Below are 72,089 nucleotides of genomic sequence, written 5' to 3'. Positions count from 1 at the left end.
GAGCTAGGATACATATTCCTCTAGTTTCAGCCATGCAGAGCTGGGAATCAGTCATTCAATGATGGTCGTTTTTGCTCTCAGGATGGTTGTCCATATGTTTTCCAGTAACTGCTCCCTCGTCTCTGCTCTTTGAGACTGGGCGTGATCACATTTCCACAGAAACTAGCTTCAAGCTATGCACTGTCTCTTGAGATATGCCCACATTCTGCTCACACCGTCCTAAGCAGTGCCCTTTTGAATCTACCTCCAGCTGCCAGGATTCAAGTATGTTATCTGTTTCCTACCAGGGTCCTCACTAACACATCTCTCTTAAACTTCTGTAGGCTAAAGCAAAAGTCATTGCTTTAATTATCTTGTAGCATTGAGAAATTCTCAGGATGTTAGAGAAAATCTTCATGCTCTATGAGTTTAGAGGAGACTTTTCCAGGAAAAGCTGTGAATTATTTTTTCTGTCCTTAAGTTCTCCTGGGGCAGACATAACTCTGTAGGCCACCACTACGGGGACCACTGTAGCCCACTGCTATTTCAGACAGTTGATAGCAGAAAGTGGTGATCTAATTTTAGAAAGTACTAAATCTCATGCTAAAATGGTGAGTAGAAACAGAGAAATGGTAAGATTAGGTTTCTATCTTCTTTCTTGTTGTTAGTTGGTTCAGCAGTTTGAAGGCAGGTCTTTAGAAATCTATTTGTAAGTCACTAGGACTATCTGTTTGACAAACATGCAGTGACATTCAGAGTAATGGGAAACCTATAGAGGCTGACTGGTCCATCTCCTCTCACAAGGCACTTAAGGAATTCCAAAAAGTCTGCACCGTTCTCTCAATTTTGCCTTTTCCTTAAAGATGAAAGTGCAGGATGGCAATGGTATCTGCCCACAGGTTCCTGAGACTGAGCTCAAGTACATAGAGACCCAGTATTGGAAATCCTGATGCCTGGGGAGCCTTTATTTCAATTAACAGAACCACAGCTGTTGCCACTGAAGTTCAAGATGAACTGAGTAACTCCTTATTGAGGAGTCTATAAAAATGGGGACGTTCATAGCCTGAAAGAATCCTGAAAAATCAATAGCAAGTCTTGGTGAGGTTCTCCTGATTACTTGCCTTGATAGGAATGGTGATAATTTATGCTGATTAACTGAGTATGTGGTATAATTTCTGATACTTCTGATACATTTTTCAGTTCTAAAATTAACTTCAGCCCACCCAACATTTTTATTACCCTATGAATTTATGGAAAGAATTCCACGATGGATCCTCATGGGCTGGATTTCTGAAATAATAGCATCTTCACAATAAAATACACATTGTTAGCACTGGTAGACATAGTTGGTTTTTCAGGGACTTGAATGTTAGTTACCTATTCCAGTACTAGCATAACATATGAATCAGTGTGAAAATCCATACAATTTAATTTTATTATCTAAAGAAATAGATCAAGGAGTCCTAAATCAGAATTTCCAGTATGTGATTTGCAGAGGAAAATGGCCTCATATATCAGCTTTTCATATTGCACTGCTTGACTCTCAGGGAGCATTTTATTTTGCCATTAAGCTAAATAATCCAATTCTCATGGCATGGTAGAATTTAAATGGTGGGTTTATTTATAAAGGGGGGATCTCTAAAACACCAGTGACCTCTAGGGACAGTTCCATCACAGTTACATACGTGACTGTGGGAATCATCATTTCCTTTCTTGGAGTGTGTATGCATGCTGTGTGCTTGTGCCTGTGCACGCTGTGGCGATATACTAGAATGAGTAAGACCCTAGAGCCACACACACTTGTGTTTAAAGGTTTTTCGTCAAGTACCAGCACAGCTACCAGGATGATTCTCTCTGCATTGGTAATTTTCTATCTACTCACCTATAAAAAGAGATATTCTTAGTTGCAATGAAGGAAACACTATGGATTCTCCACTGAGATATTAGATCCAAATCAAATAATCTCCAGTTCAGCTGATGTGCCTAGCCTGTGCTTTTTCCCTCAGCTTTATTGAGTTATGATGGGTATACAAAATAAAAAAGGGGCCGGGGCTGGCGCTGCGGCTCACTAGGCTAATCCTCCGCCTTGCGGCATCGGCACACTGGGTTCTAGTCCCTGTCGGGGTGCCGGATTTTGTCCCAGTTGCCCCTCTTCCAGGCCAGCTCTCTGCTGTGGCCAGGGAGTGCAGTGGAGGATGGCCCAAGTGCTTGGGCCCTGCACCCCATGGGAGACCAGGAGAAGCACCTGGCTCCTGCCATCGGATCAGCGCGGTGCGCCAGCCACAGTGGCCATTGGAGGGTGAACCAACGGCAAAAAGGAAGACCTTTCTCTCTGTCTCTCTCTCTCACTGTCCACACTGCCTGTCAAAAAAAAAAAAAAAAAAAAAAAAAAAAAAAAAAGGGACCGGCATGGTGGCACAGTAGGTTAATCCTTCGCCTGCAGTGCCAGCATCCCATATGGGTGCCAGTTCTAGTCCTGGCTGCTCCACTTCTGATCCGGCTCTCTGCCATGGCCTGGGAAAGCAGTAGAAGATGGCCCAAGTCCTTGGGCCCCTGCACCTGCATGAGAGACTGAAGAAGCTCCTGGCTTTGGATGTGTGCAGCTTCAGCAATTGCGGCCATCTGGGGAGTGAACCAATGGACGGATCTTTCTCTCTGTCTCTCCCTCTCACTGTTTGTAACTCTACCTCTCAGATAAATAAATAAAATCTTTAAAAAAGAAAATAAAAAAAAAACCTGCACATAATTAATGTATCCAATTTGGTGAGGTTGAACCTGTCTATATCCCCATGTTTGTGTATATCCCCATGTTACCATACTACAGTTTGGGTAATAAATCTCTCCATCTCCTCCTAGTTTTCCTTGTGTTTATTTATATTTTGTGGTAAGAATATTTAACACAAGATCTGCCTTCTTGACATATTTGAGGCATATTTAGATTTTATGGCCTATCTCTGGCACTTATCTTATACAACTGTAACATTAAACATGTCCTCATATCTCCCTCCCCCATGCCTTGGCAATCTCATCTGTTGTCCACATCTGTGGAGTATTTCAGATGCCACATATAAAAACCATGTTTCAGTATTTGTCCCTTTGTGGCTGATTCTTTACTTAATATAAAGTTCTGGAGTTTCATCCATGCTATCATGTGTCAGATTTTCTTCCTTTGAATGGCTGAATAGTATTTCACTGTATATATAAGAAATTTAGTTTATTCATTCACATTTTGATGAACATCTAGTCTGATCCCATAGTTAGCTGTGGTGAATAATTCAGTGCTGCACTTAACATAGGACTGTAACTGTCTTTTTAGCATACTAATTACTTTTTAAAAAGATTTATTTATTTATCTGAGAGGCAGAGCTACAAACAGAGAGAGGCAGAGAGAGAGAGGTCTTCTATCCACTGGTTCACTCCCCAAATGGCTTCATGGCTGGGGCTAGATGGACCTGAAGCCAGGAACCAGGAGCTTCTTCTAAGTCTCCCACGTGGGTGCAGGGGCCAAAGCATTTGGGCCATCTTCTACTGCTTTCGCAGGCCATCTGCAGGGAGCTGGATAGGAAGTGTAGCAGCTGAGATTCCAACAGGCATCCATTTGAGATGCCGGTGCCGCAGGTTGAGGCTTAACCTACTATGCTACAGCACAGCCCCTTAACCTAATTTCACCTCCTTGGAATGTATGCCCAGTAGTGGGATCTCTGGAGCCTGTGGTAGTTCTAGTTTTAATTTTCTGAGAAGCCTCCATAATGTTCCTGCAGAGCGTTGCCTTTTTATGTCTGTGTTCATTAGCAGAACGATTTCCAACACCTGCCCCACTTCCTTTCTTGATGTGGGTGATCTGTGAATAGCATAACCACACTTAGTCAAGAATACGCTCTTCAGTGGAAAGTCACCGTGTTCTAAGAGTCCAGGTGACAACAGGAGGGGCAGCGCTGGCCTGGATTAAACAAGCCAACACAGGGAAAGGACAACCCTTTTCTCCTGCTCCCGTCCCCTGCTTCGTTTGTCTAGAATGTTCATTTTGAAGAAAGGTGAACATCACACCTTCTGTAGACCCCATATAAACTGTCCCTTTTGGAATCGTTATTTTTCTTTAATGCCACAGCCCTCTCTCTGGAAGTGCTGCCTGAACTGATAACCCCCTCCCCGTCAGCCCCTCCTCCTCCACCACCTCTTCCTCTGTCTTTTACAAAGTACTTCTACACTTTGAACAAAAGCTGCGGACAAATGTTCTGTGTTGCACCACCAGAAGAGGCAGAGAAAACCCATTTCACCTGTTTCCCAGGCAGCTTCCACGCTCTGACATCCTCTCCTAGTCTTCACTTTTTTTTTTTTTTTTTTTTACCTTGGGGCTGTTTGGAACACAGAATTCCCCCATCAGAGTTCTTCAGAGAGGCTTTCTCTGCTGTTGTCTCTCCACTATTTTCAGCTCACCAGCTTTCTATTTTCACAAATTTCTGAAAGTTTCGTTACATTGAGGACATTCATTGTTTCCTAACGTGGTTGTAATGTTATGGCTTTATTCTTGGAGCAATTTCAATTGTGGTTTAAGGAAGTGAGCAGGTGCAAGCATTTGTGAAATTCCCCTCCCCTCATTCAATGTAAACCTCCTGTGTAACTGAAATTTTTTTACCTTTTGACCAATATCTTCCCAACCTCAGCCTCTGGTACCGTCATTCTACTCTCTGCTTCTATGAAGTCAGCTGTCTTGTTTTTAATTTTAATAGCTTATATTTAAAATATTTTCATAATTTTATGTATATAAATGTATATGCATACATTTCATATATACAGATTGAGGAGCAGAATGATACTCCCCACTGTACCTTCCTTCTCACCCATGCTCCCACTCCTCCCCTCTTCCTTCCTTATTTTAAATTTTACAAGGACATACTTTCAGTTTAACAGACACATAAATTTGTACATATTTATAGGGTACCATGTAATGTTTTTGTACATGAATACATTGCATAATGTCCAATCAGAGTAACTCTATGGGTCTCTAAAATCATTCAACATTTCTTTATGGTAAAAACATTCAAAATTCTACTTGCTAGCTTTTTTAACTAGACAAATATACATTATGTATAGTTATCTGACTGTACCATGGAAACTTGGAACTTCTTATTCCTGTCTAAGTATAATTAGCACCCGTTAGTGAGCCTCCCCCCCTCTCCCCATCGTTTAACCACCATTACACTTGTGACATCTGGGAGTTCACCATATTTTTTTAGATTCCATGTATCTGTGAAATTATGAAATAGTTGTGTTTCCATGCTTGGCTTATTTCACTTCACATAATTATAGCTAGCTCCATCCATGATGTTGTGAACCACTTTGATTTTTAAATCATTCTGATCTGTGAAAACAAGTGTGCAAGTAAGGAGTGTGGGGTACCATTTTTTACAGTGTTTAAGCCTTGGAATACCCATATCTCATACAAAGTTCCTGAGTTCGTGCCCCAGATCCACTCTCCTTTCTAACTTTCTGCTGTTGTGCACCTTGGAAGGCAGCAAGTGATGACTCAAGAAGTTTTGCTATTCATGTGGAAAACCTGGATTGAATCCCTATCTCCTGGCTTCAGCATGTCTGAGCCCGAGCTGTTGCAAACATCTGGGGACTGAGCCATCAGATGAAAGATTAATCTCTCTTTCCCTCTCTCTCTCTCTCTCTCACACACACTTTCATCTTTTCAAATTAAATATTTTTTTAAAAAGTTTATCTTCTTAATGTTTTCATCTCTTGTCTAGAACAAAATTTCTCAAACTTTTTCATCATTAGACCTCTTCACCACTTAAAAATTATTGAGAATCAGAAAGAACTTCTGTCTTTACTGCTATATCTGACTATATGTATCATACCAAAAATTAAAAAAATAACTTTGCAAAACAATAATAAACTCTATAAGATGTTAATATAAATATTTAAGTACAATTTTTAGGCATTGTCCCAAACTTCTTTAAAGTTGCCTTAGTGGAATTCGCTTGAATTCTGTCATCCCTCTGCTTTCTGTTGTGATGGGTGTGGATTGAAGAGCATAATTTTCATCCTCCCTCAGATGTTGAGTTGAAAAGGAAGTTGTATTTTAATAGCTTTTTTTGGAGAACTGTGGATATTCTTCTTTGATACCATAACCAAGATTGACAAGTGGTAATTTTTAAAGCGGTTGCAGTGTGACATCTGGAATCAATTCCTGTGCTGTTACATACAACTACAATTCTATCTTGCACTTTGAATGGGTCTTTTATCCTGTTTTATTTTTATTACTAAGCAATGAGTATTTGGAAAATACCATTCACTGATTTATACATTTATACAATTACGTTTTATGCTCATCACTGATCTCAACAGGAAATGCTTTTAACACTGGGGAGCTGCCAAGCTCATGGTGGCCAATGCAAATTTTCCTCCATTTTAATTTTCACTTGAAAGCTTGTATTGTACATTAGCAACAATCATTGTCAACTCTTTTCCTTGAAGCAACAGATTTCACTTTGCTAGTTTATGAGAAATGTTGGCCAAATAGTAGCTCGAAAAACTCATGCTTGTATGTCAATAATTTCTCAAGCAAAAGTGACATTTTATGACAAAAAAGAAAAACAAAAACCTCCAGTTCAGTTGACAGCTCAAACAATCACAGAAGTATTTCTTTCTCAAGGCATCCTTCCTGCATTGGTACCTCCATTTCACCAACAGAAGAGCAAGAAGTTTCTACTCAAGGATTAAAACTTAATAAAATTTACAAATGTTTACTGCTTTATTCAACATGATAATGACACCCGATTATTTTTTCTGTCCATGTCTGGTGGGCAACACAAAGAGCCTCACGTTTATTTACTTGAAAGTTAGAGTTACACACAGAGAGAAGGAGAGGCAGAGAGAGAGAGAGAGAGAGAGAGAGAGGTCTTCCATCTGCTGGTTCACTCACCAGATGGCTGCAACGGCCAGAGTTGTGCCAATCCGAAGTCAGGAGCCAAGAGCTTCTTCTGGTGTCCCACGTGGGTGCAGGGCCCAAGGACTTGGACCATCTTCCACTGCTTTCCCAGGCCACAGCAGACAGCTGGGTGGGAAGTGCAGCAGCCAGGACTCCAACTGGCACCCATATGGGATGTCAGCACTACAGGCGGTGGCTTTTACTCGCTACACTGCTGTGGCCCTGAGAGAAAGATGTAGATTTTAGAAGACCCTAAAACAGTTTTCTAGATCTCTCCCAGGAAAGATCACCCTTCCCAACTGGCTGGCCTACCTCCATGATGCCTGTCTCCTTAAGTAACATTCTCTTAGCTCCAGAACTTTATACACAGTTCTCCAGTGGTGCTATGGCATAACTGATAAAGTTGATGCCCATTCCACCCACAACACATACGGATGCTGGTTCGAGTCCCAGCTGCTCCTCTTCTGATCCAGCTCCCTGCTAATGTGGGAAACAAGAAAATGATGGCCCAAGAGTTTGGACCCCCGCATCCATGTAGATGCAAAACCCCTGCTCTGGCTTTGGATTGGCCTATCTCAGGCCATCGTGATTATTTAGGGGATGAAACAGTGGGTGGAAAATCTCTCTATCTGTGTCTCTGCCTTCTTCTTCTTCTTCTTCTTCTTCTTCTCTCTCTCTCTCTCTCTCTCTGTGTGTGTGTGTGTGTCCCTCTCTGCTGCCTCTCAAACAAATACACAGATCTTTGAAAAGATTTCCTGTATTTATTTTCTCCTATATTTCCTGAATTCATGTTTTCTATGACCTTGCATACTAACGTTTGCCTCCTTACTGGTTTATTTTTGCAATAACCCGTGTAAAAACTTGTTTCATTATTCTTGAAATTCGGTCACTGAAACAGGTATTTAAGTGACTGAGAATTTTCCTGCTCTTATGTATTTAAATATTTTTCTGTTCCCTGTCTTGCTTTCTCCTCCGAGAAATTACCATCTGCCCACTGTGTCACCTTTGCTGTCCGTTTCTATCATCTTCTCTCTAATTGCGTTAATAACTGTCTTTTCCCTACCGCAGCTAGGACTCTCACATGCCATTCCTCCCTATCAGAAGTCCAGACTTCCAGCCATGTATTTTCTGATGCTTGCTGTTTCTAATTTTCTTGCTGGTGTTTATTCATGTCACTGGCATGCTGAGTTTGAATTCTGAGTTCTCAACTCTTCCTTTATGAGTGCTTGCATGTTTTGTCATTTTTGCCTTTGAGATTATAGTTCATTGAATTCTATTCCAGGTCACTATTTTATTTGACAAGGCTCTGGTGATGAATTTTTATTTGTGTTCTTTTGTTATATTTACTCCTAGAAATATTTCTTATTTGTGTCTTTTGTTCTTTCTTTTTTTTCTGTCTACCTCCCGCCCTGTTTTTTAAGGTAATGCTTTTAATAGTTGCTATTTTCATCTTCTAGATTATTCCTAATATGTCACACAAGGACTTTGTCTGCTTATCCAAAACTCAACAATCTGGGTCCACAGATTGGCTCGTTTCTCTCTGTAGGGTTAAGTTCACCAGTTACAAGTGATTACCTGCTAATGAATAGAATCTGGAATAATTCTGATCTTCAATGATCCTTGAATTCAGATAAGCTCTGAAGATGGCTAACCTTGTTAGATTTTAATTCCTACATACCTTTGCATGCTGATTAGATTAGAGGGAACATCTATTTTCAAGATCTTCACCTGGTATTGGCCTGAAAACCTGTTCACCACTTCAGTCCAATTCTCTCTGGATTGAGGAAGGTTGGTGCAGTTACTCTGAGTTTTGTTCTAGCAGTTTCCATCCTCATCCTACTTCAGGGGGAGGGAATGAGGGCTGGGGCATTTGCAGGTTTCCCAGAGCTATACCACAATCTTCTGTTTCTTCCTCTGGTTGTAAATTTTAAAAGTGATAGGAAAAGTTTGTGTATAATTTTCTTGTCTGTTGCTGCTAATAACTCTGTGTTTTGTTGATATTTTTACCATTTTCTATTTTCCCTTTTATCGTAGTTCATCACATTAATGAGCTTACAGAGAGAAAATCTGCCAACCTGGGATGGTCCCATTGTATTATTTGCCTGCTAGTCTTCAGTGGATTGCCTTAAGTTAACCCCCCATGGATATATGTCTGATTCTAGGGTGATTTTCTTCAGGAGATCCTGGGTAAGTTTCAATTTTTTTCCAGTTACAGCAGTTGGTTCCTTTCTTCCCTGTGATTGACATTTTTCAATAAGTTTCTACAGATAGAATTACCCTGACTCCTTTATTAAAATTACCTCTCACTGGGGTCAGCATTGTGGCACAGAGGACATCATGTTGAGTGAAATAAGCCTGGTGTAGAAAGACAAACACCACAAATTCTCCTTCATATGTGGGAGATAAAATTTCAAAAAAAAAAAAAAAAAGAAAGAAAGAAAGAAAGAAAGAAAATCTTAACCTGCACACAAAATGTCGATTACTAGAGCTTGGCAGGGGTGAGCAGGAGAAAAGGAGTTTGAATTAAACAAGAAATAGACAAGGCTGGATGTGGCTCATTAATTGTGAAAAATGTGCTAAAATGAGATGTCAATCGTAGGGGAATCAAGGAGAGGGGTATATGGGGACTCTGCATTGCTACCTCACAATTTTGAATATAATGTTAAAAAGTTGCCTCTTATTTGGCAAATGCCTTATCAAACTCTTCACAACTTCTTTCTATTGGCAATTACAATTGGAACAAATATCAAGAACTGAACTACTCCTTCCTACATGAGGCGCTGTAGGTTAAATTTTCCCTGTGAAGAACCCATACACAAAACAGACTCCACTAGGGCCTTGGATGGTCTCACAGGCTTGAACTGGCAGTCAAGAGCTTTCACAGGGTAGACCCAGGGATTTGAGACCTGAGTCTGGGACCCTCCTTATGAAAAATAATACATCCTACATTTTAAAGTGGGTGTAGGTCTTTGGAAGTATCCTCTGCAGTTGAGTAGCCCTCCAGCTTAAACACTGACTTCTTTATAAATTCACCTCTGGAACTCATGGAAAGATTCTCCAAGCAAACTTGGCACCACGCTTGTCTCCAGGCATCTATTCGAAGAGTGACAGGGTTTGAACAGACTTGGGCCAATGTGTGTGTGGGCCCTGAGCTCCATCAGATTGCTCTGCCTGCAAATTCTGGTGTGTCTGTGCCCGCAGAGCTGCCGCCTTCCAATGGCCTTGGCCTCCTCCCTGGTTTTCTGATTATTTACCTTTGGGCTTGGAGTTCTACTTGGACTCAACTTACTTGGCTAGGATCAAAACACTGTACTTGGCTTTTGCCTATATGTTTCTTCTGTGGACTGTACTCTTTTATTTTTTATTGCAAACACTCACCTTGACATGACACCTACACTGGGGATGCCACTTTCTAGAAATTGTTCCTGTAGTCTCCTGCTGTAACGCACCAGATCTTAGTCCTCTGGATACAGATGCTGTCTCAGACAGAGCTCTGCTTCTCCTTGCTTTCCTTGCACATTGTGATATGGCTTTGGGTCTGAAGTTCCAGCCTTTCTGTTAGAGCCATATCCCTATGTAGAACCCAGCCCCAATCACACTTCTTACTCTTTGCTGCTATTTCAATAAAGCTGTACTTGTCTTGATTAAGAAATGCATAAATTAGTGACCCAAAGATCCATCTTCACACCAATGCCATCAATGAGTTTTTATATAAACAGCACAATATTTTGACATATCTTTTTAAAAACCATTCATTTATTATTTGAAATTCAGTGTTACACGGACTGAGGGAGAGACAGAGAGATTCCCCATCTACTGCTTCACTCCCCAGATGGCTGCAATGACTGGAGCTGGTCCAGCCAGAAACCAGGATCCAAGAGCTTCTTCCAGGTCTCCCACACAGATGGTAGGAGCCCAGATATTTGAGTAACTTTCTGCTGCTTTTCCTAGGCCATTAGCAGGGAGCTCGATTGGAAGTGGAGTATGAACCAGCGTCCACATGGGATGCAGGTATCACAGTGGGTGTCTTTATTGGCTATGCCACAATGTTGACCCCTTAACATATCTCATCCTGTGACTTCTGGAAATGATAATGACTCCTAGGTTTCCCTGCAATTTTGAAGGGATCTCACAAGAGTTGTAGAAAATATGGATTATTAAGAAATTTGCATGAATTTCAAAATTTTTGCACCAAAATAAGTTTGTGAATTCCTTTTCCCACAAACTTTTTTAAAAAATAAAATGGTTTATTTTATTTATTTGAAAAGCAAAGGTACAGAGAAAGAGAGGAGGAGGTGGTAGAGGGGGAGGAGGAGGAGGAGGAGGAGAGAGAGAGAGAGAGAGAGAGAGAGAGATCCACTGGTTCACTCCCCAGATGGCTGCAATGGCTGGGACTGGGCCAGGCTGAAGCCTGGAGCCAGGAGCTTCTTCCAGATGTCCTATGTGGTTTCAGGGGCCCAAGAACCTGGGCCATCTTCCACTGCTTTCCATGGCAGATTAGTAGGGGGCTGGATCAGAAGAGGAGCAGTCAGGATTGAACCGGTGCCAATACGCAATGCCAGAGTCTCAGATGGCAGCTTAACCCATTACGCCACAACGCTGGCCCCATTCCACAAACTTTTTGACGTATTCGTACGTAATCAAGGACAACTGATGCCAGATGATGAGAAAGGCTGTGCAGTTTTTGAATTCTGTAATGAATTCAAGATTGACACGCTTTATCATGTTACTCTTCATCTTACAGCATTGAGAGGCAGGGAAGCCATGTGTCACAGCAGAGCAGGGGTTGACACGTGTGATGTGATAGTGGATTTTATGTGCCAATTTGGACACCACACACCCAGGCGTTTGGCCAAATGTGATTCTGAGTGTTGCTGCAGGGGTGTTTCTGGATGAAATTACCATTTAAATTAGGGAACTAAGTAAAGCAATTCGGCCTCTTGGTGTGGTAAGCTTTGTCCAGTCAGCTGAAGAGAACAAAAGGCTGGCTCCCCCTGGCGGCAGAGAATTCTCCTGCTCCCCAGCCTCCTGTCTGGAGCACTGAGACAGCCGTTTAAATGGCGGCACTGGAGCTGCAGACTGTGGATCTGCCAGCCTCCTGCAGTCACGTGGTCTACTTCCTTAGAAGAGATCGTCATTTCTAGCCCTGTCTCTGTCTGTCCTGCCCTCATTGGTGTGTGTGTGTGTGTGTTGGGTGGTGGTGGTGGGGGCTCTTCCAAAAGTTCAAGAAAAATGCATTTTATGTAAAAGCTATGCATAGATTTCATTTTCTTTTGCCAGAAAAATCAACTGATCTTTTCATTCCATTTCCACGAACTTTTTGAAGCATCTGAATACACATAGACGGATACCGATACAGATACCGATACAGATAGTTACTATTGGTTCTGCTTCTCTGGAGCATCCTAATATCACTCTTCTCTTCATCTGTAAATTCAGAGAGAGTTATGTATCTAGGTTGACGGGAAAACTCTCTACCTGACTGGTATAGAATGTCTTCATATCAAAATCCATTTGTTTCACTTCTGTAAAGGGCAATGAGGAAGGACGACTCCAAGCACAGATCAGGTTGAGTTTCTCCATTAGTCAAATCTTGCAACTCCATGGAAAGTGAGGCATGAGAGGGCCAGCGGACCAGATGTCTTTTTCAGTTCTAGGACTAGTGCATCCTCAGAGAGAATGCACACGTGGGATCTGAGAGCCCCTTCAGTTGGATGGCCCTCTAGCCAAGGAAAGCAGTTTGATTTTACCCACATTCGGGAAGCGTCTGCTCATGCAACGAAGAGTATCACATCAATCTTCACCCTGCCCTTTGTAAATTAAAAGTAGACACATCAGGATAGAATTTGAATAATGCTTAGCAATAATTTGCCTTGTGCCAGCTCTATTTTACACCCTCTTAACGAAGGCTGGCAAAAACACAAATCAGTAATGAGAAAGTATAAAAACAAAAGGAACTCACCCAGAACTAACAGAATAAATCACGTAAGGGAACATTAAGTCCTAATTGTAGAAATAACACACATTAATCACCCTCCTGGTGCCACCAGGGTGTTGGCTTGCTGGTGGGCATTCCTCATCTTGGCACAAGGCAAAGAAAATACAGATGCAACCGAAACTGAATTTCCAACCTGAAGTTGTGCTTTCAGAAGCTGAGATGGGCATATGGTTTCATCATTTTACAGTTTGTAGTGGGCCGAAACCTCCAGCCACACAATATTAGAGTGCAAAGGCAGGTATACATAAAGGAAGAAATTCCTGTGGGAAAAATGTCCTCCGACATCAGCTCGTAGGTATTAGGCATATGGCAAAGCTCTCTTGGGAATTGTTAAATGTTTACATTTAAATTTAGGATGGAAGGCAAGAGGCTTGAAATGACTGTAACTACCAACGTTTCATTTGAATGATATTTGCTAAATAAGACCCTTTTTCTTCACCATAGAAAAACCCTGCATCATTGGAAATGAAGACCCATGAGCAATGGAACCATGATGCAGCTGATTTCTCTGGTATCTTGGCCCTCTTCTTGGAGAAAAGCAGAGCTTGACCAGAGGAGTTCCTCTCCAGTGGTCTGTTTTGGGAATTGGTCCCAAAGCACAGATTTAGAGAACTGGGTGAGGAAAATTGAGGAAGTCAGGAAGCCAACCCAAGGATGCATGATGAAGCTGATTAACATTGTCGGTCAGCAACTGGGATTTGATTCTCCTGGGGTTCTTTCTGGAGATTTGTGAATAATGCATCTGTCGTCCAACCAGAGGTGGAAGAGGGATGCCTTTTATGCTAGCTTCTATCTTCCTTTGCTGAAAAGTAAATTCATGAGTTGTTGATGTCCACATCCTTCCTCTATGAGCTTTTGTCATAATGATAGAGTGAGATCTTAAGGAAAATGAACATAGTGCATAGCAGAAAAATTCTTCAGAAAAAGTAGGCAAAGGAGCTGCCTCTCCAAGGAGAGGAGCTGTCAAGCTGCACCCATGCAGTCATTGACAAAGTAATGGCTGGGATCCAACAGCAAGGGGGTATCCTCTGATGGGGCAAAGAAACATCTGAGACAGACATAGGGAGAGCCTCAGGACTTGATTTTTATAAATTTCGCTATTTAAAACAAACAAAAATGCTTTAGTAGTGGGATAGAGGTGGGGTGTTCTTTGTTCTTCTCTATCCTGGCCTGGATCAGGTTTAAGTATCTAATGCTGTGCTTTTTTTTGGAAGGAAAATGTCTCAGGTCTTCTCAGCAAAGTCTAAACCTCACTCTGCACCTGGAGGTTCTCACATTTTTTTTAGCAATGATGTCGTAAGGGTCTCAAATTTCTTTCCTTAGATGACCCTGCAGTGTCACCATGATATCATCCATCCTGTGTCCATGCACATGCATGAAGATGGGTGCATTAGGAAGCTGAACATTGAACTGAATGCCAGGGTTCCTATGGTTGGCTCTGTCAGCTGGGGAGAGGCCTGGACTCTGCAGCCCTCTCCACATTCAATGACAGAAGAGATGGTTGATATTTTTTGATTTCAAAGCTGCAATAAACTGTGCACCTGCAATGTGCACATTGTATGTACTCACATCATCTCCCTAGGCAGCGAGGAGGTGAGAACATGAGGATATTACATTTTCTCTCTTCTCCCCCAAAGGAGAGGAAGGCACTCTTTTGATCTTTTAACCACCTACATAAGAGCCTGGTTGAGGGATGAGCTATTAGGAAATGTCCAGTGTCCATCTCAGAATTATTTGCATTTAAATGTGTATGTCATTATAGAATTAAGGGCATTGCTTTTTATTATAAATACTTGACTTGAAAGTTACAGAAAACATGGTTTGGACCCGTGACGTTCTATTGTGTAGGAAGTCATCAATTTTGATAGGCAACATATGGGGTCTGTTGGTGGTAGCTGAATTGGCAAGATATGCTCTGTCCTCCCACAGGACACTTAAACAATCACTATTGTCACCTAATTTTAAGGGGATTCATGTTCATTTAGAGGAAGTTCAACATAGATTAAAATAGATTTCATGTTGTATTCATTGATTCTCTTTTCTTCATTACAAAATAAAGATATTAGGCAGGCGCCGCGGCTCAACAGGCTAATCCTCCACCTGTGGTGCCGGCACACCGGGTTCTAGTCCCGGTTGGGGCGCCGGATTCTGTCCCAGTTGCCCCTCTTCCAGTCCAGCTCTCTGCTATGGCCCAGGAAGGCAGTGGAGGATGGCCCAAGTCCTTGGGCTCTGCACCCCATGGGAGACCAGGAGAAGCACCTGGCTCCTGGCTTCGGATCAGCACGGTGTGCTGGCCGCAGCGGCCATTGGAGGGTGAACCAACGGCAAAACGGAAGACTTTTCTTCCTGTCTCTCTCTCTCACTATCCACTCTGTCAAAAAATAAAAATTAAATTAAAAAAAAAGATATTTATATCTCTGAGTGGGCTCAGTGGTTTTGGAATGACCAGACCCATGTTTCCATTCGGGGTCCACCATAAATTGGATAGGAAATCTTGAACTTTTAGCCTCAATGTTCTAATATGTTAAATGGGGACTCTGATATATACTAGGCAAGGCTTCTGATAATATACATTGAGATTCTAATATGAAGGTATTTCAAAAGTTTAGGGAAAATGGAATTTGAAGGGAGGTGATTTTGTTGTAAAAAATGTCTGATATCCAGACATATAAGTGTTGCAGGATGATGAAGGTGATCTTGGTTCTTGTCTTACATAGAAGAACTTCCCTTGGTTAGGAATAGTGAGCAAAGATTTACTTAAATGAGAGGACTCCAAGGGATGTGGCCTGGGGAAACTTGCCAGTGTGAAGTCTTCTATACACAATGGGGCTTTCCAGATTTAGCCAATCATGGGAGAAGAAGAATAGCAGCTAACAACCAATCAGAGGGCAAGGAAAACAACCAAATGGACGGCAGAGGCTGAGGTAACAACCAATCACAGGCAAAAACACAACCCATCAGAGGGGTGGGTATTGGTAACTTTGACCTGCTGACGATTTAAAAAAAGAAAAAAAAAAAAAAGAAAAACTAAATGTTGTTATGTTACAGGCAGTCTCTGGGAGGAGACCGGCACCCTGCTTACTCTTAAAGGGACTCTGTCCCTTGTGACGGGAATTTGATCTAACTGCCTACTAGCCCTTCTAATTCCTCGCACAGGGCATCTTCAAACAGTTCATGGAAAATATATATTATGAACAGAACTGTGTGTGCATCTCAAAATTCTCTTGTACCAAAATAAACTTATTTTATTCCATTTTCCACAAACCTTTGGAAGTGTCTTATATAGCCTAGGATACAAAAAGGAAATGAGTGACACTGACGAGTTAGCCTCTCAGAACAATATTCTGTGGCTGTAGAGGAGAAAGAAGGCAGTGCCTGCAGGGAAAAGGTTCCCAATCAAAATCTGACTTATTGGTATTTCCCCAAGCACTTTTGTGTGCTTCATCCATCTCTGGACAATTTTCTTATGTACAAGTTCCCAGAAGCAAGAAGCAGATAAATGCAAAGTGAAATGTGGACCTCCAAGTGAATTAAAGCATCTGTCAGTGTGATCAGTTCTAAATGGAAAAGTAAACTTAATTAAAGAGAAAAGAAAACTCTTGTTGTTGCCATAATGAAATTCGGAGTTTCAAGGCTGACAAAAGGAAGCTGTGCCGAAAGGTTCATAATTAAATGATGGGGTAAAATTACCCAAGGATTTTCACGCTGTCTCTCTGCTTATAGTTATTTATTTACTTCTTGTTTTCCAAAAATAGAGGCTATTAAACCGAGCAGACAATTGAATTATACCTAGTATGCCCCCAATTAACCATATCCTGGCACATTTCGATTTGTGCCTTGCAGGTGCATGCTTCAGAAATCGAACATTAGGCGCTAGGAAATGTCTCCTGTAAGCTTGTTTGCTGGCACAGAAATCAAAGGCCCAGCTGGTGAACAGCTCTCTGGAGTCATTCCAGGCACATCTTGTTGGCTGTGGAGGTCAGGTAGGAAGTGACAATGTGAATCTGCCAGTGAAATGCAGGAAATGGACTTGGAAGCTTGGTGAAGAGAATGCTGGTGGCTGGGGAACTCATCTGATGATGTCACACGAGGCCACATTAGCAGGGAGCTGGATTGGAAGTGGAGCAGCTGGGTCTCAAACTGGCAAGCTTATGGGATGTTGGTATCACACACAGGCGGAGGCTTAATAGTTATACATCACAATGCTGGCCCCTGAGGGTTTTATTTATGTTTTTAATAAATAGGATTTTTAGGCCGGCGCCGTGGCTCAACAGGCTAATCCTCCGCCTTGCGGCGCCGGCACCCCGGGTTCTAGTCCCGGTCGGGGTACCAGATTCTGTCCCGGTTGCCCCTCTTCCAGGCCAGCTCTCTGCTGTGGCCAGGGAGTACAGTGGAGGATGGCCCAAATGCTTGGGCCCTGCACCCCATGGGAGACCAGGAGAAGCACCTGGCTCCTGCCATCGGATCAGCGCGGTGCGCCGGCTGCAGCGGCCATTGTGGGGGTGAACCAATGGAGAAAGGAAGACCTTTCTCTCTGTCTCTCTCTCTCACTGTTCACTCTGCCTGTCAAAAAAAAATAGGATTTTTAAATTTTAGTTTAATTTTCCACTTTATCTCCTTCCTTGTTTCCTCTCTTTATACTCAAATTGCTATTAAGAAATCCATATGTGAGGTAACCATGTACTGTACAGTATTTTAACTTTATATGTATGTTTTCATATACATTATGCTTTTTTTCTTGTGTCTAAGTTCACTTATATTTGAAAAGAATGCTCTTGGTTAATCCTTTTTTTTTTTTTTATTTTTTACAGGCAGAGTGGACAGTGAGAGAGAGAGACAGAGAGAAAGGTCTTCCTTTTGCCGTTGGTTCACCCTCCAATGGCCGCCGCGGTAGGCGCGCTGCGGCCGGCGCACCGCGCTGTTCCGATGGCAGGAGCCAGGTGCTTATCCTGGTCTCCCATGGGGTGCAGGGCCCAAGGACTTGGGCCATCCTCCACTGCACTCCCTGGCCACAGCAGAGAGCTGGCCTGGAAGAGGGGCAACCGGGACAGGATCGGTGCCCCGACCGGGACTAGAACCCGGTGTGCCGGCGCCGCAAGGCGGAGGATTAGCCTAGTGAGCCGCGGCGCCGGCTTTTTTTTTTTTTTTTTGACAGGCAGAGTGGATAGTGAGAGAGAGAGACAGAGAGAAAGGTCTTCCTTTTGCCGTTGGTTCACCCTCCAATGGCCGCTGCGGCCGGCGCATTTCGCTGATTCTAAGCCAGGAGCCAGGTGCTTCTCCTGATCTCCCATGAGGTGCAGGGCCCAAGCATTTGGGCCATCCTCCACTGCCTTCCCGGGCCATAGCAGAGAGCTGGCCTGGAAGAGGGGCAACTGGGATAGAATCCGGCGCCCCAACTGGGACTAGGAACCGGTGTGCCGGCGCCGCAAGGTGGAGGATTAGCCTGTTAAGCCACGGCGCTGGCATTTGGTTAATCCTTTGCTTGCAGCACCGGCATCCCATATGGGCGCCGGTTCTAGTCCCGGCTGCTCCTCTTCCAGTCCAGCTCTCTGCTGTGGCCTGGGAAGGCAGTGGAGGATGGCCCAAGTGCTTGGGTCCTTGCATCCACATGGGAGACCAGGAGGAGGCAGGCACCTGGCTCCTGGCTTAGGATAGGTGCAGCACCGGCCGTAGTGGCCATTTGGAGAGTGAACCCACAGAAGGAAGACCTTTCTGTCTCTCTCTCTCTCACTGTCTATAACTCTACCTGTCAAATAAATAAATTAATTAATTAATTTAAAAAAAGAAAGAAAAGAATGCTCTTCTATGACCATGGAGAGACATATAAGCCTTGTTTAAAGCAGGGGAAAAAGGTAAAAATCCCACTAGTTTATTTTTGCAGGATTAAGCTGTGGTCACATAGGAGCATATTGCTTATATAAAATATTTAAAATATTTTTATTTATTTGAGAGGGAGAGAGGAAGCCAGAGAGAGAGACAGACAGACATTGATACACACACAGACCTCTCATGTGCTGGTTCACTCCTCTTTTGTCTGCAATAGCCTGGGTTGGGCCTGTGCCAGGTCAGGGCCAAAACCAGGAGCCAGGATCTCAGTTCAGGTCTCCTGTATGGATTAGGAACCCAATTACTTGAGTCTTCATTGTTGCCTCCTAGGGCACACATTAGCAGGAAGCGAGAGTCTGGTGCTGGTAAAGGGGACTGGACCCAGATACTCCCATACAGGATGTGGACTTCTTTATTGCCAGGCTAAGTGCCTGTTCCTATATAAATATATTTGTACAGAAGAAAACACTGCGTACTGCATGTGAATGCATATGACTAAACTTAAAACATTATGGAATATGAGGTTTTTATACAATAGTTTAAATGAACGAACTACATGTAAGTGTTTTTCTATACAACCTTTAAAATATAAATTTAACTGATGTTGCATTTGAGTTTTTAGTTGAATAAAGTCAGGGAGGGAGGAGGACAGAGATCGTGTGTGGGAAAGAGATGGGTGGGTGCTCACCAGGGGACGTAGGTGAAAATGCTTCAGCTGTCCTCACAGTTAGGTGCATTCTGTGGCTGAGTTCCAGGGTTCAGGGGTGCAGTTGCTGGGTGATGTCGTCATTGCGTGTTTGAATTTTGAAGAACTGTCAAACTGTTTTCTAGAGTGACTCTACCATTTTATATTCTGGCAACATTTGGATGATCCAGTTTCTTCTGGTCCTTGTGAACATTTGTTGTTCTATTTGCTTGTTTGTTTGTCTGCTTTCAGCCATTCTGGTAGACCTGTAGTGATGTCTCAGTGCATTCCCTAGTGGCTGATGATGTTAAAATTCTTCTTACTTGTCACCCATGCAACTGTTTCAATGGAAAATCTGCCCACGCCTCTAGTCTGTGTATATTGCTTGCTTTTTCACTATTATGTTTTGAGGACTCTTTATATATTGAAGCTATTGCCACTTGTGGGAAATGTGGCTTACAAATACTTTCACTCTTTTATTTTCTTCATTATGTCTTCCACTAAGCAAAATTTTAATTTTGATGAGATCATTCATCAAAGTTTGCTTTGCTTGATAAGAAATTCTGCACCTTTCCTTAGATTTTTTTGAATTTTTTCTTCTCTGTTGTCTTCTAAAAGCTGTACATTTTTATGCTTTACATTTAAGATCACGATCAATGTATCCATTTTGGGTAAATTTTTGATGAACTTTGAGTCTTAGATTGAGGTTTCTGTTTTGTTTTTTGCCAATAAGTGTTGGATCGCTCCAGCAGCATCTGTTGGACTGTTGGGCAAATGATAGCCTTCATTGAGTGGCTCTGGTTTCAAAAATCATCCTAGCATATTTCTGTGAATTTATTTTTGGATACTGTATACTGTTCCATTGATGTTTCTTAAAAATACCACAGTTATAATTACCATAGCTACATAATAATTATAGTGTCTTAAAACCATAGCAGATTGATTCCTTCTCCTTTTTTTCCTTTTTTGAAATTTTATGACTATTAGCCATTTTAGTACTTTCATCTATCCATATTAATTTTAGAGTAATCTTTAGAATACTTTCTTTTTTTAAAATTATTTATTTGAAAGGCAGAGTTACAGAGAGAGAGAGAGAGAGGTCTTCCATCCTCTGGTTTACACCCTAGTTGGCTGCAACAGCCAGAGCTGCGCCGATCTGAAGCCAGGAGCCAGGAGCTTCTTCTCTGTCTCCCATGCGGATGCAGGGGCCCAAGGACTTTGGCTATCTTTTACTGCTTTCCCAGGCCATAGCAGAGAGCTGGATCAGAAGTGGAGCTGCTGGGACTTGAACCAGCGCCGATACAGGATGCCAGCACTGCAGGAGGCGTCTTTACCTGCTATGCCACAGTATGTACTTTCTTTTTTTTTTAACTTTCATTTAATGAATATAAATTTCCAATGTACAGCTTATGGATTACAATGGCTTCCCCCTCCCATAACTTCCCTCCCATCTGCAACCCTCCCCTCTCCTGCTCCCTCTCCCCTTCCATTCACATCAAGATTCATTTTCAATTCTCTTTATATACAGAAGATCAATTTAGTATATATTAAGTAAAGATTTCAACAGTTTGCACCCACATAGAAACACAAAGTGAAACATGCTGTTTGAGTACTAGTTATAGCATTAAATCACAATGTACAGCACATTAAGGACAGAGATCCCACATGAGGAGCAAGTAAGTGCACAGTGACTCCTGTTGTTGACCCAACAAATTGACACTCTAGTTTATGGCGCCAGTAACCACCCTAGGCTCTCGTTATGATTTGCCAAGGCTATGGAAGCCTTCCAAGTTTGCTGACTCTGATCATATTTAGACAAGGTCATAAAAGACAGGGTGAGGATAGTAACCAATGATCCTAAGAGTGGCATTAACCAGGTCTGAACAATTATACAGCATTAAGTGGGGAAGAGGACCATCAGTACACACAGGGTGGGAGTAAAGCCATTGATGGTAGAGTAAAGGTTATGATTACAAAGGAATGAGGCCCAAGTGCACTAGACAGGGCCTAGAACAAAGGACAGAATCATTATTAGAGGAGCTAAGAAAGGTGCTGCCTAAGCTACAATTAAGTTCTCTGATTGAGAGGCAAATAGAACCTGACAGAAGGGGCTTGATAATAATCTGGTGGGCTTTAGGCCTTGTAAATTCAGAGGCCCAGACCTATCTATCTCTTCACATGGGGTACATCCTAAGGGAGGTGTGAACCTCCTAGGGGAAGGCACTCTGTTGACTTTCATTACTTAGCTGGCCTGGGAGGGGAGCTGGTCAGGTAAAGGCAGGTGGCAACTCTAACAAGAATTTACAGTTCTGCCTGCAATGTTGCTGACCCTACTTGGCCCTCTCCTCAGCTGCAGTGGTCACTTTGGAAGTTGGGCTGAGTGAAGGGCTTTTCAGCTTAGAGCCAATAAGATCTGTGGCTCTGACCTGGGCATCCTTCGACTCCAGGGCAGGTCCATTTCCAGTGATCCAACTCTTGGCAGAGCTGCCAGGGCTCTTCACAAGTTGACTTCTGCTGAAGCCCAGGCTTACCACATTGAAAGCCACTGCAGTGGACTGGCCTGTTGGGTCTCCTTGAGGGCAGATCACTGTACAGATCAGCCATTAATAGGACTGCCACCCATTGCTTCTGATGCCTAGCTTTCTTTTCCTCCTGGTTTGTGTTAAAGCAGACCAGAGGATGCAAGTTGAGGGAGTGCCCAAGTCCCATCTCTAATCTTCGGTGGCCTGAACTACAAGTCTATAGTCACAGGCATGTTCTGTAGTAGTTTTTCTAAGGTAGACAAAGCCCATGAGGAAAATTATATTCTCACTTTAAAACTTTCTTTCCCTTTGGTCTGAAAGAGAAGTTTTTTCTACTTACTGTTTGCTTCACTGATGACGAAGTAAATCTAGCTATGAGATTATTATTTAAGCTCTTATTTTGGCTATGCTATTACAGAAAAATGTTAGCCATCTCTTTTATAAGGTCTAAAGATTAAATTGTGTGTCCTACTGATTCCTTCATAATAGAATTAGTTTCCTACCTTGAAGAGAATAGAGAAATGAAAGAACAAGTTGGGCTTAGAATAGAGAAATGAGGGAGCATGTGGACATACAATATGTACACACATATAACATAGCATAATAGACCAATATAGCAATTTTAATAATAGCTTTTAAAATCTTTAACTCTTTTTGTAGATTGCCAATTGATTTGAATTGCTTTTTCTTTTTAGTAACCTCAGTTAACCATACTTTCTCTCAGTTGGTACTGTTAATACATTATTGGCTTCATCTGTTTACAGAGCCATCCCAAAGTACTGAATACAATAAAAGTGGCTGGAAAAAGTCCATAGGAACCTATAGGAGGACAGCTACACACAGAACCAACAACGCTTTAGTTTTATGAGCAGCAAATCATATATAACTGTGGATGACAAAAGACTTTAATTTGCCATGTTTAAAATTATAGACTCATCAACCAACAGGAGGCACTTGCTTACTTCACAGTATTTTTGAAAGCACCTGTAGGATTTTATAAGTATTTAACCCTTTAGGCCTCTGGGACTTTCTCATTAAGATAACTATCATGTCTAGTAACACAAGATCATCAGACTTTTTAATTCTCAAACATTTGTATTAATAGCATTTTCCATTATAGAAACTTAAAATTTAGTACCACATCACATCTTGACAGTACTTCTAATATAATGCAAATAGCCTGGTTAGTTGGTGTCTCTATAAGATGAGAGACATAGGTCCTTCGACTTTTTCAGTTGGGCCCAAACTGCAAAAACCAAAGTCCCAGATTTACTGGAAATTTTAGAGTCCAGATTGTTTGAAACTTTGATTTTTTGAATGCCTGTCAAGAATGCCAAGAAGGCTCAAAATCCAAAATACCTGGTTGAAATAAGATTCCTTAAAATCATGACATAATATAGACGAAATCTGATCATTGTTACAAGATGATTATTCAAATCTTTGAAAATAACCACATATTTAAATAACCCATAGCTCTTAATAAAAATTCAGCTGTTTTTGAATAATTAGAATTTAGCAGACATCAAGAGAACATAATAGATTATTTTAACACATTGCTTTAACAGAGAATCAGATTTTAATTCTATGTCAAAGAGAAATTGAGCTTCCTGTGATCTTTTGCTGTGAGGTTTCCTTCCTTTACCTTCTTTCATATTGATGACCATGTTTCTGTGTTTCTGTGTGTATCACATCTTTAAGCATCTTTTGCAGGGCAGGATGAGTGGCAACAAATTCTTTCAATTTCTGTTTGCTATGAGAAGTCTTTATTTCACCTTCATTCACAAATGAGAGCTTTGCAGGATATAGTATTCTGGGCTGGCAGTTTTTCTCTCTTAGTACCTGGGCTATGTCTTGCCATTCCCTTCTAGCTTGTAGGGTTTCTGATGAGAAGTCTGCTATGAGTCTATTTGGAGATCCTCTGAGAGTAATCTGACGTTTCTCTCTTGCACATTTTAGAATCTTTTCTTTATGTTTCACTGTGGTGAGTTTGATTACAACATGTCGTGGTGAGGATGTTTTTGGTTATGTTTACTAGGGGTTCTATGAGCTTCCTGTACTAGGATGTCTGTCCTTCTCCAGACCCGGGAAGTTCTCTGCAAGTTTCTCTCTAAAAAGGCCTTCTAATCCTTTCTCCCTCTCCATGCCTTCAGGAACTCCTAGAACCCGAATGTTGGGTTTTTTAATAGTATCCTGTAGATTCCCAACAATATTTTTTCAGATTTCTAATTTCCTCTTCTTTTCTTTGGTTTGACTGTATACTTTCCTGTGCTCTGTCTTCTAAGTCCAATATTCTCTCTTCTGCTTCGCCCATTCTGTTTTTAAGGCTCTCTAATGTGTTTGTCATTTGATCTATTGAATTCTTCATTTCATTATGATTTCTTGACACTATCACAGTTTCTTGTTCTACTAGTTGTTTCATTTCATTTTGATTCCTCCTTAATATTTCATTTTCACGAGAGAGATTTTCTATCTTGTCCATTAAGGATTTCTGTAGTTCAAGAATTTGTTTTTGAGAATTTCTTAATGTTCTTATCAATTTTTTGAGATCTGCTTCTTGCATTTCTTCTATCTCATCATCTTCATAATCTTGAATTGGGGTGTCTTTTTCATTTGGGGGCATCATAATGTCTTCCTTGTTCTTGTTACCTTGGTTTTTGAGTTTGTTTGGCATATTGGAGATATTCTTTGGTTTCTTCACTATGGTGTTTTTTCTTTTTATACTATGACTCTAGATTAAGTGGACTGTCTGCTTTCGATGGAGCCTTAGAGGCTTGAGATGGGTGTGGCCTGAGTGCTCTGTTTGGTTCCTCAGGGTTGAGGGTGTGCCAAAGGTGACACTCCCAGGTTAGGTGTGGTAAATCTCTCTTTCTTTCTTTCTTTATTTTTTTTTTTAATTCAAAATGGAAGTAATTCCACACAGATGAATGGAATTGGAGGTAATTAGCACGCGAATGATATACCCACAGGAGCCAGAGATGGGAAGCTCTTTCCCAAGGACCACACAGGGAATCTGTGCTGCCCTCAGTGTGGGCTCAAATTCTCCTGCAGACTCCCACTGGGTTGCCAAGGTTACTGGATTGTAGTGTCTCTGGAGAGTACTCACGTGAATTCCGTGAGTTCTCTCACCCACTGTCTCCTTCTTCACAGTCTCATTCACCAGCACCACACATTCATTAGACCCTAATCTCCTGTTATTTCACCCCTCCCCCCAGAGTCAGGTTTTTCTGCTAGGCTCAGGGCTGGTGCAGACCTGAGGTCGCCCTGCTTATGACGTATGTCCAAAATGGTGCCTGCTCTTTGTCTTGCTCGCCTTTGAGGGGTGAGGGGAGAGAGAGAAACTCGTGTCTGTATCGGTCACTTTTTTTTTTCTCTCTCTCTTCTAGTTAGCCTGGGGAACTTTTCCCCACGGAGTTTCAAGCCTCATTCCCTCTAGTCTCCTCTTTCCGCTTTCCCGCTGGTGTCTCGGGCTATTGAGGTTCGGCTCACCTCGCGTTCCAGCGCTGGTATGTTGAGTCTGCCGCTGGTGTCCCGAACTGTGGGCTCCCACGCTCTCCACGCAGGTCCACTGTGAATCACTAGTTCCAGAAGAGTTTCCTCTGCTGTTTCTTCCCCTACTCTTCCTTGAACCTGCAGTATCTCCACTGTTATTAAACTGTCTCTCCCCGGACTATCAATGTGCTCCCTTCCTATTCCACCATCTTGCTGCTCTTGAAACCTTTTCCACTGTATGTACTTTCAAAAACTTTCTGGGGTATTTGTATATCAATTTGGGGATAATTGACTTCTTTGTTGTGTTGCGTATTCCAATACTTGACCTTGGTAAGTCTCTTGAGATTTATTTTGTTATTTGATTGCTTTCATTTTCATTTCAATTCACAAATTCTGTATATGCCTGCTAAGTTTCATTGTAAATATTTTATTTTGACTTGTCATTTATGATACTTTAAAAAATTTGTCCACATGTTTATTGCTAATATAGACACATATGATTCTTTTTTTTTTTTTTTTGACAGGCAGAGTGGACAGTGAGAGAGAGAGACAGAGAGAAAGGTCTTCCTTTTCCATTGGTTCACCCCCAATGGCTGCTGTGGCTGGCACACCGCGCTGATCTGAAGCCAGGAGCCAGGTGCTTCTCCTGGTCTCCCATGTGGGTGCAGGGCCCAAGCACTTGGGCCATCTTCCACTGCCTTCCCGGGCCACAGCAGAGAGCTGGACTGGAAGAGGAACAACTGGGACAGAATCTGGCACCCCAACCAGGTCTAGAACTCGGTGTGCCGGCCCCGCAGCTGGAGGATTAGCCTATTGAGCCACAACACCAGCCTTTAAAAAAAATAACAATCTTGTAGGCTGTGAACTTGCTGAGTTCACTTACTAAGTAAACAATTTTGTTTTGAAATTCCTTGGGATTTTCTTTGTAGCTAATCATGCCATTATCACAGAAGGATAGTTTCATTGCTTTCTGATCTGTATTTTATTTCCTCTTTTTGTTTTAGTGTATGGGTTAGAACTTTCAACATTAGGGAAAGAATGGTCTTTCACTTTCTGGAGAGATTATGTAGATTTTATATTAATTCTTCATACATTTGGTATGCTTTGGGCTCAGAGATACTTGTGGTGGAGGTCAGGGGAGATGCAGAAATTACAAATTCTGTTTGCGAAACGGTTTGGAGCTGTTGGGATGATCTGTTTCCATACTGGGTGGACTTTAGTTTGTATTTTCCTGGCTCAAAGCGCTCCTCACTCTCTGAGCCTCCCATTCCAGGAGTTAGCACAGCCTGGCTGGGAGCGTGGCTTCTGGATCCAGACAGACTGCAACAGGAGCCCCCTGGAGCAGGAAAATACAGCCCAGACAGGAACCAGAGCAAATCTCTACGGCAAATGGTTCCCCAAACCAACACGTTCTGTCTTTCCCAGCTCCAATGCTGCGTCTTCTGGCAAGCTGTCCTCTCTCATCCTGGCTGATCTGAACTCTCCTCAGCTGCAGGTCTGGCTCTGGCACCTGCGAGCTGTGAGCTGTGTGATCCCAGGCAAGTTCAGTAACACGCCCAGTGCCTCTCCTCCTTCTCCGTGAAAATGAGACCAGTAGAGGTTGTCTCCTTATAGGCTTGTGTGAGAATTCAAAGAGTTAATAAACACAAAATAATAAAACTGATGCCTAATGGATATCCTGTTTTTCCGACACCATTAATTGAGAGCAGCTTTTATTATTCCCCTTTCATTGAGTTGCTTTGATGTCTTTTTAAAAAGAGTGACCTATGAGCTATGTGTGGCACCATCTCTGGGCTCTGCTCAAATTTCAACCAAGCTGTTTTGCAAATTGCACATATCTCGATTACCATGGCTTTAGAGGAAGCCTTGAAATCAGGGTAAATAAGTCCTTTAATTCTGTTTATCTTCCTCATGATTGCCTTGGTATTTTAGGCCATTTGCATTTCCATAAATTTTGCAATTAGGTTGCCAACTTTTTTTTTTTTTTAAAAGTATGTTGATTGTGATTGGAGCTGCATTGAGCCTATAGATCCATTTGGAAAAGAGTAAACGTCTTAACAATATTATGGTTTTCACTTCACAGACATGGTCTGTATTTCCATTTATCTAAGTTTTTAAAAATTTCTTGGGACTGGTTGTGTGGCATAGTGGGTAAAGCCACCGCCTGCAGTGCCAGCATCCTATATGGGCACCGGTTTGAGTCCCAGCTGCTCCATTTCCGATCCAGCTCTCTGCTATGGCCTGGGAAAGCAGTGGAAGATGGCCCAAATTCTTGGGCTCTCGCACTCATGTGAGAGACAAGGAAGAAGCTCCTGTTTTCTGGCTTCAGATCAGCCCAGCTTCAGCCATTCATCATTTGGGAGATGAACCAGTGGATGGAAGAGCTCTCTCTCTCTCTCTCTCTCTGCCTCTCTGTAACTCTGCCTTTTGAATAGATAAATAAATCTTAAAAAAAAAAGCAGAAAAGAATATTTTCAATGAGTTTTTAGAAGTCTTGGCTGGTGCCGCGGCTCACTAGGCTAATCCTCCGCCTGTTCTAGTCCTGGTCGGGGCGCCGGATTCTGTCCCGGTTGCCCCTCTTCCAGTCCAGCTCTGTGCTGTGGCCCGGGAGGGCAGATGGAGGATGACCCAAGTCCTTGAGCCCTGCACCCGCATGGGAGACCAGGAGAAGCACCTGGCTCCTGGCTTCAGATCAGTGCGGTGTGCCGGCCGCAGTGCGCCGCCGGAGCGGCCATTGGGGGTGAACCAATGAAAAAGGAAGACCTGTCTCTCTGTCTCTCTCTCTCACTATCCACTCTGCCTGTAAAAAAAAAAAAAAAAAAAAAAAAAAAGAAGTCTTATATATCCTTTGTAAATCGAATGTCTAGAGTTTTTTTTAAGAACTATTTAATGAGAAGATTCTCAGAGAGATGGAGAGACAGGTATATATATATATATATATGTATATATATATATATATATATAGAGAGAGAGAGAGAGAGAGAGAGAGAGAAAGAGAGAGAGACAAGGAGAGAGAGCGATCTTCCATTTACTAGTTTACTCCCTGAATGGCTGAAATGGCCAGGGCTGTGCCAGGATGAAGCCAGGAGCCAGGAACTCTGTTTTAGGTCTCCCACGTGGGTGCAGGAGCCCAAGAACTTAGGCCACCTTCTGCTGCTTCCTCAGACACACTGGTGTGGAGCTTTATTGAAACTGGAGTCCAGGATCAGAACCGAGGTGCATATGGGATGCCAGCATTGCAGGCAGCAGCTTAACCCACTGTGCCGCAATGCTGGTCCCATAGGGCTTTTTTCGTACGTTATGAACCACTGTGATTTTTTTAGGTCTTATTTTCCTGATGTTTATTTCTAGTAGAAACATACAATTAGTATTTTGTATATTGGATTTTTAGATTCATTTGGTAGTTCCAGTATTTGTATACTCCCTTAGAATTTCTATATACACTGGCCGGCAGCTTGGGAATCACAGATGTTTTCATTTTTACTTTGTAGACTTTGTAACTACCTAGGTACTTCTAGCTCCCTCTCCCCCTCCATCCTTTTCTTCCCCTCTTTGTCTTCTCCTCTTCCTCCTGTTTCCTTCCCTCTTCTGCTTCCCTCTCCCCCACTTCCCCATCTCTCTGTTGTGCTCACCAGGACCTCCCACTCCTTTGGCACACATGTGGTGCAAGTAGACCTTCTTGCTTAATCTTCAACCTTAAGGAAAAGATTCAATATTTAACCATGAAGAATGTTAGTTATCAATTTTTATAAATACACTTAACGTTCTGCACACTTTAAAACTCTATATTTTAAATTTTATTTATTTGTAATATTTGTCCCTACTAATAAGTGTATGAGGGCATTGCAAAAAGTTAATGAAGGGGCTGGTGCTGTGGTGTAGAGGGTTAAGCCACTGCCTGCGGTGCTGGCATCTCATATGGGTGCCAGTTTGAGACCCAGCTGTTCCACTTCCGATCCAGCTCTCTGCTATGGCCTGGAAAAGCAGTAGAAGATGGCCCAAGTCCTGGGCCCCGGCACCCATGTGGGAGACCCCGAAAAAGCTCCAGGCTCCTGGCTTTTGATCAGCATAGCTCCAGCTGTTGTGGCCAATTGGGGAGTGAACCAGTGGATGGAAGACCTTTCTCTCTCTCTCTCTCTCTCTCTCTCTCTCTCTCTCTCCCTCTCCTCTCTCTGTGTAACTCTGACTTTCAAATAAATAAATAAATCTTTAAAAAGTAAAGCTTGTGAAATGAGGAAATTAAAGCATAAACTTAGGGGTTGGTGTTGTGATGCCTCGGGTTAAGCTCCTGTTTGCAAGGCAAGCATCCCACACATGTAGGAGATAAAGATGGCGTTCCAGACGCCTTTCTTTGTCCTGTCTCAGACCTGACTGTTGCGGCCATCTGGGGAGTGAACTAGTGGATGGAAGATCTCCCTCTCTCTCTCTGTCTTCGCCTTTCAAGCAAATGCATAAATAAACATTATACTAATATGAAATGTTAATAGGAAAATGGGGTGGGATTATTTGGGAACCATTTTTGCTTTATAAATTTAAAATTCATAGTAATAATTAAACTTTTTTAATAATTAAAAAATTTTAAATAAAACAAGAAGTATATCTAATCGCTAAAATAAGTTTATTTGGGTGCCAAACACTTGATGTCCTACATTGTTTTCCTGATCTGCACTCTCCATGTGCTCTCTGAAGCCCTCACGTGTGCAAGTTCCTTCTTAACAGTGGTCACAGATCACAGTTTCTGTATGCTTTCACTTCATTGATGCTAAGCTGTTTCTGCTACTTTAGACATGCAAATAAAATTCCCTCTGTGCTTCCACTCCATCCTTCTATGTACTGAAGGGATTATTTCTGGCATATGTATTCCCAGAGTAGAAATAGTTGTCATTTACTGTTTCTGACTTTAAAGTTTCTGTGCCTGGTTTCACTGCCACCAACTGCTGTGAGAGTCCTTTCTGCCTGACAGCTTTGTCCACCCTGGGTGCTAGCAGCTAAGAGGAAAATGGACAACTTGAGCAGATTTCAACCTCCAGTGGTGGCATCTGGCTTCGCTTATGTAGGCCTACATTAATTTATTTCAGTACTTGCATTCTTTTCCATCCGGGTTACACACTTCTTTAATAAAATAAATAAAATATTCTTTATTTGATACATAATTTTTGCTATTGTGAATGGCATCTTCTGAAAAAATGCATTTAATTTGGTGTCCAGGATGTAGAAATGTCATTGATTTTTCCCCCATAATCATGTATCTAGCAAATTTGCCAAATTCTATTGTTTTTATTTTTCCCTATCAGTCTTCTTACAGTAATGTTATAAGAAAACAGGATCCACGAATAATGATAGTTTCTTTTTCTCTCATCCAACATTTTGGACTGTGTTTCCTTAGAAGGTTTCTGCGATGTTTGTGACTACAGAGCAGTGAGTTTGGGTAAGGATGGAGACTGTGGTTTTCTGACATGTGGGGCTGCTTGTAGCAAAGGTGTAGTCTGCTCACTCTCGTCTCTTGTGCACCTTGTCAAACGGGGCCTCACTCTCTAATTTTGTGCATTAGACAAACAATGTCAATTGCTTTTTTCAAGTCTTCCACAGCCTCACTTTTGCTTACTTAAAAGACATTGACCTCCAAGGTAGTGAGGATTTCAATTTTCTGCCAGTTTTTATTTTATATATTTTATCTATTTTGAGACTATGTCAGAAGGAATTTTCATATTTTCTTGATCTTGAACTTTTGTTTTACTCATCTTCAGTTGCTATAACAAAATAACAAAGACTGGTTGGCTATGGAAATATGTGAGGGGTCTACAAAAAATTTGTGGGAAATATATATCATGAAAACACTAAGTATCGGGGACTGGTGCTGTAGCATGGTAGGCTAGGCCTCCGACTGCAGCACTGACATTCCATATGAGTACCAGTTCAAGTCTGGCTGCTCCTCTTCTGATCCAGCTCTCTACTATGGCCTGGGAAAGAAGATGGTCCAAATGCTTGGGCCCCTGCACCCACATAGGAGACCTCAAGGAAGCTCCTGGCTCCTAGCTTCGGATCAGCCTAGCTCTGCCCATTGCGGCCATTTGGGGAGTGAACCAGCAGATGGAAGACCTTTCTCTCTGTTTCTCCCTCTATCTACAACTCTACCTCTCTCAAATAACTAAATCGAAAAACAAAACAAAACAAACAAAAAACTAAGTATGGACTTCAAGACTTGTTTTTTAACTAAAATGAACTTGTAATTCCATTTTTTCTTTTTTGTTTTATTTTAAATTTCATTTAAGGTATACAAGCTGCATGTATTTCATATATACAAATTTAGGAACATCATGATGACAATTCCATTTGTGCATGAAACTCTTGTAGTCCGGGCCAGAGACCAAGTTTCTCTTGGTTCTGGAACCCGAGGGTCTAGGACCAGGCCGTGGTATCATGTGGCTCTGGTGTGATGGTGGAGATTCACTTCTGGTTTGTGCAGAACTGCCTTCTTCCTGGCTGCTGGTGTGCTGAGGAGCGAGCTCTGCAGTCTGTTCTCACAGAGCTGCTATGCCCATCATCAGGATCCACCCTCACGACCTCACCCGGGATCATCACCTCCCAAAAGCCACATCTTCCAGCTTCATCACACTGGGGGGTAGGCCTCTAACTCTCAAGTATGTTCTTTGAGTCTTCTATTGCTGTTTTCCCTCTCAACAGTGTCTAGTGTGCCATTTAATCCACTGATAGTTTATTTTTTTTGTTTACTTATTTAATTGACAGAGAGAGAGAGGGAGAGAGAGAGAGAGAGATCGTTCATCTGCTGGTTCATTCCCCAAGTGCTTGCAACACCTGAGTTGAAGCTAAGAGTGAGGGACTCCATTCAAGCCTCCCACATGCATGGCAGGGACCCAAGTACTTAGGTCATTATCTGCTGCCTCCCAGGGTGCATATTTTTTTTTTAAGATTTATTTATTATTTGAAAGTCAGGTTACACAGAGAGAGAAGGAGAGGCAGTGAAAGAGAGATCTTCTACCGCTGGTTCACTCCCTAATTGGCTGCAATGGCTGGAGCTGGGCTGATCCAAAGCTAGGAGCCTGGAGCTTCTTCCAGGTCTCCCATGCAGGGGCAGGGGCCCAAGGACTTGGGCCATCCTCCACTGCTTTCCCAGGCCATAGCAGAGAGCTGGATTGGAAGTGGAGCAGCTGAGACTAGAACCGGCGCCCATATGGGATGCTGGCACTGCAGGCAGCAGCTTTACCTGCTATGCCACAGCGCCAGCCCCCCAGGTGCATATTAACAGGGAATTGAACAGGAAGTGGAAGTGGGCCTCAGTCCCAGGCACTCCAATATGGAATGCAGGCCTTTGAAGCAATGGCTTCACCTGCTGTGGCACAAAGGCCTGCCCTCACAAATTGTTTTACATTTTTTACTTACTACATTTTACTCTGGAAGGTAATGTCTGAACCATTGTCAAATGTGTCTGTTCTTCTTGGATAGTGCCTTATTTTCAAGGTTATACCTTGAAAACGTATTTGTACTTATTTTCATTTTCCTTGCAACAATCCTAATAGATTGGGAGTCTTTTTTGATCATTTCTTGTCCATGGTGATTCATGGAGCTTATTTGATCTGAACTTTATGGACGATTTGTTTTTGCCTTCGTTGGTCACCTGTCTCCATTAGGGGATTTGATGCAATTTTTCAGATTTGACTAAATAAAAAAAAATGTGAAGCCAAACCTCAGGCATTAATGAGGGCAGAGCCATGGTCCCATGAAGCGTTGAGTTTTTCAGAGTGTGCTTGATTTTTGTGCCTTGTTACCTCATCACTGAGGCTTTGGCCCTGAGAAGCACCACTTATATGCATGCATTTGAACTCTCATTCTTCCATTTTCTTGGGTTCAATCCTTATTTCTTACTCATTGCTATGATTGGTAAAATGCAGCACTTGTATAAAAGCAAGGTTTGCAAACACCCTTGGGAGCACTTCTGGCTTTCGTGTACTCTTGAAAAAAATCTACGTGCTGCCCTTTCTTTGTTTTTGGTTCCTGGAGATTTAGTGTAATTCCTTGTTAGTTCAACTCAGGGTTTTAAGTTTTTGCCTTTGTTTTCTGTTTGTTTTTACAATTTTCAACATCTCTATGTGTTCTATAGAACAAGAATTTGTCAAGATACTGTGTTGACCATGTTGCCAGAACTGAATGCTAATTCACTACGTTTATTCAATAGCTGTGTCCATGTTATTTTGTTGACGGTGATTTAGGATCTGTGCAAAACTTCAGCACTGGAAGTGGAATAAAGCATTATCAGGTAGGAAAATCTGTCAAGAGCCCAGGACTCTACTGGGAAGAGAGATGAGTAGGCTAATAGAATCAGTGGTGCTTGGTGGTGATTCAATCAGTGATGATTCTTAAAATGTTGAGCACAATATTCCTCTATAAAAGAGAAGGAGGTGTAAGGGGGATAAATATTTCATAGAGACACCATTATGAGACACATCATGAAACATAAGAAGTGTCAAAATTTTTATGGAAAGGTCAGGCAGAACTGGGTATGAATCCTAGCTCCTCTCAGGACTAAGTATGATGTTCTTAGAATGTTGATTCAACTTTTCAAGCTTCATTTCCCTGCTATGAAACCAACTCAATAATTGTGCCCTATTTCACAGGGCTATGACACACAATAGGTGAATTAGTACATGTAGCTTGCTTAGAACGGTCTGACCAGTAACTTTTACTACATCTTGCCTACTTTTATTTTAGTGTTTTGCCTACAATTCATCATTGTGCAAGATGCTGTGGATACAAATATGAATGACAGTCCTTGCTCTCAGAGCGTTCGTCTATCACTGCCTTGGGAGAGACTAATAGATAATCTGTACTATGCATTACCCAGGTGGAACAAGGTGATCAAAGCAACAATGCATCAGTGCGATAAATCAAGGACGTGGGCTGCTCGGAGGATGGGTTGATTAATTCTTTCCCCTGGGGTGAAATGAGGTAGAGAACAGGACAGTCACATCTGGGAAGAAGCTGATAAATTCCTTTTGTGTCATTATCAATTTACCAGCCTTTTGGAGATGACCACCAGGCAATTAGGAGGGTGAGTCTTCAGTATTAAAGACAACTTAAGTTCTTTGTGAGCTCCATGTTTCTGATTCAAATGAGTTTCCAGTCCTGGGTGTGTGGGTTTTTTTTTTTTTTTTGCACTTCTATTATTATGCAGAACTAATCATAAGGTGTTTGAAAGGACTGATTAATGTGAGTGAATAACGCTGGCTCCAAGCTCCCCACAGATTCCTGCAAAGGGCACTCCTTCTTCTCATATTTTTCTTCTGTTTCTTACACACCCCCACCCCAATGAGGTTGAGAAATGGCTAATGTGCTATTGTCCTTCAGTTGGATACAAAGGACATGAGGATTTCTGTGAACATTAACTTTCTACTTTATAGAGCTGAGGGCTTGGAGCACAGGACTTGCTCAGGCTTGTCCTTTTAATGAAACACTTGGTCCAAACTCTTTTATCATTAAAAAAAAAGTCATAATGAATCCGTTATGAGGCCACAGAAGGAGGGTGGAAGGTTAATACCTGTTAGAAGACAGAAAACAATTCAGTGATCACGGCCAATGAATACAGATTTCCTTTACTCTCCTTGAAGTCATTCACTAAATTTTTTAACACCTTTCCTTTCCTTTCCTGACAATCTTGTTCGAGGACTAAATGAGAGGAGTAAAATCTGACCCTTTCACCAGAAACATCCATTCCTCGTACTGCCACGGCAATGATGATGAATGCTCACAGCGCTGAGCCGGAAGCAGCAGCACACCTTGGCAAGTCATCACAGATAAAATTCCACTTAAAAATGTGCCTTTATCCTATTCCACTTGCCTGAAACCTGAAAATCCACATGGAATGACAAGTAGCAAGTCATCTCATCACCATGCATTCACATGTCGCCTGTCATTGCTCCCTGGGAATTGACTAAAATAGTACTATTTCTTGGCCAGACTCTGCGATGATATATAATGTATGTAAGAGCTTCTACAATTCATGTTTCCTGATTGCAGCCCTCAGTTCCTTAATGTGAACAGAACCACGGGATCAGAAAGCATGTCCAACTTGCACACAATAGGTGAATGGCATAGCGAGAGCAGAGCCTGGGAAATTGGAGCAACGTGAGATTCTTCCAGGAAACAGGTACTATAGAACTATTGTTGGAGGACTGCCAACTAATTTCACCGGCAAACATAGCCTTGCCCAGTGGCAGATCTTAGAATGTGATTGTATCTCACACTCCCTAAAAAATCCACACAAATGTGCTAACATGTGGCATAAAAGTTTGTGGGAATTATTTGAATTTCTGAAGTTTATACAGTGACCTCACAATAAGAATCTCTAATTAAATGCATTCTTCAAAATGAAGTCTAGCTGTCCATTGGAAGATAAAGTAAGGTGAGCAGGTGATTATAATGCAGTATGAACTGGGAGACAATTCAGATGTAGTGGGAATCCAGTGGAGAGGAGTAGGTCAAGACAGGCTTGCCAGGGGAAGAGTGTCCTGACAGTTACTTGAAAAATGAAGAGAAAATAGCCAAGCAAATTTGGGAAAAGATGTGCCCTCCGTGAATGGGAAAGAGCGTGCGATGGTCTGCTGGAGAAATGGTAGCACACGGGAGTTTTCAGAGGATCAGAGTCAGGCTGGTGTGAACTGAGTGTGACGCTAGGCTAGGTGGCTGAGCCAGAACCATACCTCTTCTGGAATAACAAGGAATTTGGAGATTTACCCTGAACACAAAAGAAAATGGTTACACTGTTCCACGCTTTCCGTGGAAAGTTGTTTGAAGGGATAACAGAGCAAAGGAGGTCACCTTGATTATGAGATTGTATCCCAGAATTAGAGATCCACTGTCAGGTTACCCAGACTTAAATCCCACCTTTACCACTCACTACCAGCTTCAGTTTTGGAAAACTATTTAATTATAATCTCTGTGCTGAATTTCCTCATATGTAAATTGGAGAAGATAATACATCGACTCAGTAGAGCTGTTGTGAGTATTGAGTGAGTTAATAGGTGAGACGTGCTTCATACCGGCTTTGCCTTTTGCTCTCATCCTCATCAATATCTTTGCCAGCAGCAGCAACAGCAGCGTCATTCACGGAGAAGCTGTCACAGTGTGGCAACTGAGATAGAGGGAAAGGCACCACTGGGCAGGTGCAACTGATAGTGGTGACAGGTGTGCGAATGAGGTGAGTCCGGGTGGATCCCTAGGTCTCTGCCTTGAACAGTTAAAGGATGTCTTCCTCATCATACAGACTGAAGGGTAGAGGGAAGATTCTTTTGGTGCATGTTGATTTTGACATGCCTGCATGTAAATAAGAATCAAACACGTGTTTAATACAACATATTCGTGGATAGTCTCTAGATACTATTTTATTAAAGATCTATTTATTTATCTGAAAGTCAGAGTTACACAGAGAGAGGAGAGGCAGAGAGAGAGAGGTCTTCTATCCGCTGGTTCACTCTCCAACTGGCCACAATGGCCGGAGCTGCGCCGATCCGAAGCCAGGAGCCAGGAGCTTCTTCTGGGTCTCCCACACGGGTTCAGGAGCCCAAGCACTTGGGCCATCTTCCACTGCTTTCCCAGGCCATAGCAGAGAGCTGCATTGGAAGTGAAGCGGCTGGACTTGAACCAGAGCCCATATGGGGTTCCAGCACTGCAAGCGGCGGATTTACTGGCTACATCACAGCACCAGACCCCTCTAGATACTATGAAAGATATGGTGGAGACCTGATTAAATTCCAAATGAAAGATGAAAAAAGATGTATGGAGAAGTAATCCAAGCAAACAAGAAAAACTTACACAAGTATTCCCATCAATTAGATCTCAGATCTCTTCCTTTCTCACATGCTTTATCCTGTCTTCTCCAAATAAAATGAAAATACATGAAATGTGATGAAATATCATGGCCATATTATAGGAGTCTAATTATTACATTGTAAGTGTGTTCATTTAAATTAAGAACAGATTTAATAAAATGTGATCTTATTTTTGTAAAAATGGAAAAACTTATATAGGTATATCCATATTACTACATGAAAAAAATCCTGGGCTGGTGCTGTGGTGTGGCGGATAAAGCTGCAGCCTGCAGTGCCAGAATCCCATATGGGTGCGGGTTCAAGTCCTGGATGCTCCACTTCCAATCTAGCTCTCTGCTATGGCCTGGGAAAGAAGTAGAAGATGGCCCAAGTGTTGGGCCCCTGAATCCGCATGGGAGACCTAGAAGAAGCTCTTGGCTCCTGGCTTCAGATTGGCCCAGCTCTGGCTGTTGCGGCCACTAGGAGAGTGAATCAGTGAATGGAAGAACTCTCTCTCTCTACCTCTGCTTCTTGGTAACTCTGCCTTTCAAAAAATAAATAAATCTTTAAAAAATCCTGAATGGTATACTTTTACATAAAAATGTCAACAATATAAATAAATATTTTGAGAAGCATTTTCTCTTGTTATGTCTTTTTCAAACAAATCTTTTAATTTTGGATTATTCTGTAATATTTACATATTTTAGTGGTATAATGCAATTTTTAATGCATATACAAAGCTTAAGTTGACTGTACTAGGCAACCAACCTTTCCATTTGTGTTTGGAAACTGTTGCAACTATGTCCTTGTTTTTTATTCAGAATACTACGTATCATTGTGAGCCATAGTCACCCTACTGTGCTATAGAACACCAGAACCTGTATTTTGTACCCTGAATCCAGTTTCCCTCCATCACCCCCAACTCCACATACACATACCCTTCCTGGCCTCTAATAAACACCACACCTTAAATTTGTATCAGTTATTTTTAACTTCCACATATGAGAGAGAGGTGTGGTATAATTAGTCTGTTTCTGGCTTATTTCACGTAACATAATGTCTAGTACCTCCATTTAGTTGCAGATGTTTAGATTCTCTTCTTTTAATGTCTGAATAATATTTCATTGTGTATATTGATAAGATTTCTTTTTGAATAAAAGATTCATTTATTGAATTGAAAGGCAGAGTTACAGAGAAGGACACACACACACACACACGTGAGAGACAGAGAGATCTTCTATCTGCTGGTTCATTCCTCAAATGGCTGCAACAGCTGGGGCTGGACCAGACTGAACCCAGGAGCCTGAAACTCTGTCTGGGTCTCCCACATGAGTGCAGGGTACCAAGGACTTGTGCTGTCTTCCCCTGCTTTCCGAGGTGTGTTAGCAGGGAGATGGATTGGAGGAGGAGTGGTCAGAGCTCAAACCAGGGACCAATATGGGATGCCAGCTTTGCAGGTGGCTGCTTAACCCTGATCAGATACTCTTTTCTCATTCATGCTGCACTGAACATGGGAGTGCAAATATCTTTTTTCTATGTTGATTTCCATACCTGGACATGGGATAGCTGGGTCGCATAGTAGATCTATTTTTAGCTTTTTGAGGAACCTCCATATTGTTTCCAAATGACTGAAGTGATTTGACTAAGTTGTTCCCTTTTCTCCACAACCTCACCAGTATGAGAAACTTTGTATCTTTTTTGACAGAGTTTTCGTTTTTAAACTTCACAATTAAAGGAATATATCTGGATGTGAAGTGTTTTTCCACTATGGAACTTTTATTCCATTCTTTCATCATTACTTTTAAACTTCATAAAAATATATGATATTATCTATTAGACTCCACTTAACTGAGTGATCAAAAGTAACATTCTCAATGATACAAATTATCAGTTCATTATGTCAATGTGAATGATATCAGATGCTACCTGTGGTGATTCATTTAAGAAAAGACATCACATCACTGTTGAAACCATTTAACTCAAAAAAGTGTAACTAAATTCAATCATGAGAAAACCTAGATAAGTCTGTACGGGACCTTCTACACAGCCTTGAGCTTGTTTTCTCTGAAAAAAGCCATTGCCCAGAAGGACACAGGAAAGCAGAAAATACTGTGGTGCTGCATTTTACCCTGGAAAGCAAACAGGGAAGGTTTCTGTGAGGAACAGGGGTGGGTAATCATGGGTACTTCAAAAAGAGCTGCATGTTAGATAATTATTGCGTACGGGTTACACTTTCTGAAACTTATAGCTGCACCGTGATGGTAAAAGAACGCTCCTGACTTTTTGGGGTGCTAGCTAAGGTTGTTGGAGGCACAGGGACAGTTCCTCTGCAGATTACTCTGTTTTTTTTGTTTGTTTGTTTGTTTGTTTGTTTTTACAGGCAGAGTGGATAGTGAGAGAGAGAGACAGAAAGAAAGGTCTTCCTTTTGCCGTTGGTTCACCCTCCAATGGCCACTGCAGATGGCGCACCGCGCTGATCCGAAGCCAGGAGCCAGGTGCTTCTCCTGGTCTCCCATGCGGGTGCAGGGCCCAAGCACTTGGGCCATCCTCCACTGCCTTCCCGGGCCACAGCAGAGAGCTGGCCTGGAAGAGGAGCAACTGGGACAGAATCCGGCAACCCAACCGGGACTAGAACCTGGTGTGCCGGCGCCGCAGGTGGAGGATTAGCCTGTTAAGCCATGGTGCCCGATGCAGATTACTCTCAGATGGTTAGGGAGGAAGAAAGACAGGAAGGAAAGAAGGGAGCAAGGTGGGGGAACAAGCCTGTTCGAGGCTCTCTCTTTGAGCTATTAAATCAAGTTCTTTGAATTTAAGGTGGGTTGAACTTTAATTTTAATTTTTAACATAGTGCTCTGCAATAATTGATGGTTATTCTCCCAAGGAAGAGTGCAATAAATAAACGGGTATTTTAAAAGTAGACCCACATAATATTTCTGTCCCTTCTGAGAAAGTAAATCAGAGTGTGTACTTGTATAACATTTATATGAATACAAATGACATTTTTAATTGTAAGAGTCTCAAACTGGAAATAATCCAAATGCCTATCAGTAGTAAATTAGATACATCATGGAATATCTAGGTGGTGGGAAATTGCACAATAATGAAAAAGAAAAAAATGGCTTACTGTTAGCCATGACAACATGGATGAATTTTAACCATACATGGTGTTGAGTAAAAGAAGCCAGACATAAAAGAATGCCTGCTGAATAGTTCCAGAAGCCCAAGAACAGGCAAAATATATCTATGATGATGGAATGGATGGTGAAGGTTACCTCTGGGGGAAGAAATGGATACTGACAGGAAAGGTGCATGGGGTCTTCCAGTATATTCTTTATCTTGTTTCCCAGATTGTTACAGAGATATAGATGTTTGTAAAACTTTATCTCATTGTATCCTTAATATTACTACTCCTATCCAAATGCGTATTATATCAGGATTCAGATGAGGCTGTGTGGACTGCTTGTTAATTTTCTCTTTACTGTGTCTGGCCCAAGGACTTTCATAGAGTAAATGTTCATGGTATACATTTGGAACGAGTAGATAAAATGATACCTTCCTTGTATGCTTCTTCCTTAGGACTCTGCTGAGTGTGACAGTGGATGGCAGTTACTATTTTATTTCTCTTGGTTAATAGTTTTGAAATGGTTCCAAGAATATTGCATTAACCTAAGAATCAATCTTAATGAGCAGAATTTCCCATCACATGGATAGTCAGTTGAAATATGGGGGTGACATCAAGGCCAATCTTTAAAAAATATCCATCTTCAAAAATCCCACATTTCATATCAGTTAAATGCGATAATCCACAGGGACCCTGGTGTGCAGCAAACTGAGAACTATGAAGTTGGCACAACACAGCACAGGATCTGGAAGACATTAGCAGGATAAGAGTTTCCACTACTCAAAGGCTAGAGCTAGCTCCAAGCTTCTGTGGACAGGGCTTGAAGCATCAGTATCCAATAGGGCCAGGGAGGAACATGATGGCCGTTTCCTAGATCATAATAAGAAAAATTAGCTAGATTCTGGAATCACAGATCAAGAAGTCCATAGAAAGCAAATTAAGGACTTCCGGAAGTGAGCATCAACATTGCACCTTAGAGTGAGGAAGGTATCAGTAGGAAATTCCTAGTCAGCCATGAGATGAAAGCCAGGGACCAAAAGCATAGCTCTGAGGGGGGAAGCCAGGGACTCCCCCACAGTAAGGTGCTTGGAGCTCTGTTCTCCCCAGGTATCAGGACAGAGGAAGCTCCCAACACCACATTGGCTTCTGCTCCACAAAGCCTTGATGGAATTGAAATTCGAGTGTCTTTCTGGTTTGAAGAGGAGAGTTATAAAAGAATTTTCACCTATATATGAACTCAATTCTTTTTTTTTTTTTTTAATTTTTGACAGGCAGAGTGGACAGTGAGAGAGAGACAGAGAGAAAAGTCTTCCTTTGCCGTTGGTTCACCCTCCAATGGCCGCCGCAGTAACGCGCTGCAGCCGGCGCACCACGCTGTTCCAATGGCAGGAGCCAGGTGCTTCTCCTGGTCTCCCGTGGGGTGCAGGGCCCAAGCACTTGGGCCATCCTCCACTGCACTCCCTGGCCACAGCAGAGAGCTGGCCTGGAAGAGGGGCAACTGCGACAGGATCGGTGCCCTGACCGGGACTAGAACCCGGTGTGCCGGCGCTGCAAGGTGGAGGATTAGCCTAGTGAGCCGCGGCGCCGGCCTGAACTCAATTCTATAAATGGCCATCTTATTCAAAATCACATTTTTTACTAAAATATAGAAGAGTAACTTTCTCAGGATACCTGAGTCATATTTAACAATGAATGGTTGGCTTAACTTATGAATAGAATGCTCATTTAAAAAACAATTAAGAAGCAGACATTTAGCCTTGTAATTACAACAGTGAGGAAGACTTCCCCATCTCCCGTGGAATACCTGGGTTTAATTTCCAGCTCTAGCACCTGAATCCAGCTCCTTGCTCTTGCAGACCCGGGAGGCAGCAGTGACAACTCCAGTATTTGGGTTCCTGCAGCTCATGTGCAGATCTGACCTGCCACAGCTCTGTCCCTTTAAGGGGTGAATTGCTGGATAGGAGCTGTGTCTCTCTGTCCATATGTCTCTCTCTGTTGATCTCTTTATGTCTCAACTGAATAAACAGAACTTTTAAAATATTTCAGAAAGAACAATAAACACTTTTTGTAGGCCTTGACTTTATAGGGATTCTTTAACATGATTTTTTTGCCAATATTTAAGAACACTAAAAAATGCTTGATTAATTTGCATGATGTTGACTATCTATTTAAAAATGATTACCAAGGACAAACTGTCCCTCTTCTTATATTAATGTAAATATTATGATATAAGGGATAATTAGAAAAAACAAATATTCTAGTTAGAAGAAATGGAAAAAAGAGCATGAATCCTCTCAGGGAACTTGGAACATCTTTAAAATGAATAAATTTCTATATGTAATAGGTGTTAGGAATTAAAAATCAGGATATTTTAGTTGGATGCTTATTAATTGTATGATAAATAAAATAATATTTATGTATAATTTATACTACATAACTGAGCTTATTATATTCAGTTACAAAGATGACTGTGTCAATAATTACTCAAAATACAGATTGACATGTATTTTTAACATGTATATTTGGGGAGCAATGTATGAAGAGTGGAAATTTTTATTTACCCGGTGATTTGGAGAGTGCCCTTGAACCTACTGCTTCTGGGCTTGCTAATAAGTCACCTCACTTCACCTTGTTTTGAAAAGCAGGCGTGGTTCTTCCCTATCAGAGATCTAAAATTAGAGATAGATTAGCTAGTAGAAAACTGGCAGTTCAGATCACATTTGATTATAATTCTCTAACTGGGATTTTTAACACAAAACAATAATTGGTCTTTGGGCTTTGTGTGTTTCTTTTGTGTATTTATGACATGCATTCTCCATGTAAGTATTATTGTTGTTTGGTAATAGTCTATGATCTCAGCTCCTGAGCCAGGAACGGCCAGGCAATCTCAGGCCTGCCCTTGGGTCCTGGTGCTTTGACACACCTCCCCTCCAATCTCCTGTCCACTCTGCTCCTCTTCTTCTTTTTACATGTGTTGCAAGAGGTCACAGCAGTCTACCCACTGTCGTTTTTTTCAATGTCCATTACTGGGCTTCTTTTGCTCAGGTCAGAAATACTTGTATTTGGCTGTTCTATTAGAAAACTTTCTCTTTCAAGTTGCCTTTTCTGCTCTTTCCCATTATTGTTGTTTTCTCTGTGTATAGCACTCTTGAACATTGCTTTTATTATCCTGGAGAAAGACCAACCCTTTTTGCTGCAGCAAATGTGAGTCTGCAGTTGCATTGCTCAGAAATAACGTGTGGGTCCTTCTATTAATTGATTACTTACACTGAGTAGTGAGCTTTTAAAATTGCTATTACACTCAGTGAATGTAATTATTTAGGCGAGAGAAGAGTGTCTACTCAGGCCAGACAGAAGGAATACTGTCCCTTGAAAAAAAGTTACATGGGTTCCAGTTGCTCATGACCTGCTCCCATCCCAGTCAACACTGGCCTCAACTATAGGCCTAGACTTCCAAGGAGAATGAAGACCATGAGGAAAATCTTTGTACTGTGATTGAATTATAGGTTACACTCAGCACCAGCTAAGTCTTGATTCTCTGAGGGAAAGGAACACAGCATCAGATGCATCCAGGTAAGAATGTGTGCTGACGTACACTGCACGTGCATGGAAATGCTCACATACGTACATGTATACTCTGTTTCGTGAAAAGTTATGCATTTTCCCACATCTCAGAAATGCAATGAAAATATTTTCCAGTTGGATATCTAAATTCTAGGGTAGTTTAATTACTTAGAAAAACAAGTATATAACAATATTTTTTAAAAGATTGATGCTCAATCGGACTTGCCCCATATGGTGGAGTTAGAAATGTGCCAGGGGATGCCAATACAATCCCATCAGGGTGGCATGTACCAATGCCATCTCACTGGTCCAAGTGATCAATTTCAGTTCACAATTGATGGCTCTGATGGGTCTAAGAGTCAAAGGGATCACACAAACAAGACAAGTGTCTGCTAATACTAACAGATAGAATCAAAAAGGGAGAGAAGGATCCAACATGGGAAGTGGGATACACAGCAGACTCATAGAATGGCAGATGTCCTAAACAACACTCTGGCCTCAGAATCAGCCCTTAAGGCATTCAGATCTGGCTGAAGAGTCCATGAGAGTATTGTAGGCATGGAAAGCCAAGATACCATGGAAAAGAAAAAAAAGAAGAAGACCTAAATGAAAGATCTCTGTGAGATCCCAGTGGAAAGAACGGGGCCATCAGAGAAGGAGGTACCTTTCTCTGAAGGGAGGAGAGAACTTCCACTTTGACTATGGCCCTATTGGAATAAGATCAAAGTCGGTGACCTCTGGAGGCTTCCATAGCCTTGGCAACTCATGACTAGGGAGATTGCTGATGCCATAAACAAGAGTGTCAAACTGTTAAGTCAGCAACAGGAGTCACTGTGTACTTACATCTCATGTGGGATCTGTCCTTAATGTGTTGTCTAATGTGCAGTGATGCTATAACTAGTACTGAAACAGTATTTTTACACTTTGTGTTTTTGTGTGGGTGCAAACTGATGAAATGTTTACTAATTATATACAGAATCGATCTTCTGTATATAAAGATAATTGGAAATGAAAAAAAAAAAACCTGGTGTTAAATTGGAAATGGCATAGAAAATTAATTAATTTTTTAAAAAAATATTATGCAGGATCTCTGTCTTTAATGTGCTGTACACTGTTATTTAATGCTATAACTAGTACTCCAACAGTATTTTTTTCACTTTGTGTTGCTAGATGGGGGCAAACTGTTGAAATCTTTACTTAATATATACTAAACTGATCTTCTGTATATAGGGAGAATTGAAGATGAATCTTGATGTGAATGGAAGGGGAGAGGGAGCGGGAAAGGGGAGGGTTGTGGGTGGGAGGGAAGTTATGGGAGGGGGGAAGCCATTGTGATCCATGGGCTGTACTTTGGAAATTTATATTCATTAAATAAAAGTTTAATAAATGAAAAAAAGATTGATTTATTTTTATGAAAGAGATGTATATAATTCATCTACAGTTTCATTTCCCAAAAGCCCTAGCCAGACATGGCGAGACTAAACAGAAGCCAGGATCCATGATCTCTATCCGGGTCTCCCACATGGTCCCCAAGCCCTTGAGCCATCATCTGTTTCTTGCCTCTCCAGTGCATCTGCAGGAAGCGGGATTGAAGCAGAGCTACAACTCCCTTAAACTGGCACCCTGGTAAAAGATGCAGGCATGCCAACAGTGGCCTAACCTACTGTGCCAACAAGACAGTATTTTAAAGTTGAGTTTTAAAGATGAACTTCCCTTTGAGAAAGGGGCACATTTTCTTACTTGCTCACATGTTAAGTCATCTTTACTTCTCTTCGGGTCCTTGTGGCTATTTTATGGTAGAGTCTCTGGAGTCTGTGTATATTTCCTTGGCAGCCAATTGGCTTGGCTGGACTCAAGCTGCAATTTGTGTCTTGCTTGTGGAGAAGAGCCTCATGAGCATCAGTTCAGATTTTTCAATTAGCTGCAGGCATGTGGGGATTCCAGTAGAACTGGTGATGTTCAAGAAGGATTCCAAATGTTGGTGAAAAAATCAAATTAAAGATATTTATTTGGTGTGCAACTCAGGCTCTGTGTTGGCTGTTTTGTGTATGAAAGTCCCACTTCCAGGTGAGTCTTGTAAAATCCCAAGGAATCCGCTGGTCCTGAGAGAGGCAGTCTCTCCAGGGTCAGCAAGGCTGCAATATGTCAGGTGTCGAATAGACCCTCAGGCACACACTGGAACCTGCTTATGCATTCATAGTAGTCCAAACCCATCATGTATTTTGTTGAGCGTTTTGTAATCTACAGAAATTATGACTTGTTTTATATTTATATGTTTTATCATCCTTGTCCAGCTCCTCTGATGTATTATCGATCTAACTGCAGTATTGTTAATATAAACCATCTTTTGATGTTTGTGGTCAGTTCCACTTGATTTCATTGTCATATTGTTTTGGTTAGCTTTCCAATATATTTCCTGATGCTTTAATTGAAAATTATATGAAGAATTTTTGCCCCCTCATTATTATATCATATATATTTTATGTATTTTCCACATCTTTAGAGCATGACTTTTAAAGATTCTGTAATATTCTATCTGGTATACGAGCCATATGAGTTGTCTATTCATTATTCGCTGATGGATACAAATTGGTACTGTCTCTTTGAACAACTATTTACATTATTTTTTTTCTGGGGTTTGAACTTTTCCTTGTATAAAAATAATGAACATTGTGAAAGATTTGTGTTTTTTCTCTTTCATTGTTAGGTAAAGTGACAATTTCACTGTCTTGTGTTATATGTTCAAAATGATTTACTAGTTTGATCCAGAGCTTTTAAAAAGGTATTGTAAATGTGTTTTTATAAATAGAATTTTAAACACAGTGTATAATACAACACTTTGGGGCCAGTATTATGGTTCAGTTCTGCTTCTGATCTGGCTCCCTGCTAATACTCCTGGGAAATCAGAGGAAGACCGCCCAAGTACTTGAATCCCTGACAACCCATATGGGAGACCTAGGTGGAGTTCCAGGATCCTGGTTTGGGCCTGGGTTAGCTCAGCTGTTGCACTCATTTGGGCAGTGAACCAATGTATAGAAGACCTCTCTCTCTCTCTCTCTCTCTTCTTTCTCCATAAATCTACATTTTAAATAAATAAAATAGATCTTCAAAAAAACCCATTTTCTATGCAGATAAATTTGTACATGTAATTTTTTAAAAAAAATTCTTTTTAACGTCAGAGGGAGACAGAAAGAGAGAGTGAGTAAGCTCTCATTGGCTGTTTCCCTCCCCATAAGGTGGCAACAGCCACAACTGGGCCAGGCCAAAGCCAGGAGCCGGTAGCTTCATCGGGGTCTCCCACCTGGGTGACAGGGGCCCAAACACTTGGGTTATCCTCTGCTGCTTTCCCAAGCCATTAGCAGGGAGCTGGAGGGGAAGTAGAGCAGCTGGGACTTGAACTGGTGCCCGTATGAGATGTCGGTGGTGTCTCCGGCTACAGCTTTACCCACTACGCCACAGTGCCACCCTGTTATTCTTTTTTGAAGAACTGAAAACAACATTTCATTTATCCTGGACTGACATTGTTTTTCCCTTTCAGATTCAGTGAATTATTTTCAAACTTACAGAAAAATAACCCCCTGGAAAATGGCTTCTTCTGGATAGACAACTTGGTCATGCTTCCTAACTTTCTCTCTCACTGTCTAACTGTGCCTGTCAAAAAATTTTTTTTTAAAAATGAAAATAAAGTATATATACACATAAATGACATAGAGGATACATATACACTGTGTTGTGTAATTTAGCAAAAGACTCCCAGGAGCTTGTGAATGAGGGAAAAGGCAGCTGGATACAAGAAGCATTGGAGAAGTGAGGGGTGACGGCCTCAGCTAAGAGACTGTGGAAGGAGGGAAACAGGTGCTCTACTGGGCAGGAGGGACCACACCTCGGTGGAGATACCTGCAGGGGGCGCTGTGCATCCTCAGCCGCTGAAGCTCTCACGGCCTTCCACGTGGTCCTTCCCAGCATTGTCCAACTCTAAGTAGGAAAAATACATTTAAAATTAGCATATACAGTAATTGAACGTTGCACTTAAATCACACATGGCTAATATACAAATAGAATATAAAATATGTTTAGTAATAACATAGTAGTTTGGAGTTTGGTCAACATTCTCTGTTTTCTGCAGCATTTTAGACTTTGGAAAAATGATTTCTTGGTGTGGAATGATTATCAATTTTCCTTTACGAACTTTTAAAAACACAAACCAAAGGACTAAAACTACTTACATGCTCTCAAATTAGTGTCACAACAAACCATGTCTACACTGAGAATTCCATATCAGTTTTGCCTGGTCAAGTCTGAATCTTCATCAAAAGCAAATTTTTCTTAATTTTAAAAAGAATGTCTTATATTGCTTGTGGGAATAAGTTTTCTCTTCCATTTATCTTTTTAGTTTCTCCTTGTGTGTGATTGAATTTTAAAAATATAATTAGTCAACCTTCTAGAATTATCACTATAGCTTGAATCTTGCAATATTTTTCTTTTTCTTTTTCTTTTTTTTTTTTTTTGGACAGGCAGAGTGGACAGTGAGAGAGAGAGACAGAGAGAAGGGTCTTCCTTTTCTGTTGGTTCACCCCCCAATGGCCACTGTGGCCGGCGCACTGCGCTGATCGAAGCCAGGAGCCAGGTGCTTCTCCTGGTTTCCCATGCGAGTGCAGGGCCCAAGGATTTGGACCATCCTCTACTGCACTCCTGGGCCATAGCAGAGAGCTGGCCTGGAAGAGGAGCAACTGGGACAGAACCGGCGCTCCGACCAGGACTAGAACCTGGTGTGCTGGCACCGCAGGTGGAGGATTAGCCTATTGAGCCGCGGCGCCGGCCTTGAGTCTTGCAATATTTTATGATCCTTTGCCATTTTATGAAACACAATTTTTTCTTAAGCTTTTTTCTATGTTGTATTAATTGTTTATTGACAGTTTGTTTGCCCAGTTGCTTCTCTTTAAGAAAAGAAAAGATTTATTTTATTCATTTGAAAAGTAGAGTGACAGGCAGACAGAGTCACTCCCCAAATGTCTGCAATGGCTGGGGCTGAGCTAGACCAAAGCCAGGAGCCTGGAACTCCATCCTAGTCTCCCAGGGGCCCAAGCATTCAGGGCATCTTCCACTGCCTTCCTGGGTGCAGTAGCATGGAGCTAGGCTGAAAGTGGAGCAGCCGGGATTCAAACCTTCACTCATTAAGGGTTGGAGGTATCACAGGTGGTGGCTTAATCCACTGCATTACAATGTTGGTTCTTCCCTGTTGCTTCTTTAAGAAAAAAATGTTATTTGACAGGCAAAAAGATAGAGAGAGGGAGAGACAGAGAGAGATAGAGGGAGAGACAGAGAGCGAGAGAGACATAGAGACAGACACAGAGACACATAGACAGATCTTGAATCTTCCGGTTCACGCCCCTCATGCCCAGGGCTGGACCAGACTGAAGCTGGAACTCAGGAACTCAGTCGTGGTATCCCACAGGCATGGCGGGGACCCGAGCACTTGAACCATCTCTTCCTGTTTCCATGCGTGTGTCAGCAGGAGGCCTGAATGGGAAGCAGAGCCAGGACTCAAACCCAGTCAACTTAGAACACGGGACACGGGTGTCTTAACTGCCAAACCACTTGCTTCTTTCAGTAGTTGTTCGATTCTTGGAATGATTTGATATTTTTGATTTGATAGTTCCCTTTTGTTCTTTCTGAACTGTGCTGCCTTGCTTTTGATCTTTTGTTTGCTTAGTCTTTACTTGACCCCTCCTATCTCTTATTTTGGTTCTTGTTTGAAAGACACATTATAATTTAAATACGTTCACTCTTGTTTGCTTGCTTTTGTTGCCTTTCATAACTGTTGGTTTGCGTTGTTGCTGTCGGTGTTACTTTCCTAGTGGAATTTGGTCATGTTTTGGGTTTGTTTTCCATGTCCGTTGCTTCCTTTTAAGATCTCTGGAGAGAACACACGGTGCACTGGCTGCACATGCTGATTACAGCCTTTTGTGACGTGGAGGTGTTCTGGATCGTCTCTGAGACTGTGGCAATCAGAATGATGATGGGTCGGATTGTAGCTTGGGGTTACGATTTCCAAATAATTGCTGCTAACTCATTCCGTTTGGAGTATTCTTTAAAAGAAAGCCTTATTTTACACCTTCCTTTATGTATGTTTTGTAATAAAAATGTTTAAACATACATGAAATTCCATGGTGTGCATGGTGGTCATGAAGCCTAGTGGTTGAGCTACCTACATCCCACACTGGAGTGCCTGTTTTTTTTTTTTTTTTTTTTTTTTTTTTTTTTTTGACAGGTAGAGTGGACAGTGAGAGAGACAGAGAGAAAGGTTTTCCTTTTTTTCCGTTTGTTCACCCTCCAATGGCCGCTGCGGCCAGCGCACCGCACTGATCTGAAGGCAGGAGCCAGGTGCTTATCCTGGTCTCACATGGGGTGCAGGGCCCAAGGACTCGGGCCATCCTCCACTGCACTCCCGGGCACAGCAGAGAGCTGGCCTGGAAGAGGAGCAACTGGGACAGAATCTGACGCCCGTCCAGGGAGCAGGACTAGAACCCGATGTGCCGGCGTCGCAGGCAGAGGATTAGCCTATTGAGCTGTGGCGCCGGCCAGAATGCCTGGTTTTGATAACTGGTTCCACTCCTGATTCCAACTTCCAGCAAATGCAGTGATAACTCGTGTAGCTGGATTCCTGCCACTCATAAGGGAGACCTGAATTGTAGTCCCAGATCCTGGTTTCAGCCTGGCTCACATCCAATCTTTGTGGGGATTTGGAGGAGTAAATCAGTGGATGGGAGCATGGTTCTGTCTCTGTACCTGTCAAATAAATTCTTAAAAATTATACAGTCAACACTTGTGTATATCAGCTAGAGTCTACAATTAACCATTTGATAGCTTATTCATGTATCTGTCAATTTATCCAGCCTTCCAGCCAGTCTTCATCCATCTGTACTGTTTTAGATGCATTTCAATGTATGATGCATGGATTTGTACACATTTCCCCCAAGCACCTCACACTGCACGGCACTGCTAGAGTTCACTGCCTGTTTTCTGACTTCTTACCCCAAGGAACCTTGGCACATCCATCCTTGGAGGATTTAACTGTAGTTCTCTGGAGAGAAAGTTTAGCAGTTGCGAAGCTGATAGCCACCCCTTCTTCCCCTCCTTCCACTCTCTCTGCATCAATAAGCAGCTTCTTAATTTTTCCCCCGGTATTTTCCTTTTTCCCATTTCCACCTGACTTATCTCACCACTCAGATAAGACAAGGAGGCTGCAAGGGCACTGAGCCCCCAGAAGTTTTCACAGCCTTGCTTGCTGCCTCAGGGAGGGCAATTTCCTTTGGAGGATTTCTGCCCTGTTGAGATCTACGCAGGCATGAATTGACTTGGGAGCCCCCCAGTGCCCCAAGTCCCCCCATTCTCTACCCTCCTCCACAACCCCAAATATATTTCCAATTTTAGTGCAACCACTGCCTTTCTTATAGGGTGGATCAGATGTCATTGTGATTAAAACGTTGTCTTTGAGATATTTCTTTGTTTGGCTGTTCTGCCTAAGATTTGCCATTTTCTTAAATAGAGCAGGAAAGCAATGTTTTTACTGAGCTGTGTTTCACCAAAGGCTTGCAGGCAATTTTACTTTTAGACCAAAACAGTTCTCCAGTTCCCTTTCGCATATGGTATGGCTGATCCCTTACACTATTGATCAAGTCAATCAAATAGATAGGCTACCTGCAAGGATTCTGGGGTAAAAATGCACTAGGACTCGGGTGAGCTAGCAGTTAGGACACCAGTTGGCACACCCACCCCTCACATCAAAGTGCCTGTGCTCGAATTCTGACTCCGTTCCTAATTCCAGCTTCCTGCTGAAGAGGCTGTGGTGATGGCTCAAGGACTTGGGTTCCTGCCAGCCACACGGGAGACCTGGATGGAGGCCTTGACTCCCTGCTTTGGAACCAGCTGGGTGCTGTTGTAGTCTTTTAGGGAGTGAACCAGTGCATTGCAGCTCTGTTTGTCTCTCTAATTAGTAAACAAATTACAAAAAAAAAAAGTCTTTTTAAAAATGCACTAGGATTGAATTAAGTTTTATTCATCTGTTAGGATAGAACCTTGGGCAAATATGTAAACTTCTTGATTCAGCTTCCTCATTGTAAAAGATGGATGATATTGATTTTTGTAAGAATTTTCACAAAAACCCTTTGTAGTATCAAACAGAAAAATCTGATTTGAAATAGCTTCCTTTTTTTAAAAAAAAAGAATGTTCATTCTGCTTTGTTGAATTTTTTAATTAATTTATTTTATTTGAAAGAGTTACAGAGAGGCAGAGGCGGGGGGGGGGGGGGGGCGGGGGGGGGCAGGGTCTTCCTTCTGCTGTTTCACTCCCCAGATGTCCACAATGGCCAGAGCTGTGTGGAGCCCAAGCCAGGAGTCAGCTTCTTCCCTCCAGGCAAGCACTTGGGCCATCTTCAGCTACTTTCCAAGGTCATGGCAGAGAGCTGGATGAGAGAGGCAGGGCTTGGACTGGTGCCCATATGGGATGCCGGCACTGCAGGTGGTGACTTTATCCACTACACCACAGTGCCAGCCCCTCAAAATAGGCTTCTAAAAATAGTTTTTTCCCACCCCTGTATTTTGGAGGAATTCTTCTATGTATAGATAAAAGTCTCAATCATATATTTAACACCAGAAAAGAATAAAATATGCTATCTTAAGAGGATTGAATTAGAATTTTAAACAAAGTAAGAGAATTGACATATTTTTTGAGTCTGAATCCTTCAGTCTCAGAACTTAGATGGTCTTCTTATTTGTTAAATCTAATTTGTTACATTCAAGAGAGTTTTGTAATTTGCTTGGTTTTTGGCATATTCTGGTTATGCCTGACTATTGATATATATTTTTGAGTACTTTATTTTCCTTGATGACTTGTTTTCTTATCATTGACTTATTAAGGGCTACAATTTTGAGTATTTGAGACTAATTCATTATAAATATTTTATAACAGATTCGAAATTGATTTTCCTTTTTAGTTGGAGACTCTTTACTGTATAAGATGGAATTTCAGAATGTGTTCAAGACTTCCTTCATGACGCCGTAAGATCAACACATACGTTTTGTTTTTACGCTGACATGAATGAAAACTTTCCCATTATTGATGAAGGGCTCTAGTTTATTGCTGCCGTATCCTAATGCATGTTTGTTAATGGTGTAGGCCAAATCTGCTGTGCCTCACTAAGATGCTGTATGATGAAGCTTCAGGGCTGACATACATGAGTGACGTCTTAGAGTCAAATGTCAGAAATGGAAACTTCTCCTTGGAGCTGTGTCAACACCAGAGCTGCAGTTACATCATTCCAGTCAGTAGACATCCTATGAGAATATATTTTCTTATCTATACTAGTGCAGTATAGATATACTATACTATAGAACTATATATACTACATAGTGCAGTATATCTATACTATACCATCTTTCTTTTGATTAATTTTTCTTAATTTGACCATTTTCATGCCTTCATTATACTAGCATTTAAATTTCATACATGAAATTTTTTACGTTCTAGTGGAAACACACCAGAGAATACTTAATGTAATTTCTGAGGTAATTATATTACATTTTTATCATAGTATTTTGCAGTTTCTATTTTTCCTATTTTTATGGCCTCTCTACTATTTTCCACATTTAGCACATCTCTATGTTTCTTTTTATTTGCAAGTCTTTTCCCTTTGTTTTTTTAAGATTTATTTATTTTATTTGAAAGGCAGAGTTACAGAGTGGCAGAGAGGGGGAGAGAGAGAGAGAGAGGGAGGGAGAAAGTCTTCTATCTGCTGGTTCACTCCCCAAATGGCTGGAGCTGTGCCAATCCGAAGCCAGGAGCCAGGAGCTTCCTCCAGGTCTCCCACATGGGTACAGGGGCCCAAGGACTTGGGCCATCTTCTACTGCTTTCCCAGGCCTTAGCAGAGAGCTGGATCAAAAGTGGAGCAGCCGGGACTAGAACTAGCACCCATATGGGATGGTGGCACTGCAGGAGGCGGCTTTACCCTCTAAGCCAAGCACTGGCCCTTTGTTTCTGCCTTATAACCGTAAGAGCTTGACTTTGTTGTTGGAAATCATCAAATAAGGCTTTTTCCCCCTCTTTTTCTCTTCCAGCTTCAGTCAAAATCTGTATTTCCGCAGCCTTATTCTGGGAGCGTGATGTTTTCCTAGTTTACACAAGAACACAGTGCCTTTCAGGTGTCCTACTTGTAAGCCAGGGTCTCTGCTAAGATCTCTGGGCTGTGATAACCCCTGTCTTCGTCTTCTGCCCTCTCCTTAGAAGTCACCACTGGGCTGCCTGGACTTTATTTTTCTGCTTACAAACCTCAGGAAAGTGGGCAGATGTGTGCAAGGCTGGGCAATGTAATATTCGCACTAGAAAGGAAGTATGGCAACACAGGTCCAAATCTCCCTGGGCATCTGCTAGATACTGTTGGCCCCACTCCTCTGTGATGCTTTGCTTATTTCTTTGATGGGATTTATTGCTCTCCAGCATTTACCAGGTATTGATAGAAGGATGACTATGATTAACTCTTTTTTTTTGTCTAGTCGTAATTTATTTAGCTAAATGGCAAAGCTGTACAGAGCAGTGTCAGCCCCAGGAAAAGCCATCGCAAAGAGACAGTTGGTAATAGGTGGTATTATGAGATATAAGTGTCTCTCCTGTAGCATGACCATCTTCCATATGTACAGACAAGTGAGATCAGAGTCTATCATTTATAGCTTCAAAGCACTGCCTGTGAGTGCTAAGAATAAATGTAGTAAATGAACATGGAAATCTATTTTCTCATCACAACGTTATTTCCAATCCAGAATTGCTGTTTATCATTAGGAGAAGCAAATATTATCCTCAGATTAAAGCTAGTGTTGTTGCTTTTTTTTATTTCTTTGTAAACCCAGGACCTGATAAAGCTTATGAGATCTCTACATGAGTATTATTAGTCTGTTGGGGCTGCCATAACAGAATTCCAGAGGTTGGACAGCTTAGACAATAGAAGTGCATTATTCCCGGAGTTCCAGAGGCTGAAAGCCCAAGGTCAAGGCTGCGGCAGGTTGCTGTCTCCTGAGGCCTTTCTCATTGGCGCTTGAAGATGGCCATCTGATCCTGCCATGGCCCTCCTCTGTGCACTCACCTCCCTGCTGTCTCCTTATAAGGACAACGTCCCGTCCGATCTGATGGGATCTTCATCCTTACACCTCATCACCTTGGTGACCTCCTTATAGAGCCTGTTTCCAAGTGCAGTCACCTGGAGAGTCAGGGTTCCCATAAGCGAATTGGTCCTTGCTGTGAAGATGAGATGAAATAGCTCTCCTATGTTTGAAGCTCTGTTACCTCTACCAGTTTCTTCGGTAGCTCTGTGTGGCAGACACTGCATTCCGATGGCATATTTAGATATTCAGTTGTCTGAGTGATGCCTGCTGTGTCTTGTTTTCCATCCTAGGCTAAGGTCATTCATTGCTCAGTGGGAACACTGAGTGAGAGAAAACAAGTTTCCAGGAAGACAAGGAATGGCCTGCAGGCACTGCTGAGCCTCTGCAGGAAAGGGGTTTCTGCTTGGGGGATGGGGCTGAGGGCAGGTGTAATCCTTAACTTGTGCTTGCAAATCAAGGGAGCACTCACAACAAACAAGGGTCATTGTCTTAACGATGGGGCCATTGTTTTTGTTTATTAAGAAATTAAATAAAGTTGTAAACACTTTCTGAAATCTACTGCTCTATCAACAATAATGAATCCAATTCCAATTTTATGAGATGCTGTAGGGAAAAAAAGATAAAAGCTACCACAAGGGGGCGTCATTGTGGTGCAGTGGGTTAACTTACTGCTTGTGACCCCAGCATCCCATATTGGAGCATTGCTTCTGATCCAGCTCCCTGCCAATGTCCCAGAGAAGACAGCGGAAGATGGCGCAAGTCCTTGGGAAACATGGATGAATTCCTGACCACTGGCTTCAGCTTGGCCCAGCCTCATTTGTTGTGGCCACTTGGGAAGTGAACAGTGGCTGGAAGATCTCTCTCTCCTCCCCAAACCCTCTCCCTTTCAAATATATAAATAAATCTTTAAAAACATAACCACAAGCTGAAGGGTTTCCAAAGCACAGGTGCTGCAGGATTACCAGGCCAGCCAACCTCTGTCCAAAGTTATCAGGTCTGCCAGAGGCATCTGGAGCGTGCATGTTGCCATATAACAAGTCCTGTGATCCAGCCTCAAGCCTTGAATGGATCCATGTTTGAAGTCTCAGTCTGGTCCTCCTTTGTTATTGTCACAAAGCCACCATGGGCCCAGCATGACTCACTGGAGCTGGTAGTGTGCTCTCAGGAAGGGCCAGGAAGAGCACTAATACCAGCTATGGATGTCAAGAATATTTTGATTGGATATAATGTTGGTTTGGAGTTCACTCAGAATATTTGGAGGCTTGCAGTCATTTGACCTGAGTTAAAGCACTCCTGTCCCACACCAGAGTTCCTGGGTTCAGTTCCCAGCTCCATTCTTGACTCTGGTTTCCTGCTAATGCAGACCATGAGACGTAACAGGTAATGACTGGGTTCTGGCCACCCACGTGAGAAATCTGGATGAAGTTTCTGGATCCTGGCTTTGGCTGAAGATGGGGCTGTTGCTGGCATCTTATGAGTGAAACAATGGAAGAACACTTTCTCTGCCTGTTCTCTCTCTTATTCTCTGTCTCTTGGCCTCACAAATATACAAGAAAAAATTTTAAAAAATCTGTTGGAGGCATATAAGTTTTGAAATTTGTACCCTTCCTTCTCTGCCTGGCTTCAGATAACACTCAACTTTTCCAAAATATAGAACACAAGGAATTAATTCCTTCCTAAACCTATATATATATATATATATATATATACATATATATATATGTATATATATATATATAAAGATTTTATTTATTTATTTATTTGAAAGGCAGAGTTACAAAGAAAGGTTGGGGGAGAGAGGGCATGCTTTTCCATCTGCTGTTTCACTCCCCAAATAGCCTTAATGGCTGGAACTGGGCCAGGCCAAAGCTGGGAGCCTGGGACTCCATCCGGGTCTGCCGTGCACACTGGTGCAAGGGTCCAAGTACTTGGGCTGTTTCCCATTGCTCTCCCAGGCACATCAGTAGGGAGCTGGATCAGAATTAGAACAACCACAACTCTGACTGGTGCCCATATGGGATGCTGGTGTTACAGGGAGTAGCTGAACACCCTGTACCACACTGCCAGCCCCCACACTTCCTTATTTATCTTGCAGTGGAAATAGTGAAAAAAATTGTGATATGTTAAAGAAAGGAAGGGTCATAATTGCAGAGACAAATCCTTGAAGTCTCTTTATGCTAAGATCTGCTTGGGAACACATCTTCCTCAGAAACACCAATTACCTTGCATTTAGAACTAGAAATATCAGAAAGCACACAACCACCGATAGCCGGACAATAACTGTCAACATGCATTGAGACCGGTTGCCGTGGCTCAATAGGCTAATCCTCCGCCTTGCGGCGCCAGCACACCGGGTTCTAGTCCCGGTCGGGCTGCCGGATTCTGTCCCGGTTGCCCCTCTTCCAGGCCTGCTCTCTGCTGTGGCCCCGGGAAGGCAGTGGAGGATGGCCCAAGTCCTTGGGCCCTGCACCCCATGTGAGACCAGGATAAGCACCTGGCTCCTGCCTTCGGATCAGCGCGGTGCACCGGCAGCAGCATGCTGGCCATGGCAGCCATTGGAGGGTGAACCAACGGCAAAAAGGAAGACCTTTCTCTCTGTCTCTCTCTCTCTCACTGTCCATTCTGCCTGTCAAAAAAAAAATCCGTTGATTGGATGCTTGCAAGATTGTTCTGAAATGAGAATGTTGACAAGGAACCCGGCTCCTAGACTCACTCTGTGTAGTGTGAGTTTCTGGGCTAGATACTTCCTGTGACCCAGCTCATTCTAGAATCCTACAACTTCTCAGTTGCAATTTCTCACAGTTTATGGTCTTGTAAACTTAAAACATTACCCAAAAATGAACTCTCAGTTAGAAAAATGGGACCAACCTGTCAATCAAGCTCTAAACTAGCAAGTTTTTTTTCCTCAACATTTATATACAAGATTAAACCTCATGTTATGATAATAATATTATTATTACCAAGCAGTGCAGTCTCCGAGATTACCTTGGAATATCATAGTGATGAAGACTATGAATAAGTGCATGGTAAGATCCCAGAGAAGTACTCATGAGTTTTGCTTTAAATAAGGCTGACCTGAAAATTTGCTTAACAGGCTGGTGATGTGGCATATCAGGTGAAGTTGCTGTCTGTGATACTAGCATGCATGTGGGTGCTGGTTTGCATCCAGGCTGCTCCATTTCTGACCCAATTCTCTGCTAATGCTTGGGGAAAGTAGAAGATGGCCCAGGTGCTTGGGCTCCTGCTACCCATGTGGGAAACCTGGAAAAGCTCTTGGTTCCTGGCTTTGGTCCTGTTTCTAACTCTGACTTTTAAATAAATAAACAGATTTATAAAAAAAAAAGAAAATTATTTTAAGCTCCATTAGTTGGGGCAGGAATTCTGAACAATCAATCATCTAAGAGCCTTCTTTGAATTGTTTTTGAAGAGCTGTTAGTTGCCTCCCAGAAATCAGAAACCCAGGAATATATTAGGGCACAGATCCTAGTAATGTTCTTCCTGGATCCTCTTTTATTATTCTGAGTAAACTGTACATACAACTGAACATCAGTTAAGATCAAGGAATCAGAATATGCCATCCACAAATGCGCCACTTTGACGTAAGGATTATTTTAACCTGAAGACAACTGAGAATCGACGGATACAAGAAGTCTTTGTCTTTCCCTTACCTGCCTAAAAGAAGGGCACAAGTTTCCCTTCGTCAATGTGCCTCCCAAATTGTATGCAAGCCACCAAGTTCAAGTGCTTCTTTGAGAACCACTTCTTTTCTGCCAACTGTCATATACATGGCGATTGTTAAAATGTGCCTATTTCCAGGGGTGATTCTGTCTCTTCCTTCCCTCTTCACAGGCCTCCAGATATTGGGAGGTGGCAGAATTTTTTTTCCACCTTGACAAACAACAGCCTCGGGGACATCAGGGTATAGGGAAGCTACTAAAGTCTTTAAAGTTTTCAATGACATTCTTGCAGTATTCCTTTGCACACAAATTTTTGGGAATACAGGAGAAAGAACTTAGATTTTTGAAGGCTCTTTTTCCCATCCAATCTACTATCCTCAAAGTAGATATTAGTGTCCCTAATATATCCATGGAGTTTAGAGAGTTTAGTGACCTGCCCAAGGACACACAGGTGTCCCTTTCTTAGCCCAAGCTCTTTCTAGTCCATCACACTTTCTCCTTCTTGCAAGTGCTTTAACTAGCACTTCTGTCTCTGCGGGTCCAGTGCAGGCTTGGGGGAATGTGTGTGGACTTGACTGCCTACACCTTACCTGGATGTTCCCTTTGGGTCCAACAGTCTATACCTTGAATGAGTGACTTGAGTAAGTGGCGATTTAATGTTGGTCTTTTCCAGGTTGTGTTATACAATGATTGGCCAGAATTGTAATATTAAACTTAAAGCAACCATAAATCAAATTCCTTTAGCGTATGCTCTGGGTTTGCATGTTTGCACCAGGAGTCTTTTAAGGCAAGCCTCCCCCTCTACCCCAAATCTTCAGCCTGCTTTTGTTTGAAAAGCTGAGTATCTTGTACTATGAATTTATACATCTGTTCACTCTGTGGCTCTATAACTTTCTAGTGAATAATGCATTAAGCTTGTCTGGGTTCCATATGATTGCCAGATGATACTGGCCATGCTACCTTCGTGTTCATTTCTCCTCTGATTTTGATGGATATCCTATCTTCAACTCCCCTCTCCAGGAAAAAATTTCTCTCCAGTAAAATCTTTTCTTAAAGGAACACTCAAAAATTCAGCATCTGTTCCAGCCTCCAAACACCACCTGCTGTCCTGACTGTTAACTTTCTGTCACGGGATAACAGTTCCATATATTCAGTTCTTTCTTGAAATACCTCGTGTGTGAAATAATGCTGCATTCCAGTAGTTGAAGCCATGAAGACATATGGATTTTACGCGTGCTTTTGTGCATCGATTTCTGGACTAATCAATCTTAATTCTGACATTTCTGCATTCAGCGTATGCTTCCAACTCAGAAATCTCTTAAATTATGGGAACAGTTCTGCAAGACGATATGACATATAAAACCAAAGTTATTTAGATTAGATCACATAGCAAAAACATATTTTGGCCCATAAAATAATTTCCTTTCAAATTCCTTTGCAGGGTGGTAATCTGCTAGTATCATTATATTTTACAGAATTTGGGAGAACGATCTAAGCAGTGTCAGTCAAGAGACACGGATGCTGGAAAGTTTTGAATGCTTCATCTTTGGATGAATGAGGGTTCATGGCCTGACTGAACAGGCGGAGGAGCCTGAGGACAGGTGGAGATCAAAGTGAGGACCAAGCCCTTCCAGGGGCACGGGCTGGGGCTAATTGCAGATGCTGAACCAGCTAGCAGAGGCTGAGTTCTCATGAAGGGCACTCACTCAATGATCAAAGGTCCTCTAAAGCCCAGTGTGGGAGCATCCTGACAGGCGGGCAGAATGGAGGGGTCAACCACCAGAATAAATAGGATCAAAGGTGGAGTCAGACAGTGTCTGGTTGACGAGAGAAAAATACCCATGTTCAGAGTCTATTGTGGTAGATGTGGAAGCGTGCAGTGCAGATGTGTCATGCATGTGGCTGTGTATTGTGTGCATGTGGGAGCGTGTGTGTGCACGTGGGTGTGTGTGGTGTAGTTGTGTGGGGTTTGATGTTCAAGTGTGGATGTGGCTTCCTTTGTATATGTGTTACTACCTTGTCAATAAGACCAAGAAAAATAAAACAAAAAAGCATTGAAGATACAACCCAAGTGACCCAATAGATGGTCCAAGGTTTGGTTCAGACCTTAGCTAACAAAAGGCATGAGGTTGTTGAAGCTCTTCTTGTCTGATGCCCAGGTGAGAGATTGGAAAGGGGTTGATCTTGTTAGAGGAGTGGATCTTGCTGAGGGAGGGACTGTGCTGAGAAGTGGGAACGGGTTAACTGCTGGAGACAGAACCGTGGGCAGGCCTGATCATCACCACTTCCTTCTCCTCAATGGTCAAATAGGACTATGATTGTCTCTAAAGCACCTCATGATCCAACCTTCATCGCTATGATACCAAGGCAAAGCCATCTCTGACATTATTTTGTGGGCATTGGATAAAATTTGATTGGTTATACAAGGAATGTTTAGAACTTCCTATAATAGAATAGTAAAATAGATGAACCTTCAAATTATGAAAACATGCTAAAGCACTGCGGCAATGGAACCTGTCAACTTGTAGAAATAAACAATAATTGTATTGGAATTGTATTGGAATCCCCTGGCACATTTCTTTCTTTCTTTCTTTCTTTCTTTCTTTCTTTCTTTCTTTCTTTCTTTCTTTCTTTCTTTCTTTCTGACAGGCAGAGTGGACAGTGAGAGAGAGAGAAACAGAGAGAAAGGTCTTCCTTTGCCGTTGGTTCACCCTCCAATGGCTGCCATGGCCAGCATGCTGCTGCCAGTGCACCGCGCTGATCCGAAGGCAGGAGCCAGGTGCTTATCCTGGTCTCACATGGGGTGCAGGGCCCAAGGACTTGGGCCATCCTCCACTGCACTCCCGGGCCATAGCAGAGAGCTGGCCTGGAAGAGGGGCAACTGGGACAGAATCCAGCGCCCCGACCGGGACTAGAACCCGGTGTGCCAGCGCCGCTAGGCGCCAGCCCCTGGCACATTTCTAACTCCACCATTTGGGGCAAGTCCGATTGAGCATGTCCCAGATTGAACATCTCCTCCCTCTCTTATTCCCACTCTTATATTTAACAGGGATCAATTTTCAGTTAAATTTAAACACCTAAGAATAATTGTGTGTTAATTACAGAGTTCAACCAATAGTACTAGAACAAAAAAATACTAAAAGGGATAAAGTATTAAATTGTACATCAACAGTCAGGACAAGGGCTGATCAAGTCACTGTTTCTCATAGTGCCCATTTCACTTCAACAGGTTTCCCCCTTGGTGCTCAGTTAGTTGTCGCCAATCAGGGAGAATATATGATATTTGTCCCTTTGGGACTGGCTTAATTCACTCAGCATGATGTTTTCCAGATTCCTCCATTTTGTTGCAAATGACCGTGTTTCATTGTTTTTGACTGCTGTATAGTATTCTATAGAGTACATGTCCCATAATTTCTTTATCCAGCCTATTGTTGATGGGCATTTGTGAATTGGGCTGCAATAAACATTAAGGTACAGACAGCTTTTTTGTTTGCCAATTTAATATCCTTTGGGTAAATTCCAAAGAGTGGGATGGCTGGGTTGTATGGTAGGGTTATATTCAGGTTTCTGAGGAATCTCCAGACTGACTCCCATAAAGGCTTAACCAGTTTGCATATACAATCCCATCAAGATTGCATGTACCAATGCCATCTCACTGGTCCAAGTGATGAATTTCAATTCACAATTGATCACACTGATAGGTCTAAGAGTCAAAAGGATCACACAAACATGTCTGTGAATACTAACTGATAGAATAAAAAAGGGAGAGAATGATCCAACATGGGAAGTGTTGAATGGCAGATGTACTAAACAGCACTCTGTCCTCAGAATCAGCCCTTAAGGCACTCGGATCTGGCTGAAGAGCCCATGAGAGTATTGTAGGCATGGAAAGCCAAGATACCATGGAAAAGAAAAAAAAGAAGACCTAAATGAAAGATCTCTGTGAGTGAGATCCCAATAGAAAGAATGGGGCCATCAAAGAAGGAGGTACCTTTCTCTGAAGGGAGGAGAGAACTTCCACTTTGACTATGACCTTGTCTAAATAAGATCAAAGTCAGCGAACTCAAGAGGCTTCCATAGCCTTGGAAACTCATGACTAGAGCATAGGGAGATTTCTGACGCCATAAACAAGAGTGTCAAATTGTTAAGTCAACAACAGGAGTCACTGTGCACTTACTCTTTATGTGGGATCTCTGTCCTTAATGTGTTGTACAATGTGAATTAATGCTATAACTAGTACTCAAACAGTATTTTACATTTTGTTTTTCTGTGTGGGTGCAAACTGATGAAATCTTTACTTAATATATACTAAATCGATCTTCTGTATATAAAGATAATTGAAAATGAATCTTGATGTGAATGGAATGGGAGAGGGAGTGGGAGATGGGAGGGCTGCAAGTGGAGGGAAATTATGGGGGGAAGCCATTGTAATCCATAAACTGTACTTTGGAAATTTATATTTACTGAATAAAAGTTTTAAAAAAAGAACTAAACAATAATTAAGTAAGGGATCAGGCACAATGCGGGACTTAAAGAGGTAGGAGGCACATGAGAACATTGCTGCCCTTTTTCTGAGACTAATTAGATCTCAGTTATAACTAAACAATCTAACAAAAGCAGAATAAATTTATATCCTTTGCTGTCAAATTCTAACAGACCCACAACTTTGAAAAAATGGTAAAATAGTCTTGGATTAAGAAATTTACTACGAACAACCTCAATAATTATTTTGTCTATCCAACTTCACAAATTGATAGGAGCTTTTGAGTAGTTTCCTTTTGGTTGTGTTGTAGGTTAGCAAGTTTATTTTCAGACTTGATTGCTTCTTAAGAGTGGTAAATTTGCCACTTATCTCACTTGGGTACCATTAAAATAACCTGATTTTAATAGTTATATTAAAATTGGCTTAGGACTATTTTAAAAACATGCATTTCTAAGCATAAAAAAGGAACAAAATATAACAGGAAGACCTTCAAGATTTAGACAGCTCCATTTGATATTTTCAGATGCCCATCCATACATTTTGAGCAGTGTCAAGACAAGTATTTTTCTTGATCAGTTCCCTTGACCCTAATTATTTTGTTTTCCTGGTTTGAAGTTTCAACTGAAGTTCTTGCAGGCTTCTCCATGAAATGCACTCTGTGTTGTTAAGACAAACGCAGGGTTATTATGAGGCAGCAGAAGCCCCTGTCATACCTTGGGTGGAAGAGGTAAAAATCCTTTCCAGTTCACTCCTGGGCCACTGTATTATCTTGGCCATCCTGATTTTATCTCCATTTTATCAAAAGAAGCAAGTAGCTGAATTACAGTTTGTAAGTTCAAGAAAAATAGAATTTAAATAATAATTTTGGTGCAAAACATTTTTCAAATTAATTTTCACAGTATGCATTTTCCATGATCTTTTAAAGGCTCCTCAGATGAGTATGGGAAAAAAATTGATCATGAAGTGGGGTGATATCATCAACTGATCTTCGAGATTCTCAATGTAACGAAGAGTTCAATCTAATTATTAGAAAGAACCTCAAATCATTTTTTCCAACCATTTTTGGTTCCTTACTTTGGGTAACTTATCTGTTTAATACACACTTCCTAACTCAAAGAGATCCTTACTGGTAATACATTCAAATGAAGGAGAAAGAGGGACTTGGTTGCTATTAAATTAAATGCTATACTAATAAATGTATACTTTGTCCAACTTATTATTCTTTTTTTAAAAGGATTTAAATTATTTATTTGAAAGTTAGACTTACACAGAAAGAGGAAAGGCATAGAGAGAGAGAGAGAGGCCTTCCATCTGCTGGTTCACTCCCCAATTGCCCACAATGGTCGGAGCTGTACTGATCTGAAGCCAGGAGTCAGGAGCCTCTTTCAGACCTCTTTCAGGTCTCCCACGCAGATGCAGTTGCCCAAGGACTTGGACCATCTTCTACTGCTTTCCCAGGCCATAGCAGAGAGCTGGATCGGAAGTGGAGCAGCCAGGACTCGAACTGGCGCCCACATGGGATGCCAGCACTGCAAGTGGTGGCCTAACCTGCTACACCACAGCACTGGCCCCCACAACTTATTATTCTTTACAATAGGACAGAACAAAGAGTGTTATGGGAACTGCAAAATATTCTTAGAAATCAATTGCATGCAGTGGTCATTTAGTCTGGGAACTGCTTCTGACACAGCCCTCTCTAGGGTCCACATTGCAGCTGTATGTATCTAAGGTTCTATACATCCTATGCAAAGCCAGTGTGCTTAGCCCTGTGTGTTCACTCTCTCTCAAACCTCTACTAACAATTGATCCAGTCTTTATTAACACCTGTTAATATCTAGAAGAGTTATTTTGTCATGGAGCACACTTGAAAACACCATTTAAAATTAGATTTGAATGGCTTATACCTCACAGTCTATGAGTTTATTTCCTAGAGTTGTGTGAGAGAAAAGAATTATTAACCATAATTTTGGTAGTCATGTGTTTCCTAGTGTTTAGTTTTGGTTGCTCCATTTTATTTTCCATAAGAAGAGTAAGAGAAAGGGAGTATGTTTGGTGCTACCTCTACATCCGGCCATGAGTAGCTGGGTCAGAACAGGTGCAGGAACAGTGGGCAAACACTGCTTTGCCAAACGGGAGAGAAGAAAGCAGCAGGTCCCACGGAGAGGTGGTGCCCACTTGATTTATGACCCCAGACAGACAATTAACCAATATGATGGGAAACACTGTTCTCTTTGCTCAAGCTGTCTTGGCTGAAGGAACTTCTGCAGATGCTCCTGTGCACTTGAGGAAAGATTGGCAGAGAAGAGCCCACCTGTTTTCCAGTGGATTCTGTCCTGCCAGACCAAGAAGGAAGACTCCTTTTGAAGTTGTGCCACTTGGGAGTCTGTGACTCTCCTCTCTCCTCTTCCTTCCTTTGGAAAAAAAAAAGAGTGTTTTCAAAGTATCCCTTGATTATTTGAGAGGCACAGAGAGACAGGTAGAGTCAGAACCTTGTCATTCACCGGCTTACTCCCCAAATGCCTGGAATGGCCAGAGCTGGGCTAGGACCAAAGTCAGGAGTTGGAGCCAGAAATTGAATGCTGATATGGATATGGGATCTTAACTGCTAGGCTAAATGCCTGCTGCAAAAGTGGTTTATGTAATTGGGAGGACAGCAGAGGTCTGAGCTGATGGCTGGGCATGATAGACCTGTTTAAGGACCCAGCATTGCCCTCCCCTCTGGATCTCTCTGTGGTAGGTTCATAGGTCTGACTCTCTTCTACTGGGTAAACTCTGGGATGAACTCTGTCCCTCGGTGTGGGTTGTGGAGATGGTTTGGAGGGGAGGCCAAGTGTTGTCCTGCCAATTTGTGTATTACCAGGAAAAACAGCTCATCTGGGAAAAGAAAAATAAGTACGCTGAGAGGTTGAATGTCCTCAAACAATATGCTGTCAAACAATATGCTGTCAACTTGGTCCTCAAATAGAAACATCAACAGAATACCAGACATCAGGAGACCTACAAAAACAGGGGACATAAGAACATATTGTCTCTTCATTGTTAGCTTTGAAAATTCTACTCTTTATGGTCAACAGATCTCAAAATCCTGCTCCATTCAGTGGTCTGAATTAGGAGGGGCCATTCCATTTCCATATTACCCAAATCAGATAAACGGCTCATTTTGAAATGTGTTCCCATTTTACTGCATTTTGCCCAACTTCCTTTCATGATGGTATTTCACAGTCACAGCAACAAATACATCTGCCTCTTAGCTCAAAGCCTCCTCTCCCACATCTCAAACTAAGCAACAACCCTAATGTCAACAGTAAACTTCACATGCAAAAGGGAAAATGTCTAAGTGATCTGACATGTGAAAATGTTTGTAAAAAATAAGAGCTAGGTAAATACAGTGGGATACCTTTCCATGTCAGAAACATCCATCTGTAGAGAGAATTACTCTGGGGCTACTCCTCAAATTGCTAATTTATGTATTCAACAAATATTGATTGAATACCCACCTACTCATGTCAAGTACTGTTAGGCGTTGGAATTACAGAGGTGGATAAAAGAGACAAGACTCCTACCCCAAATTACTGTGATACGGATAGGTCAAAACAATTGAATAAATGCATAGTGTTTCAAGAATCGATAAGAAATGTATGATATATTTAATGTACATGTGGTTTTTTTTTTAAAGATTTATGTATTTATTTGAAAGGCAGAGTTACAGAGAGGCAGAGACAGAGAGAGAGAGAAGTCTTCCATCCGATGGAAGGAGCTTCTTCCAGGTCTCCCACATGGGTGCAGGGGCCCAAGGACTTGGATCATCTTCTACTGCTTTCCCAGGCCATAGCAGAGAGCTGGATCGGAAATGGAGCAGTAGGGACTCAAACTTGTGTCCATATAGGTTGTCCTACACTGCAGGCAGCGGCTTTACCTGCTACGCCATAGCCTGTGGTGTGTGTGTGTGTGTGTGTGTGTGTGTGTGTGAAAGAGACAGAGAGAGAGAGAGAGAGAGAGAGAGAGAGAGAGAGAGAAATAAAAGAAGTCAGACACAGAAGGATCATACTTTACCCCACAGATAGACTAAGCTAACTGTTGTCCTAGAAACCTGGGTGTTTGCTTTTGGAAATGCAGAACATAGCAGGGACCAGTGGGGCCCTGAGGGATCTGTAGTGTTCTCTGTCTTGGCCTGACTTTTTGGTCCCATAGGTGACTTCTTGGTGATAATCCACCCAGCCGGGTGATTACTATTCTGATGTTTTTGTGTATGAGTGCTCTTTTTCATTACAAAGTTTATTTAAAACAAAACAGACAAGCACTTCTGTAGTCCAGACATCTCTTTTTGCCTGGAGGCCACAACTGAAGACCTTTGACAAGAAGCCCGGTGGTATTGGGATAGGCTCCTTTGAGTGTAAGTAAAAATAAATAAATAAAACCATTCCACTCTCAACAAAATCTCACTCTGTGTACTTCAAGCATCAAAAGGAATTTGTTGAGGGTATCAGGATTATAAATCTCAGTGCACAAGTTCAAGTATGCCTGAAATGTCATTTCCCCTTTTGAAACTAATTTCTCTGACATTGTAGCCCTCTGCTAGCCTGCAGCTACCAAGCTACTGTTTCTCCAAGCCTGGGTCTCCCTTCTCAGATTTAACCTAAGAGTGGTGTCCTGGCCCAGCGTAGCTCAGCTCCTCAGAGTGCGCACCCTGCTGGCATCACTTGATGTTCCAGGTCTCTCTTGTCTGGTAGATCTGTAAGCCTGGGTCCATCTTCTTTCTCCCCCAGGCTTGCTCCATGGCACACCGATCTTTGTTTTCCATCCTGACACAAGCTGAGGTCCCAGCAGCTCGTGAAGACTAGCCAGCCTTTCTTTTTTAGCCGCTGTCATTGTCACTGCCTCAGTCACTCTTCTTGGGTCTTGTTTCCCCTGCATTTCCAGATCCTACGAACCAGTCTGAGAGTCTCATCCTCCTGATCCAGGGTTAGTTTTGGGTAGTAGCAGGGGTGGTGGTCAGATGTCTCCCTGTGTGCACATATGTGTTCATGCACGCATACATGTGTGAGGGTATGCACATGTCTTTGTGTGCATGTTTATGTCTTTGGAAAGTGAGGATATCACACATGTACATGTGTGTTTGCCTGTGCATGTGAGGCCACTGCATCTTTGTTCATGTGAGGGAATCACATGTGTATGCATACATGTGTAAGCATATGTGTGGGGATGTATAGTGTATGCATGCGTGAGGGGATTGCATGTGCATGTAGGTATGTATGTATTGTGTGCACATGTGTGTGTGTGTTTGTGGCAGTCAAAACCATCAGCAGCCTCGTCCGCAATGATTTTCCTGATTGTCTTCTCTCCCAAAACAGATGATCTTAATCATGCCTGAAGGAAGATTAGTCTCCAAAATCTATTTTGTATGTTCTGATTTATTGATCTAACATTTTCACAGTCAAAAGACAGAGACCAGCTGACTACGAGCTTTAGTTGAGGTGGATTGGTGGTCAGGGTGTGAAAAATAGCAAGCAGGGTAGAGAATGGGGGACATCTAGGACACTTCTTGTTTAGTTGAAAATTCCTCTGCTCTTCAGGGAGCTCCTGGGGTCTCCCACTGGAGGGCTTTTCCACCCTGCAGGGTGCTCTGCTCTAGCCTCTCCTGGGCTTGAGTTCTCCCCATGAGTTCACATGCATGCATCCTTGACCTTGCCAGCTAATACCAACGCTGCTTCTCCACTGCCCTGCCAGCTTCCCTCTAACAAAAGTGTTTTATGCCTTTGGGGAAGCTGCTCAGGGACTTTCATGCTACTGGTGACAGCTACCTAAACTCAGCAACCAGGGGAGAAATTGATATTCTTCCCATTCTCGGCTAACCCACTATTATCAAGTTTCTCACAGTGAAGAAATGAGATAAAATGCTCCAGGTGCAAACACTGCTTTTAGCAAAAATAATTACGACAGAAACTGTAACTTTAACAGGTGCAGTGATTCGTATTTCACAAAAGCACTCGTCTTCCAAGTCTCACAAAAGACTGCTGGGTTAGGCTGCCCAACAAGCACCACCTCCTGGCTCCCAGGGTCCGTTCTGTCCAGGTGTGTGGTCTGCTGCCGCGGCTGGGGCCCCAGGTGTGAGTCTCACTTCAGGGAACTGGTCATGTTGATGCTTCCCCTCTCCCCACGGAACAGTTGGAGCATGGGGAAGGGACCCCAGTTTCAGCCAACAAGAAACATAACAGACCAGCAAGAAGGTGCCACCCTCCTGTTTTTTGGGGGGAGTTGTTGCGTGGGATGGGATTTGGGGGGCTGGTGCAGCCATCTTGTTATGGCTGTAAAGGCAGAGCTGAAAGCTAGGAGGGCTTCCTTCTGTGTCATCAGTTTGCTGTGTAGTTTGCCAGTTCTAGAAGCACCTAAGATCTCACTTCTGCTTAGGCGAGACAATAACTCATTCTATTATCTTTGGGCTGGGCTTACGTTAGGGACTGTTGAAGTCACTCTCAATGCCATTTGAGATAAGAGTGCTAAGGTTCAGAGAGCTGCAAGGACATGGCCAGCACTGCACAGGTGCTAGCTGGCACTTTTCAAATTCAAGACTGGACTTACGATGCCACATCTCAGAGGCCAGTGACCTTTTTATGAAGTCACAGAGCTTTCCACTTTGGTTAATTTGTGATCCTAGGTAAGTCCCTCTTTCATTTATTGAGAGCTAGCCCCATCCTGGGAATCGACTATAATGATCGGCACACAGCAGGGACTTAGCAAGCGTATCAATTATTTAAAACTCAAGCGTGGGACTTGAATTTATCACCCCCTCCCACAACAATCGTCATTGACCAGCATTGGTGAGCTCTCTCGTTCTGAACCTGGCATGGTTTTAGAATCCTCGGTTGCTCAGGCAGCCTCTGCTCACCTGCATTTCTGAGTCTGGGTCCCTTCACACTGTAGCCCCAGCTTGAGACACTTACTAGCTCAGAAATGCATGTGAACTCACGGATGAAAGAGTACGGGAGATGATATGAGGAAGCTGCATGGGTCTCAGGTGACCTGACTTAAGCACTGGGTCTGGCATTCCTGAAATGTATTCAGGAGGCAATTGGGCTACCTTCCCTTATCCACAGGGCATGGGCTAAGTTAAGATGCATCACAGCTGGCTCAGTTCTGCAAGTTTAAGCTTGGCTTTTATTAAATATTCATGTAAAAAGCCATAATGAAGTGCCTTCCATGGGATGAGTACAGTCCCTCTTGCTGGGGCTCTAGAAGATACAAGGCAGGAACATTTTCTCAGAAAAAGAACAATTTGATAGAAGAACCAAGAAAAAGCATATATAATATAATATAATATAATATAATATAATATAATATAATATAATATAATATATATAATAATGAGGAGGGAAATTGCACCCAGAGTGCTTCCCAGGTGGTGGAGAAGAGCAGGTGCAAAGTGCAGGTGAGGTCTTGCCTCCTGAATACAGAACTCCAATCAGGGCACCTGAATCCCATGCAGCTTCCACACATCGCCCCCTCACTCTCTCACCCTTAGGTCACATCTCTGAGCGAGCTAGCACAGACATGTGGCGTCTGCACAAACAGCAGTGAGCCACCTGCCCCCGAGGCCAAGCGTTGACAATTGCAGGTTCCAACTTTAAGTATTGTCAGGTAATGGAAAAATACCAAGCACTATTTTTTTTTTTTTCATGAAAGCCACAGCCAGTAATTCCCATGGAGTCAGATACCTGCTGTGGAAATTACCAAATACAGGTCATCTGAACTTGTCGATTCTGCCCCATCAAGGAAAATCATGTTAAGCCTGAAACTGGGGGCTAATTTATACATTTTGGATTGCGAGCATATCCTGCTATGTGCCTAGCACGGTTTGTCTGTAAGGCAACTTCAAACAGAATGTCTGCAGAGGGGTGAAATTAAGACCTAATAATCGTTCCTTGGCATCCTGAGAGTTCAATAAACTGGAGGGTTTGGACGTGAGGGGAGTGACTGCAGGTCCCTGTTAATGAGGAAGAGTTGGAGATGGTCACACACTCCAGTGCCTCTTGGTGCAGGGGCTGCATTTTTTGAAGCATCTCATGGAAATGAGATGGCACACTTCACCTGAAGGTGAACTGGGAAGGCAGGAGGAGCCAGGCCTGAAGAGGCATCCCAGAGCGCCCTTGAGGCACAGGAGGAAGTAGGTGCCACACTTGCTGTGGCTGCCAGCCAAAGAACTCCTTGGTTTCCCACCTGAGGCTCTGCGACCCGCTTCTCAGATCACAGCTGCCTTCATTGGCCGGCATAAGGGGAGGCTGTTGAAAGGAACATTGAGTTAGCAGAAGGGGAAGAAATGACTTCATAATGGATTAAATACTAACGGTGGCGGGGGAGTGAACATTTGCTATTTTAGCAATGCTGTGTCTACTTTTCATTGCCTCCATCTTGACCAGCACCAATGCTGCGCTTCATGTTTGTTAATGAGTGGGTTGCTTTTAGGCGAAAAGTGCTTTGAACCCACCGCGATTCCCACTCAACTCAGCGGGGAGCTCCCTGCATCAGCGAATCTTACGGTGGGGTTTGCTCAGAAGACAGACATGAGGGCAGATGAGGGCACTCAGCTGGATGAAAGCAGCGCAGCATCCATTTGTTCACTGAATACACCGTGCCTCGTGCTAACCTGGTGTAATTGCACATCCACGAGTATGTGCCGCCCCGTGTTTCTGTAAGGCGGGGCAGTGGATATCTGCACAGCACAGCCTTGGATGGGCATGCACCAAAATGGGAGCCGCAGGATGAGTCTGCCCGAGGGTTAGCACAGAATGGAGAGGCTCTGTAAGGGTGTCCTGCCCCCGCCTTTGAGTCCAGCA

The sequence above is a fragment of the Lepus europaeus genome, chromosome 13 (genome assembly GCF_033115175.1).
Source record: "Lepus europaeus isolate LE1 chromosome 13, mLepTim1.pri, whole genome shotgun sequence".
In the NCBI taxonomy this organism is placed as follows: domain Eukaryota; kingdom Metazoa; phylum Chordata; class Mammalia; order Lagomorpha; family Leporidae; genus Lepus; species Lepus europaeus.
The sequence above is the reverse complement of the archived record's forward strand: the minus strand, read 5'-3'. Positions refer to the sequence as shown.